General features: G+C 40.8%; 1 protein-coding gene across 3 annotated transcripts; it reads right to left on the bottom strand.

Moving 5' to 3' along the window:
• Positions 1 to 18,366: 18,366 nt before the first annotated feature.
• On the bottom strand, positions 18,367 to 69,118 carry SLC9A6 (solute carrier family 9 member A6). 3 transcript variants are annotated; one of them, XM_040266223.1, is made up of 17 exons: positions 69,092 to 69,118; positions 68,733 to 68,957; positions 60,236 to 60,435; positions 58,570 to 58,647; positions 58,219 to 58,295; positions 57,802 to 57,914; positions 55,448 to 55,553; positions 48,659 to 48,800; positions 46,700 to 46,805; positions 46,314 to 46,402; positions 43,878 to 43,991; positions 41,347 to 41,458; positions 39,983 to 40,136; positions 34,186 to 34,216; positions 31,885 to 31,964; positions 26,249 to 26,354; positions 18,472 to 21,062 (listed from the first exon to the last, which is right to left on the bottom strand). In XM_040266223.1, the coding sequence occupies exons 2-17, from the start codon at positions 68,899 to 68,901 to the stop codon at positions 20,790 to 20,792; spliced, it is 1,950 nt and encodes a 649-aa protein (XP_040122157.1). In that variant the 5' UTR covers positions 68,902 to 68,957; positions 69,092 to 69,118; the 3' UTR covers positions 18,472 to 20,789. The 3 variants fall into 3 exon arrangements, 2 of the variants coding, with proteins under 2 accessions (XP_040122157.1, XP_040122156.1); XR_005725469.1 differs by lacking the exon at positions 69,092 to 69,118 and having other exon boundaries at positions 18,367 to 21,062; positions 32,583 to 34,216; positions 68,733 to 69,062; XM_040266222.1 differs by lacking the exon at positions 69,092 to 69,118 and having other exon boundaries at positions 68,733 to 69,062.
• Positions 69,119 to 72,089: the final 2,971 nt, after the last annotated feature.

The following is a 72,089-nucleotide window of genomic DNA, read 5'->3' as shown; positions in this document are numbered from 1 at the left end:
GCTGTGAGAAATGGAACCGGGCAAAGGACTCCCTGAGCCCTCAGCCTGGGCTGTTTTTAGCCGAATGGGTCCAATCCACCAAACCACAGCAAAATCTACTGCTAGCAGCTGTAAAGAGGTGCGGAAATGTGGGACAGATGGGAAAGGCCTTTGAAGTAGAGAAGCAGTCCCTAAACTGAGGAAAAAGCCGCATGCTGAGTAGTATTTTTTTTTTGAGAAATCAAATGGCCCAAGTGCAGGAAACATGCAGCAAAATCCCCAAAGGTGTTTACAGAATACAACCTTGACTTTCAATTCCTTGGGTGAGGCAAAGTAGCCTGTGAAGAATTCGTTTGTAGAGCACCTTTTAGGAAAACTACCTTCAGACCCTGCAGCCAATTTCTTGGGATAATCTCATCACTAGATGGAATTTTTTCAACAGTTGGTCAAGATCGATGTCCATGAGGCAGATGTTCCAATAAGGCCAGGCTACCGTGGCTCCCCAGAAAGCAGGTGAAGGGGGTTTTCTCAGGTGTCGTGTAACTTGGCTGGGAAGAGCAGCCCTGACTATGTCACGCATGCTGGCAGCAGCACTGGAAGCAGTGTGCAATCTCCCAAGAGAGGACTCCTTGGAAGGGCAACACTCACTTAATGAAGGTAGAATTTCTGAAGTCACTGAAGAAATATGAAAGCTCTGATATGCTTGTTAAAAATCCATCTCTACTTTTTTGTGGTACCAGGTGTTTGGGGAGGAGGGGCAGGGGTGGGGGAGGCCACTAATGTCACATCTTCTTGTCCTGAGGGGGAGGGGATTGCTGAGGGCTTCAGGGCAGGGCTGGGCAGACTTTCTCTGAAAGGGCCAAATAGTGGATATCTTCAGCTTTGTGGGCCCTGTGGGCTCTGTCCCACAGGCTCAATCCCGCCTTTGTGGCTCTAGCAGCCGGAGACAAAATACAAACCAATGAGTGTGGCTAAATGCCAATAAAACTTTATTTGCCAAAGCAGCCTGAGCCTGACTGGCTCTGTGGGCTGGATTTGGCCTGTAGTCCATAGCTGGTGACCCTTGCCCTCCGCAAAGCAAAGGCTCATTTGCAGACTTCTTCTGGTTCAGCATCTCCAAACTTGCTGAAAGGTAAAAGGACAAGCTGAGGTCCCTAGACACCCATAATCACTTCTCTTCAACCGTTCTCAGTTGAATCCCATGATGTCATTCTGAAATGCAGTGGGTCACTGACAGGGTCACATTACTCAGAGAAAAACAGGATGTTCGACACCTAAAATATTCAGAACAGGCCCAGAGCTCATCGCTGCAAAAATGCTCTTATATAATGGGAAGCAAGGGAAGGGAAGGGAGCCACGGGCAGCTGAGCAAGGTCAGTCCCTCACAGAGCAGGGGCCGGCTCCGATGGGGGGCCTGCTGCCTCTCCCTCCCTCCATCACATCTCCCCTTGCAGCTGTCATCCAGTGGCCAGATGACTTCATTTCAGCTACCCACCCCCCAAATAAAGGGGGTAATAATCTCTCACTTGGGAGAAATACCATATGGTAGATGCTTTGAAAAGTTGTACGAAAAGTAGAAATTACTTAGGGGGAGAAAGCTGCTTCCAAAAGCATGAAATTTGTCTAGAAAAGGATCAGGCACTTTCTTTGAAATATCATAGCTTCCTAAAAAGTTGAGTCTAAACCAATGGATTAGGCAACAAGAGGGACATTATCAAGGCAAATAGACAGGGAGATCTGTTTCTTTTGTTTACATACCTTTAGTGCAGTTCAAATCCAGGACACTTATTCACAAAGCCCTCCCATTACCTGCTCCTGCTAGAATCTCCAACTTCAAGGCCACCACTCTCTATCTCATACTCCAGGCTCAAAAATACACGACACAACAACTTCTAATTCCCAAAGGTCCAGGGCTATGTGGTTTCATGCCTCTAGGCCTTTGCTCATGAGGTTCCTTGTTCTAGAAGGCCCATCTTGCCCTTTAAAATTTAGCCTCCTTATATGTATAAGATAAGTTACAAGGATATATTGTACAGCACAGGGAATATAGTCAATGCTTCATAGTAACTTTAAATGGAGTATAATCTATAAAAATATTAAATCACTATGTTATACACCTGAAACTAATATTGTAAATCAACTATACTTCAATGAAAAAAGTCAAAATTCCACCTCTTTTCTCTGTTCCCTGACCCTCCTAAACGTGTTCAGCACCCTCTCTTCTGTGCTACCTATGGCTCTTTTGTACATATTTCTTCTATGGTATTTACCATACTGTTGAGTCATTTGTTTGATTATATGACTGATTTCTTTAAGCAGACCAGGAACTCCTTGCTGTCTGATACATCTTTGGATTTCCAGAGCCTAGACAGTGCTGGGATCATGGGAAGAGCTCCATAAGCACTTGTGGAATTAGGATGTCCAATAGCGGGGGCACCATATTGCCAGGTGTTTTCTTTTGAACCAGAGCTATGTTTTCCAGGGCTTGCCTAAGTTAGGGCTCCATGTTAAGATCTCTAGACCACAACTATCTGTAGCCCTGGGTTCCTCAGCGTGAGGTTCCGGTCAAATGGGTCATTGGCATAATTCTGTCATGAACTTTAGTCCAACTTTTATATACCAAGCCTCCCAGTCCAATTTCTGATAGTCTTCCAGATGGCTCCTTCTTCAGGTCTTTTAAATGTCTTCTCTTCAGAGAGGCTTTCTATGGCACCCCAGTCCTCAGGTAGGTCTTCTCATTACTCTATCTTGGCACACTAATATTTTGCTTTATGTCATTCATCACAGTCTATAATGATCTGTGCTATTTCTTTACTTGTTTATTGGCTGCCTCTCCCACTAGAGGGTTAGCTCCACGAGGGACTAGCTTATTTGCTGTTGTAGCCCTGGCTTAGAACAGGACTTGGCATTTAGTTAGCATTTAATAAATATCTGTTGAATGAATGAACGCCGTGAAGTCTGAGTAACATAATACACGTGGAATGCCTCACACAGTAACCATTGCCTATGGGTGTGCTGTAAACGTTTTTGTATTGATATCTCTTCAAACACACTAATCCCGGGAAGCAGTTAGGATAATGAAGCCACATTTTCCCTGCTCCCACGCTTGCAAAAATGCTTCCTTCCATCTACAGACAAATGAGAAGGGAGATGAAAGCCAAAAAGAAGGCAGTTGTCATCTTTCATGGACAAATAAGATGTATGCAGAAGTTGACAAAATTCATCTTTCCTTCAAGGGAAGCAAAAGTTAAATTCCCCACAGCTTGAGCAACCAGGAAAACCAGAAATGTTCGCACATAACCTTAAAAGTGGATCTGACCATACTGCAGAGGAAGACAAGCCCGGGTTAGGAGATTATGCCCATATAAGGCCCTGCAGGCCGCTCCCAGTGGAGACCGAGATAATTTGGCACCTCTCAGCAAAGACCAGCAGGACTGCACTCAGGGATTTGTTCACCAATAACCCCAGATCTGCTGTCTACATTTTCATCTAAACATTTGAGGAAAACTCTAATACCACCCTAAACATTTCAGGCTTCATAAACCCTTGAAAGAAGTGCAGAAAATAACTCAAAGGTGGCCATCATGGACATGCTTCCTGGAGATCTCCCTGATCTGCTAAGAGGGTGGGATGGGAGGCCAGGGTTCTGGAACAAGGGCTGAGATCTGCTTCTTTTTCTGCCAGTGACCTATAAGGCCAGAAAATTGGAAAACTCTTCTTGTAAAGAGCTAGGTAGCATTTTCAACTTTGTAGGCCGTAAGGCCTCTATCACCACTCCTCAACTGTGCTATTGGAATGGAAAAGCCTTAGCCCACAGGTAAAAGAATTGGCGTGGCTGTGTCTCAATTCAACTTTACAGATGGAAACTGAAATTTGAATCTTATATAATTTTGCGTGTCATGAAGTAGTTTTCTTTTGATTTTTTCCAACCATTTAAAAATGTAAATGCCACTCTTAGTTTTCAGGTAATCTAAAAACAGGCAGGTGGTGGGTCTGAACTGGACTGTGGACTGCAGTGGAACTCCCCCAGCAGCAAGCAGCCACACATAAGGAGTACAGCCTTAGGCGTCGCGTTGCAGCCTGTCTCACTTCCAGACATTTAGTTTTGGCCCAATGCCCTTGTTGAGTCCTCATTGTGAATAAAGAGTTGGGGTGGACTTTGTGTGATGTCATGATGTATCTGTGGTAGCTGATCAATAATCACTTGACAAATGAATCCATGAATGAATGAACAGGGATTGCCTAAAGCAAGCACCATGGTGTTGGAAGTCCAAGAAAAGAGATTCTTTTCTCCCCTCCCCTGACCATCCCTGGGACTCATGATGCTGGGAGGAGTCACGAGAGTGAGAGGGACCCCTCTGAAAGTCTAAGTGAAAGGAGGCAGAAGGTCCTGTTCCCTTCTCTTGCCTCCCTCATTTGGCACCACCCGGGGCTACTGGTCTGTCCACCACCTGCCTCACTAGGAGACGTGGCTCCCACACAAACAAACGGGGGCTTTTTCAAGCCAAATTTCTCCCCACATCCACATCCTCATCCATAGGCCTTTGCTCCAGCTGCTAAGGTAAAAGAGGGGTTAGCCAGTGATTCAGGCCTATGTGCTTCATGGGGGGAAGCCATTTAGTTTTTTATAAACAGCATATGGTGCTCATCTACGCCTCCCAAGGAGGCTGTGGGGATTCCTGGCACGAGGGTGATTTTGTTTCAAAGACTCTCCTGGGTCGGGGGGTGGGGGGGAGCTGCTGAAAAGACAGAAAGGGAAATGATCTTGAGCCATCCGCAGCAGTCCCTAAACCACAGAGCAGCACGGGTGTATCCGAGGCTCCAGCACAGGCCTCCCTGGAGGCAGGAAGGCCCCAGCGAGGCCCAGCCGGGCTGATACCACTCAGGCAGAGAAGCAGCGCGGGCATCAATGAGTGCTCTGTGCTTGGCCTCGGGCGCCACCGAGCAGGGGCCTGTGGGCTACGTGCGCGCTGACAAGACCCTTAAAGGATTCCAGCTTTCCTCCAGAGGAAGGCTTGACTTGGCTCCAGCTACAAATACTGTCAACCACATCATAGCTGTTTCACAAAAGCACTCAGAAAATGGAAAATGTGAAGGGCATTTGTGGGAACCAAGAAGGAGCCAAACACAAGCACAGCATAACTTTTCCCACCACCCAAGGAGCCACCTTCTTGAGTCTTGAGTCTTGAAGAGACAGAAAGGGTAGTAGGGGCGCCCATCCCATTGAGCTGGCCCCTGTGAGCTCAGTGAGGCTCATGGGAATCGGCATCTCAGAGCCTGCTTTGGGTCTTTGAGTCTATGATATCAGTCATCTCTTCTGATTAAGAATAGTGATAACAAGGCCTTTCCTGGTGGTCCAGTGGTTACGAATCCTCCTGCCAATGCAGGGGATGCAGGTTCTATCCCTGGGCAGGGAACTAAGATCCCACATGCCAAAGAGCAACTAAGCCCCCCATGCCACAACTAGAGAAGCTTGTGGTGTCACAACTAAGACCCAGTGCAGCCAAAAATTACTAAACATTTTTTAAAAGACTAGTGATAATATCTGTAACAGCCACAATGGATAGAGTGGTCACTGTCACCAAGGCACTGAAGCTAAACAGCTGTGTGAACTTGGACATTCACTGAACCTCTCTGAGCCTGAATTTCTTGTTTCTCTGTAAAAGAAACACAATAATAGTGCTTACAATAATAGTGCTTTCTTCGGAGGATGCTTGTGATGATTCAACAAAGCAATGAGTGTAAAGGGCTTAACCCTACCTCTGGCCCATTTGAGGTACTCAGTCAGCAGCAACTTATTATTACTATTCCACTGAAAAGTATCAAGAGATTAAGATCAAAAGGGGACACAAGAACAGCCTGAACTCTGCCTTCTGCATCTCCTCACCCTCACTCAGCTCACCTTACCCTGGCTCTTCAATACACACTCATTCAATTTTCTCCCAATTCCCAGAGGGGCAGCCAGGATGAGGGCTGACCTGGCCGTCTAAAAGCATAAGCTAATCCATCAGGGGTCTGTGTGCTCATCAACTGTAACTCTGAGCAGACTGCCTCTTTCTTCCTCCCCACCAGGTCCATTTTCTACAGTTTACATCTCCTTGACGGTGTCGCTTTGGCCTGGCTCCACAGGGCAATGCACGAGGCATGGCCCTAGCCAAGCTGTCCGTTGGCTATCTTGCCAGGTGACCAAACTGTGAGTCAGAAATACTCAGGCATTTGAAAGCAAAAGCACCCTTTCTGTGATGGCCACCAAAAATAATGCCCCCAACGGTATTTTTTCCCTTGTTCTTCTGAGTGTAAATCAGATGAGAAGGAGAGGGTGGGATGAATGAGGAGAGTAGCTTTGACATATATAAACCATGTGTAAAACAGACAGCTAGTGGGAAGCTGTTGTGTACTACAGGGAGTTCAGCTTGGTGCTCTGGGATGACCAGGAGGGATGGGATGGGGGTAAGGGTGGGAGGGAGGTTCGAGAAGGAGGGGATGTATGCATCCCTATAGCTGATTCACTTCAGTGTACAGCAGAAACTAACACAACATTGTAAAGCAATTATACTCCAATTACAAAATAAAAAATAAACAACAACAACAAAAACCCCCAAACAAAACAAAAAAGCAGAAGAGGAAAAAAAAGTGAGTGGCAGCAACCAGTCCTGTGAAGAAAATGTTTCATCTTGGTTTGTGCACTTGTTCATTCATGGCATTTTTAGTAAGTAGCTACTCTTGGCTAGTAATACACCGCAGGCCTGGGGGGAAATGAGTCAGACAAGGGTGCCTGAGCCTGAGGGGCGCACTCTCCACTGGTGGAGATGGGCACAGTAAATAAGCAATTGTGATGTGGTGTGAAAAGTTCTCTGCGGGAGAGGAGCCTGAGGTGCTGCTGGGCCCCAGAGGAACAGGCACCGAACTCATCCTGGGAGTGTGTTTGTGACAACAACAGAAAATGGGCTTTGATGAAAATAAATGGAACTGAGCAGCCCAGGAAACCACATGCAAAGCACACAGGGCCTGCCAAGGCAGCTCTAGATCTTGTTTCTCTGGGTCATGGTGACTCTCCTGCTATTTCTTGTCCGTTCCTGAGCCCGCAGATTGGGCTCTTGCTTCCAACCCTCAAGGAAGAGTTAATCCTTAAGAGAATACTCACAATATATTTTTTAATTCAAGTATAGTTGATTTACAATGTTTCTGGTGTGCAGAAAAGTGATTCAGTTATACATATACATATGTATGTTTTCAGATTATTTTCCATTATAAGATCATAGAGTATTTAATATAGCTCGCTGTGCTATACAGTAGGACCTTGCTGTTTATCTGTTTTATGAATAGTGATGTGTATATGTTAATCCCAAACTCTTAATTTATCCATCCCCATCCCCTTTCCCTTTTGGTAACCATAAGTTTGTTTTCTATGTCCGTGAGCCTCTTTCTGTTTTGTAAACAAAGTTCATTTGTATGAATTTTTTAAGAGTCTACATATAAGTGATAACATATCTTTGTCTTCGTCTGACTTACTTCACTTAGTATGATCATCTCTAAGTCCATCCATATTGCTGTAAGTGGCATTATTTCATCCTTTTATGGCTTAGTAGTATTCCATCGTGTGTGTGTGTGTGTGTGTGTGTGTGTGTACCACATCTCTTTTATTCATTCATCTGTCGATTGACATTTAGGTTGCTTCCATCTCTTAGTTCATAGTGCTGCTATGAACATTGGACTTCATGTATCTTTTAAAACTATATTTAATTGATTATGATTGCTTTATAATATTGGTTTGATTTCTGTCATATATCAACATGAATTAACCACAGGTGTACATGTATGCCCTCCCTCTTGAAACTTCCTCCCACCTCCCACCCTTTCCTACCCCTCTAGTTTGTTACAGAACCCCAGTTTGAGTTCTCTGAGTCATACAGCAAATTTCCATGGGCTATCTATTTTTCATATGGTAGTGTATATGCTTCCATGATACTCTCTCCATTCATCTTATCCTTTCCTTCCTCTCCACCGCCCTTATCCAAAAGTTTGTTCTCTCTGTCTGCATCTCCACTGCTGCCCTGAAAACAGGTTCATCAGTAACATCTTTCTAGATTTCATATATGTGTTAATATACGATATTTGTTTTCTGACTTACTTCACTCTGTATAATAGGCTCTAGGTTCATCAAGCTCATTAGAACTGACTCAAATGTGTTCCTTTTAATGGTTGATTAGTATTCCATTGCATATATGTAACATAGGCTTCCCTTGTGGCTCAGCTGGTAAAGAATCTGCCTGCAATATGGGAGACCTGGGTTTGACCTCTGGGTTGGGAAGATCCCCTGGAGGAGGGCATGGTAACCCACTCCAGTATTCTGGCCTAGGAAATTCCATGGACTGTATAGTCAATGGGGTCACAAAGAGTCGGACACAACTTTCACTTTCACCACAGTTTTATCCATTCATCTGTCAATGGATATGTATGTTGCTTCCATGTCCTAGCTCTAGTAAGCAGTGCTGCAAAGAACACTGGGGTACATGTGTCTTTTTCAGTTTTGGTTTCCTCAGGGCATATGCCTAGAAGTGGCATTGCTGGGTCCTATGGTGGCTTTATTCCTAGTTTTATAAGGAATCTCCATACTGTATTGTAACACAGATTTCCCTGGTGGCTCAGCTGGTAAAGAATCTGCCTGCAATGCGGGAGACCTGGGTTCAATCCCTGGGTTGGGAAGATCCCCGGGAGAAGGGAAAGGCTACCCACTCCAGTATTCTGGCCTGGAGAATTGTCCAGAGTTGGACACCACTGAGCAACTTTCACTTCACTATATTGTGTTCCATAGTGGCTGTATCAATTTACATTCCTACCAGCAGTGCAAGAGGGTTCCCTTTTCTTCACACCCTCTTTAGAACTTGCTGTTCGTGGATTTTTTGATGAGAGCCTTCATTTATCTTTTTGAATTAAGAGTTTTCATCTTTTCTGGGTATGTGCCCAGGAGTGGCACTGCTGAATCAGCTCACAATATTGTTACAAAATCCAACATAAAAATCCCAAATCCTGTATACAGTAGGATTCCAATTTTGTACTTGTCTGTTTCTGTATATGGGAGTTCATAATGCACATGCAGAAAAAAGACTGGAAGGAAACACATCAAAACATTAAAAGTGGCTCTCTTTGGGAAGCATTCTTATATCTTCCTGTTAAATATTTTCATTTTCCCACAATGAACATGTATTCATCTTTATTATCTGAAAAATACTGTTAATTTTAAAAACAAAGAGTCTGCAAAAGGCTGCATTGCTATGTGATTCTGTTTATATGACATTCTGGAAAAGGCAAAACTATAGGGACAGAAAACAGGTCTGTGGTTGCCGGGAGCCTAGGGTGGGGAAGGGACTAACTACAAATGGACACAGGGGTTTTTGGAGTGACGACGATGTTCTGTATCTTGATTGTGGTGATAGTTAACATGATTGTGTGTGGTTTTCAAAACTCACAGAACTGAACACTTAGAACAAATTTTATTGTATAGAAAAATTTCCTCAGTAAATCAGAGATTTCTTTTTGGTTATAGTTTGGATCATTTCTCAGCTTCTATTATTTCTGAAGAATCAAATGGACCTAAGAAGATAATGAAAAATTAGAGGATATGATCTCAAAAAGGAAGATTAAAGAAAGAGATAAAGAAAAGTTTCATATTCCTGTCAGTGTCTTCAAATTCAGCCTTAAGTGACTGGGGTTTGAGTTTGGTGTTCTGTTCTGTGCTCCTTTTTTAAAGTTACTTGAGACCAGGATATATATGAAAGATATAGTTTTTCTTGGTATTTAATGAGGTGACTTGAGTATGAGTTCAAGTATATGATTTACAACTGGAATTATATCTTTATGAAACATTTATACCTGTGAGAATACCTAATAAAACTTTTTTTATTATTCTTAGAAACATTGCTTTTATGGTTAGAACAGACTCAAAATAATGCCCTTGGACCAGACACATACAAACTGATCATTTATCCTATTGCTCTTGTCAGTATCATATCTAAATTCAATCTGATGGAGAATTGAGAAAAGGGCAAGCCAGTGACATCAATTTCTTTAAGAAGATTGGGGTTTTAATTTACTGCACAGGACATGACATAAAGACTATGTTAGAGTAAGGAACTACATGAGCCAGAAGCTGGCAAGAACTCAAGATTATCATTTAAATATTTATCCTTTGTCCTTTATTTAATATCAAATCAGATCATTGTCCATAAATATTGACATTAGATGTTGTTATAATCAAGATAGATTCAAAGCTACTCTTTTGTTGCCTCCTTAGAATAAATGTTATGGAAGACAGGTGGGCAACTGGCTCAATGCAGAGAGAAGAGTTATTCTAGTTACTTTTTATGAACTGTACATTCTGTTTCTTCTTAGAAGTGGCTTCAAATGCGTGGTACAGAAACTGTATGTACAGATGTTCCTGGTTCAAATAAAACCAGTTGAGAAATCACAGAAATATACTGAAAATTAAAAAATATTTAAGTAATGGATCCTGGTTAAGGGCATGATGAAAAAATGGCATGGAGTTCTCTACAGAAAAAAAAAAATGACCTTGTTAGTCCATTTTATTTACAAACTAGGAAATTCAAGCTCTAGACCCATGAAGTCGATGGCCCACGGGATGTGTCCACTTGGATATCACATAGGTGCATCATGCTCAGTATGTCCAAACCTGAACTTTTTCCCTTTCCCTCTCCCAGCATATGCTTTTCTTGGGTTACCCACCAGTCACTCAGTCTAGAGAAACCTGGCAGTCATCCTTAGTACCCTAACCTTCCTCACCTCCAGTATGCATGCATTCAATAGGTTTCCCCCAAATGTGCTTTGCCATTCCCTTAGTGTTACCATTGGTTTCCACATTCCTGGATCCAGTGGATGCTCTTATATCTTTGTATGACTTTGACCTCTTTACTGATTCTGATGTTGCTGGCGGTCCCTTCCTAATGAAAAAGTCTTTTTCTCCTTTGATATCGTCAACATCACTCTTTTCTACTAGCCTCTCTAATCCCTTTAAACATGACTGGTTTTGCTTGTCTGTTTGTTGTTGTTTTGTATTTTTGTCTAGGACTCTTTCTATTATATACTTTCTCTTGGTGAGCTAATCTACTCCCAAAGTCTAAATCTCTCTCTTGTGCTTCAGGCTCATATAATTAACTTATCCTTTAAGACTCAATTCAATGCCACCTTCCTCAGGAATAACAGAACAGTACTTCATCTTATTATAGATCTGCCTTCACTAGACTGTGAGCTCCTTGAAAGCAGGAACTGTGCCCTATTTACTGCTGCATTCCCAGGACCCTGGGTAGGTGCTCAGATAAAGTTTGATGAATGAGTGAATGAATTCTAACAGGATCAACATTACCTTTTTTTTTTTTTTTAATGACAGCTCTTTGTGGATCGTCTTTCTTTCAAGGTAGTTCTGAAGTGACTTTTCCCAATGACTCTGGAGGCAATGAAGACTTCATTTTGGAAACATTGGCTGGGTGAGCTGTGAGTCACACCTCAGATGAATTAATAAAAGTTAAGAAAACAAAAACCAGATGTTTCCTTCATCTTAATATAGGCCTCTGTGCTTTCTTTTGTCAGTTCTACTGTCAATTGCTGATTTCCTTCTCTTGAGGCAAAAATCAATCTTTAAAAAGTCTGAATATCTGCATTTTTTATGAACTCTGTCCCACAGTGGCTGTTTGGCTCAAATGTCCACACAGACTGCAGCCCCGGCACTGACGCTTTCAGCAAGTGAACGACACAAGTGTTTGAGGACAGCATACCAGAGGGCTTTTGGATGCTCCACTGGGTTCACTGGAGAACTCTTGCAACAGCCTTTGGGAGAAGCACAAAGTGAAGCCGTCTCCTTGCTTGCACGTAAACCACCCCAGAACCAGAAAGGGTCCGGCCAACTAGCAGTGGCTTCCTTTCCAGATCCAGGATTCATTTCTTGGCCCTTGACCCTCCCAGAAAATGCTAAGAACTTTAGAGCACCTGCAACATATATTTTCATCTCCTGCCCAGATAAGTGGAGGATACACTGAAATCCAGAGTGACACACTTTTTAAAGTTTCCTAATACCACCCAACACTCCCTGAGAACTTCGGAAGTATCCTGTATTTTGTAAGAAGGGAAAATAATTTATTTTTTCCTCCATCTATTGTACTTTGGTTAAAGCAATTATTTTCCCCAGATGCCACCCCAAGCAGAAAGCTCCAGATGTTCTTAGGTCATAATGGGAGAATAGATTGCAAGTCCTAGTGTTTTCCAAGCTTGTATCCTCTCCTAGCTTTTTCATTTGGGGCCCTGAGTTATTTTCTCTTACTCTGCTTTTCCTGATTGGGTTCTATCTTCTCTTACCTTCCAGAGGCAAAATTGGATTCATATCTTTACCGCCTACATCTCTGAACATCTTTGTCATAAAAGGTATTTGATATAGATGAACTTATTTGCAAAGCAGAAATAGAGACACAGATGTAGAGAATAAACATACAGACGCCAAAGAGAGAAGGCAAGGTCGGATAAATTGGGAGATTGGGATTGACATATACACACTAATGTGTATAAAATAGAAAGCTAATGAGAACCTACTGTCTAGCACAGGGAACTCTACTCAATGTTTTGTGGTGACCTAAATGGGAAGGAAATCCAAAAAAGAGGGGATATAGGTATATGTACAGCTGATTCACTTTGCTGTACAGTAGAAACTGACACAGCAGCATAAAGCAACTGTATTCCAATGAAATTTTAAAAATAAATAAAATTATAGTACTACCATTCCACCGACTCACTTGCCTAACCCAGATCACTGGGAATCATTGTACCACCCCCCACCCTCAGCTCGATCACCACGTTTAGTCTCCAAGTCCTGTTGAGTCTATGGACCACCTGTGCATGTCTCCTGCATTTGTTCCCTCCTCTCCACTCCTTCTGACATTTGTACAGTCCAGGCCACACCCTCTTTCACTAGGCTAAGCCATCATCTCTGTGTCCACTCTTACTCTGTCCAGATAACCCATCATTCCCACTGCAGCCACAATGAGAGCGAGCTTTCTAGAACCCAAATATGGTCATGTCTTCCACACACTGCCACTCCCTGGTCAGCGCGTGGGCATGGTGGCTTGGGAAAATTCCTTACAACAGTGAGTAATGTGGAAGCATTTGTTAAAGATAGGCTAAAGTTACAGAAACAGCAGGGCCTCCTTCCCCAGCCTCCTGACCCCTCTCAGGGCTGGGCATTTATCATCTGGATATTCCTCCATCCCAGTGCCATGTTGTCTGTATACCTGCTAGTCTACCCCACTGGGCTGTGGACTCTAGCTTTTGTGCAGTTCCATACCCATAGCATTGTGCACAATGCCTGACACAGAGCAGGCATTCAAAACTAAATAAAAACGACCCCCTCTCCCTCAGAGGCAATGCGTTAGTTGCCTATTATTGCCATAACAAATTACCACAAACATGAAGTGAAAGTGTTAGTCTCTCTCAGTCGTGTCTGCCTCTTTGCGGTCCTATGGACTATAGCCTGCCAGGTTCCTCTGTCCATGAGATTCTCCAGGCAAGAATACTGGAGTGGGTTGCCACGCCCTCCTCCAGAGGATCTTCCTGAACCAAGGATCAAACCCGTGTCTCTTATGTCTCCTGCATTGGCAGGCGTACCCTTTACTACTGAGGCACCTGGAAAGCCCCACCACAAACAGTGTCTTAAAACAACCTGCACTTGTCACCTGGTTCTGGAGGCCAGAAGTCTGACAGTTTCATGGGGCTAAAATCAAGGTGTCAGCAGGGCTGCCCTCCTTCCAGAAAATCTGGGGGAAACTGTTTCCTTCCCTTTTCCAACTTTTAGAGACTGCTTTCCTCTGTCTTTCAAATCAGCACTGAAGCATCTGTCTACCCCTGCTTCTGGTGTCACATGTGTTTTTCTGAACACAGTCAGGAGTGTTCTCTAATTCTGTGGGCCTATGGGATTTGACTGGACCCAACTGGACAATCCAGGATAACCTCCCCATCTCCAGGTTGGCTGATTAGCAATCTTAATTTCATCTACAACTGTAATTCTCTTTGCCATGTTACTACTCACAGGTTCCAGGGAAGTTCAGTTCATTCAGTTCAGTCGCTCAGTCATGTCCGACTCTTTGCGACCCCATGAATCGCAGCACACCAGGCCTCCCTGTCCATCACCAACTCCTGGAGGGAAGTTAGGAAGTGAAATACTAGTAGGCTCAAATGTTTAAATATCAGCTTCTTGGTTCCCGTTAGAAAATGGAGCTCTGATTGTTGGTCTCAAGAATGTGTTAAAAAACAATTGTGTAGTGCAGACAGGAGGTCTGATCACCATTATCTCACTTTCTCACACCAAACAAGCTCTCAGATGGGAAAAACAGGCAGCTTTCATTGTCTGACAGAAGTCCTCCAGATTTTTCAGATGCAAAAACAGCTCACATGTTTTTTGCCTAGTGCACATGGGAACACAGCTGTATAGGAGATTCAAATGAAGAAAAAAAATCATGTAATAAAGCCTTGTGACTCCCCAAGCAACCAAGAGTTGAATACTTGTCAAGCAATTTTGGTAGGATTAGTATTTAAACACATAGTGAACCACTTCAGTTCCAACAAATCTGGAGAAATTAAACCTTGTTTCCAAGAAGCGCTCACAGAGCTTTCAAAGTGTTTTTCCATCACTACAAAAAGAAAGAACTTGCACTGCTAAGCTGTCTCTTGAGTGGGACTCACACCATCAGACATCAGCAGTGGACACCGGGGGCAGGGCTCCTGGGCTGCAATGGCAGGATGGTGCTGCTCAAGGAGAGGGGCTCTTTCACTCAGTAGACAGAATCGTCCAGAAACTGTCAGGTCTCACGGCAGTCAGGCTCCAGCCATGACAGCCCCAGCTAAGCCAGTTCTCAGAGTTCAGCCTTCACCGTGGCAACCACTTGGGAAACCTCCAACTTGCGGAACTGGAGATTCTGAAGGAAAGTCGCTCACAGTAGAAGCATAGCCTGCAGAGAGTTTTCCCTATTTTATTCATGTAGCACCTCATCACAACACCTGGCGGAATACTCAAGCTCAGTGTCAAGAGCCTTCTGAATCCTGGTCAAAACGTTTCCATGTACATCACTTCATCTGATCCCCCAATCAGATCTGGCAGCTACTTGGGCCTGGAATCATAACTCAGTACCTACCACAGTGTTGGCACATGACAGTAGCTCAATAAATGCTCACTGGATCCATGACTTGCCATATTTTATAAGGGAAGAAACAGGCTCAGAGAGGTTTAAGCAGCTTCCTCAGTGTGCCCAGTGGCAGGCAGGGCTGAAACCTGGCCATTCTGTCCTCCCACTCTACCGTGCTGGCCTCCCAAACCCAACTCAGTAAAGGGTATGAGGGTGTTTTGCTCCTTTTCAGCAAACGTTTGTTGAGCATCTACCCCAAACCAGAACTTCCCATTACTCTTCCCCTGTCCTCTGCCTGGCCAGTTCCTTCAAGCCTTGGTTTTAATATCAGCTCCTGAGCAAGGCCTCCTCAACGAGCCCTCCCACAGCCACCCAGCCCCTGCCTCCTCACCCAGTACCCTCTCACCTGATTCCTGTTTGGTATTTATCCCAACCTCTAATTACTTGATGTGTATATTTGCTTATTTATGGTTGGCCTTCCCCAACTGGAAGTTTCATGAAGGCAGGAAGCCAGCTCAGACTTTCTGGTGACACTTAAGATGAGGGAGACGATGCCACTAAAACAAAAAGCCAACATGGTCTCAGGTGAATCCACAAATATGTCTAGAACAATGGACTCGTAGTGCGAGCATCCAAAATACAGGAAGGCAATGAGATTGTCAGTCTAGGGGCAGAAAGACTCAGGGAAGACACAGCAGTTTTTCTTTTCCAATAACTGAAGACTGTGACCCCGAAGAGGACCATGGACTTGCCTCAAAGGGGTGGTGGGAGATGGCTGAAGGAGAGGAAGTTGCAGGGACAGGTTTGGGTTCAAGGTGCTTCTCATTATGAGTGCTGGGTACTTCCTGTCTTGCACACTCAGGTGAGTATAAGAGGGTAGCCCGCATCTATTTTATTCCTCACTATATGTAGATAGTACAGTACCTGGTATGGTTTCACTCAGTATCTATTTGATTGAATGAATTTGTGTGAAAGTTACAGGTAGAGGCTGTCACTATCCACTTTGCCTGGAATATTTCTCATCCTCACCTTGTCATCTGCTTGACCCTCTGCTTACTCTGTGGTCTAACCTTAAATATCTCATCCTCAGGAAAAGCTTCCCTATCCCCCATGACCAAATGACAGTCCCGCTTAGAGTCTCCTATACTTTTCCATCCTGTGCTGATTGTATTTGGTGTTGTCTGCTATTTGAGGTACATATTCCCCTACCAGAAGGCACTCGGTATTTCTTGCCTGAATGATTCCCAGCAACACCATGAGATGGTCACTGGCATCCCCTGCTGTGAGGGCAGGGACCATTGTTGTTCGCTGCTATAGCCACCATGTGGGGCACAGTAAATACACAAATACTTCTTAAATGAATTAACTTTACAGCTAAGAAACTGCAGAAGCTTGGCAACATGTAAGTGGTCAATGTTACACTATAACCAAGCAGCAGAGTCTGGATTTGAACTCAGGTCTGTGTAACTCCAGAGCCTGGGCCTTTTCTATCAATGTTATACCAAACTCTGTGTGGGTTCATGACCATTGTTTAAGGACCTCATGCTCTGCCATCAAAGGTGGGCTCCTTAGTGAAAATATTGGCAGGCACACTGTAAAGGCATGGTGTTAGCCACATTGCCTTGTCCATGGACTCGGAGACACAAGAGGGCACTTCACTAAGAATTCAAGAAATTTCCCAACCAGGGGAACGTGTGCCTGGCAGCCAACAGTGCATCAAATGGAGGAACAGAGCTGAGACTTCATGCCCTACCCTGGCCTGATGACAAGCAAGTGGTGGGTGGGCAGCAGGACAGACATCTATAATTCCCTTCATCATCCTTCTACTAATACTCAAGATGGAGTAGCCTGTCACCTGGCACTGGAGCTACTGGAGTAGCAGGGAAGAAATCTAGACTTTGGAGTCAAGACTGGATTTGAGTCCTGGCTCTGTCACTTACTAGCAGTGTATCAACTTCCCTCCACCTAAGTTCCCTCATCAGTGAAAAGAGAGTAATGGAATATACCCTCCCGGCATTATGAAAATTAAGTTAAAATGGAAGTGAAAAAATACCTCCCATACACATTGCCTAGACCTGAGGGGGCCCAACGGAGAAGGCAATGGCAGCACCCCATTCCAGTACTCTTCCTGGAAAATCCCATGGATGGAGGAGCCTAGAAGGCTGCAGTCCAAGGGGTTGCTGAGGGTCAGACACGACTGGGCGATTTCACTTTCACTTTTCACTTTCATGCATTGGAGAAGGAAATGGCAACCCACTCCAGTGTTCTTGCCTGGAGAATCCCAGGGACAGGGGAACCTGGTGGGCTGCCGTTTCTGAGGTCACACAGAGTTGGACACGACTGAAGCGACTTAGCAGCAGCAGCAGCAGCAAGGGGGCCCAAAAAACGCAAACTACTTAGTGACTGAATGACTACTTTTACCATTCCCAGTTGATCGCAAGCCTCACGCATCAACACTGCGTCGTCTGTGTGAAGTGCTTCCTACAAGGGCTTTCTGATTAAGTCAAGGCATCTACACTTTCATCTCCAAACACTTGTGCATTGAGTCAGGTAAACAAATATACTTTCTCAAACCTAATGTGAAGGTTTTCTTTGTGAATTAGAAAACATGAGTTGGTTCAAGAAACAAGCCTGTGTTGTGGAGGCCACCACCTGGGCCTCTCAAGGACCATGAGCAAGGAAGCTGGAGTGGGCGGCACCAAAAGACAGTCATGGTGTGGTTGATGCCATTACCAGACTAGGCAAAGCGACTGTCGGCAAACCCCAACCTACAAAACTTCTTACACACAGTAAGAAAGACCTGTCTTTAACTTGGAAAAGGACTATTTGTGCGATTGTACTCTCAACCCAACTTGGAACTACCTTACCTAACTTTTTACAGAATTTACTCTCCCCACATAATGGAAGTTAACATGTTCATGACATTATCCATTACTGAGCTAACAGAGTACAAATCAATATAACAGAATTCAACTGCTTTGAATCATATTTCTTAAATGGTCCAACTGTGCCCATGAGCAAACACATCCAGCCTTATACATAAGCACCAAAAATTTGCCACCCCATAAGTTATGTTCTGTTAGGTTTCTGTTTGCTGCTTTTTTTTAATCAGTCTTCCCCCCTTTCCCAGTAGGTATATAGGTAGAAAAATAAATGAAGTCAGCACTCTTTACCTCTTACTAGAATAAACTGTGACTCAAACACCATGAATGGTTATTTGCAAGGCTATAATTTTTTTAATGACAGATTTTCCTAAAAGAAACCACTATAACGTCTGTCCAAGTCCTCCAAGGGAAAACAAGAAAAAAATACATAAAGATTAAAAGTCTATTACTTTAACAGCACATTGCCAAACACGGACAACTAGGATACAATGCCAAGGAACCTTAAAAAATAACTTGAAAAGACACAACGTTCAAGTCATTCACACGTGTAGGGTCTGCAAAGAACAGGAAAACAAGTCCGAGAACAGTTCTACTTGTGCATGATGAGAATTCTGACTGTACCTCATCCAAGTTCATTCAGATGTCTTAAACTAACAGATGGATGAGCAGAGTTTGTTTTTTTTCTTCTTTGCTTGGAGGTGCACACATAGATTAGAGGAAAGGAAAATCTTCCAGATGCTGATTTAAGCACAGCAGGCTTGGTTCTCCTTTGATAAAGTACGAAGGCAGATTCAGTTGACTCAAGCTTTATCAGTTTCCCTAAGAAAAAGTCTTATGCATGCTGAAACAGACAAGTTACTGAATTTGTCATGCTAAGTATTTACAGTCATTTTCATAAAGTGAGCTCAGTAACTTGACAGGATAAAAAAGGTAGTTGTGAATTTCTTGTATAACCTTTTACAGCGTGAATGACTTTGTGGGTAAATGACGCTGAAGTTCAAAGCCCCTCAAACATGTTAACAAGAAATTATTGACTGCATGAAGAGGCACACATTATAGAAAATGCACACTTCACGGGTTCCTGCATAGCAGGAAAGTTGCTACCACTACATAACAAATGGCTATGCCAACAGTTAGAGCTGCCACTCAAGGGTTCAACAGTAGAATTCCCTTAAAACCTCAAGGAGTGTTTGCATCACAGCAAGAAAACCTTTGGGAAAATAAGTATATTTTGTTTGGAAAGATATTTTGCATTGGACAATTTGAACATCACATAAACAAAACCATTTTCAGATTGGGTAAGATTTAAGGCAATGCTACTCAGACCTGAGGGGGGAAAAAAGCCTACAGAAGTTTCTTTTTCTTCCAAAACTTTGACAGGTCAGAATCAACATTGGAAAGGATCCCCCCTGCTAAGCATTCAATACACTGTTAGGTATTTGCAGCATTACAAAATAAAATCCACTTTCATACTCTGAATATGAAATGGACAATTGTTATACACTCTTCCTTGAAAACTGTAAGAAACAAAACAAACATGGCAGCTTAGGTATTTCATATTAAAAAGTCACATGAACATGAAGACAACTACACCTGGTACACACAAAGGCAGAACCGTCCTCACAACAAGCTTTGGAGCTCTGTATTCTCTCAGTACACCACTGTGTACTGTGGAACGGTCAGGGATTCATAAATTAACATCAACTACAAACTAACGAATGACAAGTAGACACAGTAAATTCAAAAATTTTACATTTCGCTCCTGTTTGGCTGCTAAAGAGCAGCAATTTATATTGATATAAAAACTTCTGACCACAAAGCTTGCTATACAGATAAAGTACATAATCAAAAAGTAAGCAGCAATTGAATTTCTCATTTAAACTTATCTGGTACAGAGTATTTACAGATTTGGGGGGAGAGTTCTCTGAAACCACTACGCTCCTTACTCCTCCTGGCCTCTGCCCACCCCAGCCCCTCCAAATCGAAATCAAGTGTTCTGAACTATATACAACTATACTTTGGCTAAGTGGGCTGGATGGTGCAACTCTTTCCAAGGTCTTGGTCTGGAAAAAAGAAACAAAGTCTTGGAAGTCATGCGCAGCCTTCTTTTCTGAGTAGCAGTGTACTGGAGCCAAAAAATTTATTTTTTCACGGCAAAGGGCAAAAGGGGCCCCAGCACTTCACTCCCCAACCTGAATGGGCAAGATCCGAAACCATTGGCCTCATGCACCATAACAGGCCACCAGACAAAAAGGAAAGAAAAAGGTCACGACAAAGGCAGCAGCAATCAACACAACTTTCCAACAAAGGAACTTATCCTGCCTGGGCTCCCCCAGAAACAGTGCTCCCTCCTTCTTCTCCCTCCCCTCCCACAAGACAAAATTAATTCACATCACAAGAACTTGGTACTCTGGTTAAGTGGCAGGTAAATATAAGAAAGAGTAAATCTGTCACCTTGTATACCTGAACTGAGACATAAAGCTAACAGAACACAAGACATCACTGTGAAATTAACTTTCTAAAACAGATCCAGTCTACATAGTGTGGCCAATAAAAAGTAAAAAGAAGAATTTGTTCACAATCTGCCTTGTACAGGGTATTTATAGTCTTTCAATGCTATATAAATAAATAGCATTTATATAGCCTAAACATTCAGAGACATGCACTGGGACTTTTTAGGTAGTATGAATTTCTTCACAATCACATGTGCAAATTTTACAGATCACTAAGTGAGTAACTAGTAAGCTTAGGCTGGACCGTGTCTTGTATTATCTAACAAATTTAAGGGGGGTTCAGAATCATCCATAGGTAGAACCAGGCGTGTTCCCCGAATGACCAGTTCATGGTCCCCAAAGGCAAGTTCCCGATCAAAGGCATCTTCAGAACTGTTTCCCATAAGTCTCCTAGGGGCACCGGATGATGCTGACTCAGTGTTCACAGTAGAATCGCCATACGTCAAACTAATATCACCATCATTGAGGATGAGATCGGAGTCATCGTCTTTCAACTGTTCCTGGTTCTAAATGCAAATAAAACAAGTTTTGAGAATTATTATGAAAGATTAAAGAAACATTTCCAATAGCTGAATTTTCAAGGATGCTGTATTTTCTCTGACCCTACTCACCCCACTGTGTGCCTGCAAACTAAAGTGCTGGACAGCTGCCAAAATCTCTAGTGCTTTCTCTTACCTCCTGTCTCCTCTCCCCTCCTTCAGGTAATTAACTCCTACTTATCACTGAGGTTTTCACTTAAAAGTCACTTTCTCCCAGAAGTCTTCTTTGATCATCGAAGGCTAGCTTAGGTGCCCTCTTGTGTTCTTCCCTAGCAGCCTGCACTTAGCCCTCTCCCTACAGTGGCACTTACCCCTTTTCATAGCTGCACATGCAGGGGTCTGCATCACATCTCCCCCCACTAGACTCTAAATCCCTTGTATGCTGTAGTTCAATCACCTAACAATTTGGGGCACACAAAAAGTATTCACTAAATGTAAGTGCAATTCATTGCCGAATAGGTTTAAATAAATGAAGTGCTCACTTTCATGTCAACAATGCCTAGAAATATTGAACCCTCATTACCCTCACTACATACTTGTCAAGCAGCTCAAAAAGCTTTTGTTCTAATGGAAATTTGGGGGCCAAAAAGAATATAATTACATAAAGTTCCAGAAGAGGGAAAAGTGTCCAGGATATATAGTGCCATTTTGGTTAATTAAAAAATGTACATGTGCATAGTGAGAAAGGGTCCGGAAGATCCCCCTGGAGAAGGAAATGGCAACCCCCTCCAGTATTCTTTCCTGAAGAATCCCATGGACAGAGGAGCCTGGTGGGCTACAGCCCACAGGGTCACAAAGAGTCAGACACAACTGAGCAACTAAACCACCACCACATATCAGTAAACAATGATGTCACAGTCAGCAAGAAATTGCAGCCCTCCAACGTGAGCTGGTGAGCCCAAGGAAACTCAGGAAGGGAAGAATTCCTGCCATCCAGCAGCCATCAAACTGCAGCCACAGCCCACAGTGAGCCCCAAGAGAGCTCAGGGTGTGAAAACACAGGATATCGGCCCCACACAGTTGAGGTGCATATCAAAGGAATGCTTTCAGTGAGCCCAGACTCTGCCATCTTCCCACCATAGAAAAGCGCTAGATTCCTTCACTTGGGATATCTGGTTTTCTTTACTTTACAAAAACTTTTGACATTCAGACTTCCCACTCTTTGTTGCAAACTTTCTATATAACCTGGTTCCATCCACCCTATGCCTGAGCTCCAATGCACCCCACTCTCCCCACTCTCCCCTCCAGGGAGCAGTTTTCTCAGGGTTACTTGAGATGCTGCCTCCCAGACTTGAAGTCCCCAAAATTCTAACTTTTAGGTTGTGACTATTTTTTCAGTCAACAATAGAAAAGTCTAGAAGGGTATTCAACAAAATGATGATAGCAAGCTCTGCATGATAGGATTGCTAATGGTTTTTATTGTTTTCTTTGTTTCTGTATTATCTGAAATTTTATTATAATGAGTACTTATTACTTTTAAAAATCAGAAAGTCATTTTATTTAAATGTAGAGTAAGAATCATTGTAAATACTCATGTTGATACAGCAAAAAAAGTCTGTGACTAATACTCCTTGAGGGAAGTAAATAGAAACCTATACCCAACTCTCCTATCCTGTGCATTTAAAAATGTTAAGTTTGTCTAAGATAGTCAAATAGACTGAGGACACTATTAGACTAAAATTTCACATTTGCTGTTGCTGGAAATTTTTAAATTCTTTGCTGTTGCTAGAGATTTGCCTCAACACTCAAAGACAAAGACCTGTAAATTAAAAACCAAAGAAACCTGCTCCACCAACCGCCATAATCCCTTCCAAGCCAATCCAGCTGTAAATCTAAGCTATAAGTCTAAGAAGCCTATCACTTAATTCAGCAATGCCCACAACAAAGCTCTGCGGGGCCTTCACACATCAGCAGGGGCTCTTCAGCACCTTCAACTGCCTTTATTAAGTTTGAAGTTTGGGGCAATAGTTACCAAATTTTAAAATGCATATGCCTTTTGACCCAGCGATTTAACCTTTAAAATCTATTCTTTATAACTTTATATTATTGGGTAAACATATATACAAGGATATTCACTGAGATTTACCCTGTGGCTCAGACAGTAAAGGTCTGCCTACAACGCGGGAGACCTGGGTTCGATCCCTGGGTTGGGAAGATCTCCTGGAGAAGGAAATGGCAACCCACTCCAGTATTCTTGCCTGGAAAATCCCATGGACGGAAGAACCTGGTAGGCTACAGTCCATGGGGTCGCAAAGAGTCGGACACGACTGAACGACATTTACTTTACTTTACTATTCACTGTAAACACTGTAATAACAAAAACACAAAAGGAATGAGACTGACTAGATCAACCTTAGTAAAGCTACACTACGCAGCCATCAATAGAGAGAAGGTTCTCGTGGACTCTTACAAAGGTATCCATGCTGTGGATCATTAGGTGAAAAAAAGCAAGTAGCAGGACAATACTATTATGATCCTCTTAGGGGAAGCACACCAATTGAAACTGCCCACCCTGGCCAGGCACCATAGTAACTATTTGCATGAGTTGTTTTATGACAGGAGATCCTGATAAGGAATATGGAACTAATAAGCCACCACCAACAGGAAGAGTTCGGGAAAAGTCAAAAGGAGACACCACGTGTCCCTCCACTTCCCAGAATCTCTCTCGTTAGCATCCATCTTGGCTGAGTGATGCGTGCACCACCAGGAAAGACTCTGGATTAGAATGATTGGCCAAAGACCACCCAGAAACTAATCCCATCACCATAAAACCGGAGACTGCGAGCCACGCGGCAGAGCAGTTCTCCTGGGTTCCTTTACCCTACTGCTCTCCACCCAGGTGACCTTTCCCAATAAAATCTCTTGCTTTGTCAGCACATGTGTCTCCTTGGACAATTCATTTCCGAGTGTTAGACAAGAGCCCAGTTTCGGACCCTGGAAGGGGTCCGCCTTCCTGCAACAATCCCATTGTAAAAAACAATCACAGACGGTTATATACACACATAGAAGTTTGTATAGATAAAATATATCTGGGACTATCCACAATAAACTCTTAAAAAGACTGTCTCTAGGGGATGTGGTGGGAGAAAGAGAGTGACTTTCATTTTTCACTTTGTACATTCTATACTGTTTGAATATCTGGCTGTAAGTATGCTACTTTTGTAATTTAATAAGGAGTGAGCATAACAAAAAATTAAATTAAAAATGAAGTTTTATAGTTGTTCTGGGTTACACTGCATCCCCCTCATCCCCTAGAAATATGAAATCCTAACTCCCAGTATCTGTGAATGTGACCTTATCTGGCAGTACAGACTTTGCAAGGGATCATGTTAAGATGAGGTCTTTAGTGTGGGCCCTGATCAAGTATGGCTGGAGGGTGTCCTTATAAAAAGGGGAAATTTGGAGACACAGACCTGTACACATACACACACACACACGGAAAATGCCAGGTGAAGATGAAGACAGAGACCATGGTGATGCATCTTCAAGCCAAGGAATGCCAAAGATGGCCTGCAAACCACTAGAAGCTAGAGAGAGGTCTGGAATAGACTCTCTCTCAGAGCCCTTAGGACCCAACCCTGCTGGCACCTGGACCTCAGACTTCCAGCCTCCAGACTGTGAGACAGTAAATTTCTGCTGTTAAGTTTGGGGTACTCTGTTATGACAGCCCAAGGAAGCAAATAGAACAATGTTGTATTCAGCTATATTCCACAGAACACACAGGCATTGTGGAACTCTTCTGGCTTTTTATGATGGTGAGTGGGTCTCTGGAATCCAAGAACCAGGCCTCACTGACTTAGCTGACAAAGCTGGCTGACCCCTCAGCAGACAGCCATGTGGGCTAACAGGCTAAAGAGGGAATGGGCACTGTGCTTGCTACGGAACCTGGGTCAAGTGGGAGGGAAGGACAAGACAACATGGGGTGTTCCCCCCACCCCATCAGCAGTCAGTGTATAGATTCAACATAACATAGTGCTACAGGGCACTCCTCCCTGACCCAGGTGCCACCCCAGCTAAGTCTCCCCTTCCCTGTCCATTCTCCATGAGATCTACTCTAAAACACCACAGAGGAGGTCATAAGGAATGTGTATGTGTGTGTGGGTGTGCATGCGACACACATCTACACTGTTTTACCACACCCTTGCCTCTCAAGGTGTTACATCAGAGTAGTCAAAACTGATGGGTTTTGTTAACAAGGGGACTTTATTTGATGTCACAGATTATTTCTGAAGGATTGGGTTAGAAGTAAAGTTTATAACAAAAACTTGAAAAACTAAATGCTCATATTTTAAAATAAAAACTGCTTAGCATTTGTCATTTCTTTCTTTGTTGCTAAATCACCAATCTTATATTGGCAGTTAAGGAAAAAATATGGAATCTAGATTATATCTAGGTATGTTCATGCCTCCCATGAGATATAGAATACAGGTAGATAAACTTGCCCTTATATATGAAATAAAAGACCATTGGTTGCACTTTAGGAGCATCAAAAAAGGTTTTAGTAATCCTCTCAACATGACTGTGATGATCCAAATTTATAGATTAAAATATACAAAGTTAGCATTGAGCTCAGATCACATGCTGCAAATAATTGATTCTCCAGGCAAGAACACTGGAGTGGGTTGCCATTTCCTTCTCCAATGCAGGAAAGTGAAAAGTGAAAGTGAAGTCACTCAGTTGTGTCCGACTCTTAGCGACCCCATGGACTGCAGCCCACCAGGCTCCTCTGCCCATGGGACTTTCCAGGCAAGAGTACTGGAGTGGGTTGCCATTGCCTTCTCTGAAATAACTGAAAACCAGCACAGAAATAGAATCTTTTTTTTTTTACTAAAATTACTGATAGTAAGATGCTATTCCATATCTGTTTTCAAATGATGTTTCAAACACTGTGAATTATAATAAATTTAGAGATAAATTATATCTATTCCATATATAATTTATACATAAATTATTATATATATAATAAATTTAGAGATTTCAGTGTACTTTCTAGCTAAGCAACATATGTTTATATTCCTGCTTGTGGATTTTATATCATAAAAGCAAGCAAAGCAAAACAAAACAAAACAAAAAAAGCAGTCACCCATCCACAGAGCAGATACATTTAAATTTAACTTAATGAAGAACTGAGGTTCTGGATGAAACCAACTTACCTCATAGGCCTGGGGACTGGTCAGGCATCTTGCAATGGGGCCACAGCAGGCAGGCAGGGTGGTGGTAAGAGGAGGCCCGCTGTGCGTCAACAGAGGCTTCAGATAGCTGTGCTGGTTAAGGAAGAGCTGTGTTCCTTTCTTTATCAATTTAAAAAGAACACCCTGCTTGATTACAATCGCTGTCACAGTGTACCTACCACTTCAGATAGCAAATGTCCCACTTCATGACCCTGTTATGTCAGTGAGATAGCAACATTTTAAAATTTTGTAATATTATCTCTGTTTTACAAATATGGAAACTCAGGCTCACAGAAGTCAATGATCTGCCTAAAGTCACACAAAGTAAATGGAGGACCAATATTCAAACCCAGATCAGTCTGATTCCAGATCCTATGACCTTTTGACCATTACATCATATTGCCTTTGTGATTTTACTAAAGCCAAAATCACACCCGATTAAGCACCAAAGGAGATACAGAAGAAAGAATACTAAAGAGCCTGAAAAGCGATTAAACATTTCAGTGGTAGAATATAGTAATAAAAATGGTTTTCATTATTTACTATGGATTCAGCTGGCCTCTTCAACGAGTTGAAACTTCAGTATCAAAGGAAATGCAATTCTAAAAACATTTTTAAAAATTATGCATCACGAGTTCCTCTGTCACAGACTCCCATTTTAGCATTCATCTATTTTCCAAAAATAAAAATAAAAACAGATGCAATAATATATTTGATACTTGAAAGGAAAAAAGAGAGAATCACAAGAAAAAGCAGAGAAAGGGAGAAAGACACATATACATATTCCCTACTTTCTAAAATTACAACCTAAGTTTGTTCTCAATTAAAAATGAAAGAAATTTATATAAATTCCCATAAACTCTAAGATTAAAGTACTTTGTATAAACACACTTATACAGTTCATAAAATATCTTGCCACACAAAAATCACTGAAAATCTGGAATAATGAGTTGTACTAGTGCATCAAGTACAGAAACTACCAGATCTTAGTTCAGTGGTACTTAACAGGGTACTTAGTACTGAGGCTAATAAGTCTTGGTGTTTAACTCTACAAGAACAAATTCCCTAAAAACTAAAACTTATCAAATATTGACCAAAAAATCTGAATGCTCCAGTGTTAAACAAACTAAAACATTGCTCATACAAAAAGCTCCAGGCCCAGAAAGCTTCACTGGTTAAAATCTTCCTGGTACTTAAGAAACAACACCAAGCTTACATAAAGTCCTCCACAAAACAGAAAAAGAGAAAAATTCTTCCCTACTTGTTTTATAAAATTAGCACAGTCTTATTATAGAAACTTGATAAGGATATTACAAGAAAAAAAAACCACAAGCCAATACTTCTCATGAAAATAGACACAAAATATTAGCAACTAAATCCAGTGTCACACAATGAATAACATATCATGATCAAATGGGATTTGTTCTACCAATCTAAGATTGGCTTAACATTCAAACAATGAATGAAAATCAGCAAGATAAAACACTAAAGGAGAAAAAAATAAACAATTGATGCAGGAAAAGGGTCTGATAATATTCAATACCTACTTATGATAAGAACTCTCAGCAAACTAGGAAAAAAGGGAATTTTCTTAAATCGATCAAAGATATCTCAAAAACTTACAGCTAATATCATACTTAATGGTGAAATATTGAAAAATATCCCTTGAGGTCAGGAATAAGACAAGAATGCCCACTATTATCGCTTATACTTACCATTGTATTGGGAAGGTCCAGCCACTATCAGTTCAGTTCACTCGCTCAGTTGGGTCAAACTCTTTGCGACCCCAAGGACTGCAGCATTCCAGGCTTCCTTGTGCATCACCAACTCCCAGAGCTTGCTCAAACTCACGTCCATCGAGTTGGAGATGCCATCCAACCATCTCTTCCCCTGTCACCCCCTTCTTCTGCCTTCAATCTTTCCCAGCATCAGGGTCTATTCCAATGAGTCAGTATTTCGCATCAGGTGGTAAAAGTATTGGAGCTTCAGCTTCAACATCAGTCCTTCCAGTGAATATAAAGGACTAATTCCCTTTACCATTGACTGGTTTGATTTCCTTGCAGTCCAAGGGACTCTCAAGAATCTTCTCCAATACCACAATTCAAAAGCATCAATTCTTCAGCACTCAGCTTTCTTTATGGTCCAACTCTCACATCCATACATGACTACTGGAAAAACCATAGCTTTGACTAGATGGACTTTTGTCGGCAAAGTAATGTCGTTGCTTTTTAATATGCTGTCTAGGTTGGTCATTGCTTTTCTTCCAAGGAGCAAGCGTCTTTTAATTTCATGGCTACAGTTACCATCTGCAGTGATTTTGGAGCTCAAGAAAATAAAGTCTGTCACTGTTTCCCCATCTATTTGCCATGAAGTGATGGGACCAGATGCCATGATCTTTGCTTTCAGAATGTTAGGTTTTAAGCCAGCTTTTTCACCCTCCTCTTTCCTTTCACTTTCATCAAGAGACTCTTTAGTTCTGCCATAAGGGTGGTGTCATCTACGTATATGAAGTTATTGATATTTCTCCTGGCAATCTTGATCCCAGCTTGTACTTCATCAAGTCTGGCATTTTACATGATGTACTCTGCATAGAAGTTAAATAAAACAGCCTTGATGTACTCCTTTCCCAATTTGGAACCAGTCTGTTGTTCCATGTTCAGTTCTAACTGTTGCTTCTTGACCTACAAACAGATTTCTCAGGAGGCAGGTAAGGTAGTCTGGTATTCCCATCTCTTTCAGAATTTTCCACAGTTTATTGTGATCCACACAGTCAAAGGCTTTGGCATAGTCAATAAAGCAGAAATAGATGTTTTTCTGGAACTCTCTTGCCTTTTCCATGATCCAGTGGATGTTGATCTCTGGTTCCTCTGCCTTTTCTAAAACCAGCTTGAACATCTGGAAGTTCACAGTTCACATATTGCTGAAGCCTGGCTTGGAGAATTTTGAGCATTACTTTACTAGCATGTGAGATGAGTGCAATTGTAAGGTAGTTTGAGCATTCTTTGGCATTGCCTTTGGGATTGGAATGAAAACTGACCTTTTCCAGTCCTGTGGCCACTGCTGAGTTTTCCAAATGTGCTGGCATATTGAGTGCAGCACTTTCACAGCATCTTCTTTCAGGATTTGAAAGAGCTCAACTGGAATTCCATCACCTCCACTAGCTTTGTTCATAGTGATGCTTTCTAAGGCCCACTTGACTTCACATTCCAGGATGTCTGGCTCTAGGTGAGTGATCACACCATCAAGATTATCTGGGTCGTGAAGCTCTTTTTTGTACAGTTCTCCTGTGTATTCTTGCCACCTCTTCTTAAATCACTTCTGTTTCTGTTAGGCCCATACCATTTCTGTCCTTTACTGTGTCCATCTTTGCATGAAATGTTCCCTTGGTATCTCTAATTGTCTTGAAGAGATCTCTAGTCTTTCCTATTCTATTATTTGCCTCTATTTCTTTGCATTGATCACTGAGGAAGGCTTTCTTATCTCTCCTTGCTATTCTTTGGAACTCTGCATTCAGATGAGTATATCTTTCCTTTTCTCCTTTGCCTTTAGCTTCTATTCTTTTCTCAGCTATTTGTAAGGCCTCCTCAGACAATCCTTTTGCCTTTTTGCATTTCTTTTTCTTGGGGATGGTCTTGATCACTGCCTCCTGTATAAAGTCATGAACTTCCATCCATAGTTCTTCAGGTACTCTGTCTATCAGATCTAAGCCCTTGAATCTATTTGTCATTTCCACTATATAATCGTAAGAGATTTAAGTCATACCTGAATGGTCTAGTGCTTTTCCTTACTTTCTTCAATTTAAGTGTGAATTTTGCAATAAGGAGTTCATGATCTGAACTCCAGTCCCATCACTTCATGGCAAATAGAGGGGAAAAAGTAGAAGCAGTGACAGATTTTTTTGGAGGATCCAAAACCACTGTGGATGGTGACTGCACCCATTAAATTAAAAGATGCTTGCTCCTTGGAAGGAAATCTATGACAGCATAATAAAAAAGCAAAGATATCACTCTGCTGACAATGGTCCAAATAGTCAAAGCTATTGTTTTTCCAGTAGTCATGTACAGATGTGAGAGTTGGAGCATAAAGAAGGCTGAGCATCAAAGAACTGATGCTTTCAAATTGTGGTGCTGGAGAAGAATCCTGAGAGTCCCTTGGACAGCAAGGAAATCAAACCAGTCAATCCTAAAGGAAATTAGTCCTGAATATTCACTGGAAGGACTGATGCTGAAGCTGAAGCTCCAATACTTTGGCCACCTGATGTGAAGTACTGATTCACTGGAAAAGACCCTGATGCTAGGAAAAGTTGAAGGCAAAAGGAGAAGGGGGCAGCAGTGGATGAGATGGTTAGATAGCAACACCGACTCAATGGACATGAGTTTGAGTAAACTCCAGGAGATAGTGAAGGACAGGGAAGCCTGGTGTTCTGTAGTCCATGGGGTAGCAAAGAGTTGAACACAAGTTAGCAACTGAACAACAATACCATAGATATGCATTCATTCGTATTTCCATATATTAGAGTCTTTCCAGAAAGTGAATGTAAAAATCCAGCAAACAGAATATAGTAAGTAGCAGCTTCTAATGATAAGTGTCAAGTGCATTTTTCTTAAACATAGAAGGTTTTGATCAGAAAGTCAAAAGCAAGGAAAAAGGATTTTACATAGTTGTCCCAAATTCACTTCAACAGAACATAAACTAGGTTTTGATTCACTTAAAGTCTCAGCCAGAAAGAACTCCATAGTCCCTTTATCTAGTTCAATTTTCAAATAAGAAATTAATTTTAATAAACAATGAGTGGTACAATTTTTTAAAAGGCATGATTTAGGGACTTCCCTGGTGGGCCAGTGATTAAGACTTTGCCTTCCAGTGCAGGGGGGTTAGGTTTGCTCTGGTCCAGGAGCTAAGATCCCACATGCCTCTTGGCCAAAAAACCAGAAACAGAAGCAGTACTGCAACAAATTTAATAAAGACTTCAAAAAGAGTTCACATAAAAAGTATCTTTAAAAAAATTTTTTAAAAAGCATGATTTAAACAGGTTATTATATATAACCTGACTTAAAGTATAGCTATGAAGAAGACTGTTACAATAGGACAAGAAAGAAATCTGGTAAATAATGAAGCACTGGCATTCTGAATGGAGAGGAGAATCTTCCAGTCTTTGGAAAGGTCAGAGAAAAGATATCAGTGACTACTGCAGTATCCAGCATCGCTGAGTTTCTCATTCCCATGTTTCTTCCTAAGCCTGCCTTTCCTCTTTTACCCTAGCAAACACACTAACAAACACCAACAAATTCCTCTTGCGGCATTCACTCAATTAGCTAAAAGACAATAAATATTAAAGTTTACTCCATAAATAAACCTATATATCAAAGCAAGTCTATCATAAAGGCTCTTGAGTCCCTGCACACAGCCAGCTTTTGCAATAATCAGTCCCTACTGGCTTCATGGGTTTTCAGAGGAATTCATCCATGTGTGTGGGTAACCTTTTCCACTACACTGAAGGGGAAAAGGAAGACCAAAGGTATGTTTTATATTTCAGTTCAGGAAGAGAGTAGTCAAAACAGTTGTTCCATTATTGTAATCATTCATATCCATACTGTTTTTTTCTCAATTAAGGATACTTGTGATCAAAGTTATACCACATCCGGAAGAGCCACGCGCTCTCTGCTTTGGTAGTTCTTCTTTCACTTTCAGGAATACCCTGTAAACAGACAATAAATAAGTCTATATATACATAAAGACAAAAAACACATTCATTTAAGAGTCATTGCTTTGTAGAATTACAAATATAGCCTAATTTAAGAGCTTGTATATTGCAGCTTAGGAATAAGAAACTGAAGTGTTTTTCTGAACACTTCTATTACTCAGGCTGCTTCTTGATTTATGAGTTGACTGGCATTTAGAAAAATTAATGTGGGATAATCCACCCCCTAAATCTGAAAGTTTTACACCCACAATGTGAACTGCACCTTAAGTGGAAAACATCCCATCAACATTCTGATCTTTGGGAGCTGTCATGGGTCCCAAAACTAACTGGCATTTTCAAAGATGCTACTATGTTGTTAGAACACTAGCAAAATTTAAGTAGGGAAATTCCATGGTAAGCCAGGCTGGGTAGGAGGGAAAACTAACACAGCCAGAAGATCTCTTCAAAAACAGCTCCCCCCAGAACATAAAGTGCATCCTCATGTATAACACGGAACAGTCAGCAGTGGCGCTGTGAGGCCATCTGGTTCATCTCGGCTCTGATGTGAACTAGTTGGGCAAGTCCCTTCCCCTCCCAGCCTGAGTTTTTTCATGAATACAATGTGAACCTTACTCAAAGGCTCTTTCCAGCATGAATGTTCTGTTTCCAAGATTTTCGAAGAGTACAGTTTAGATTCTGGGTTTGGTTCCTGTTTTTCCTGATCCTCAAAATAAGTGAATCTTCCTCTCAGTAGGAATCAAAACACACAATACAAAAAGTCTGAGAACAATACACAGGCTTACAGTGTTTCCTTTCACATCAGGAGGCATTAGTTTGTATAGCTCCACTTTTTGAAGAGCAACAAATCTACAAATCTCATGATCCCCTCACCACATGAACACCTGTAAACCTAACCCCTACATGTTCCATAGTTACTAAAATCTTCCTCTGTGCTTCCCAGTGGACACTTGAAATATTGAGTAAACAATATACTGAGCCAAGGCATCCACAGTTTTGAGGGCAAAGTAAAAATGACATTTTTTTCTGGATGTCACAGTTGGTACTCACCTACCTGGCTCTTTCCCTGTCACTCCATTTCCATTTGTCCTCTGTGGTGACAGAGGGGACATAACAGGTAGAGGCATACACAGATGGTGATCAAGCATTTGTCTGGGGAGCTGTCTGATCACTACTCTTGTTTCAACATGGGGGTGGAGGCACTGAGGAGCTATTACCCTTTGGAAACGACCCCAGGAACTCAGCATCATGGGAACTCACCCAGCCTGGTTTGTACAATTATTTCAAGCCCATGAAATTATACTTTAAGGTTCTGACCACAAAAAAGGCAGGTGCATCCTAGGTCACATACAAACTCATCACTCGATAGCTAGCAAAATTAGCATTCAGGAAATGAATCTGACAAAAAAATTTTTTTAAATTACACTCTGAAGACAAGTAGACCAGGGCCTGTTTCAGACAAGAAAAAGAACTGTTGTTTTAAAAGAGATGCTTTCCATTTTCAAAAACCTCATTTCTGTGATTTCCCATCTCATGTCTAGGACAGAGGCACCTATTCAGCTGTGCTCAGAAAGCATTAAAAGGTGGAAGGAAAATACCAGAAAAAGGTGGTTAGTCTAGAGAAAGCACTGAGTTACAATGCACTAGTCTACGAAGTTCTGGTTCAAGGAAACAATAGAGAAAGTGACACATGAGTGTAAGCAAGGAAACATGGGCAGGGCTGAGGCAGAGGGTAGGAAAGCACATTCTCCTGAACAGAAAGGGAAGCCTGGCTGAAGAGCCTAAGGCTTCCAGGCAGTTCTCAAGGGCAGCTGCTGGTCATCCAATTTGAAAGTTGCACAGGAAAAGCAGCTGGAGTGGGGCTTACATCAGAGACAAGACTTCATGCGCAAACCAAAATGGAAAAAGGCTCCCTGTGCCAGAACAGTCACTTGAAAACCCAGGAGTGCTTAAGGGACTGCTCTTGTCTGTGGCCAAAGCCCAGCCTTGCCCACAGATAGGGGAGCTGTCACCCTTGATAACCACACGCAGCCTAAAATTCAGTTTTGTTACTATCGAGCAGTGAGAAAAGCCAGGAATGATATGATGTCAGTTAAAAGCTGATGCAAATAGGACAGGATCTAAATAACAGTGGCATGAAGTCTACAGTAGATTTGTTTTCTTTCCAGGCAACCACACAATCGACAGAAATGCCAGGACAACACAAATGCATATTTACCAAGTGTTCTTGGTCTGAATCAACACCAACCCTAAAAGAAAAACACAAAAGGCAAATGAGATCTTGAAGCCAAAAAAAAAAAAAGCCTATTCACATATGAGCACTCTTAGGCAACTACTTTTCTCAGGACAGAAGCTATGAAATGACTAATATTTTTGTGCTTCTCAATGGCTGCTGCTGTAGACTTTTGGCTCCTGCTACTTTCCTTAGCAACAGCTTGACTCCTAAGGCAAGCAGGGTCTACTAACCTTCTCTTCCTGCAAGTCAATCCCACTTACCAGTTTCAGAAAAAATAACTTTTTCTTTTGTGACCAAGTCCACAATAAGCAGGAGTCAGGGCAAGCAGTGCTGCCCCAGTGGCTGAATAAGAACTCTAGGGCAGTTCCACAAACAAGGCTGGCCCACTGCAGTTCCGGGAGGAAGCTGCATGTTTTCAGACCTCTCAGCTCTCCTGGCAACATTCTGTTATGATTACTGAAGAGAAGGTCCAATTCCAGGGTGTTTTTCCATAGGCGAATGTATAGCCATTAGCCTTGGTTCTTCATGATTCTTTTCTATCTGCTTTCCATATCTCAGGGGACAGCTTCATTATGAGAAGCTCTCTTTGACTCCTCTATCTCCTCAATCTGAGCATTCACCACCTCTGTTCATTTTCCCTCTAAACTGTCTCTCAGATCCTCTCTCCTTTCCATTTCAACTGCTCAAGCTGGGACCTCATTTGGACTCACAGCATCTGGGGCAACTGGCTGTAAGGGTCCCCCACTGCCAGACTCTCCCTGAGAGTTAGCCATCTCAAGCAGAGAGCTCACTGGCTTACTACCTTTACAAAAGTCTCTGAGAGCGGCTTGTAACTCAGAAGGTCAGGTCTAAAGTCCTTTGCGTGGCATTCAAGACTCTTCAAATTAGCCACCCCCGCCGCTCTGGCCCAGTTTTCCCCTCACCCTCGCCCAAACACCTGCTGGTAGTGAGACCCGACTGCTCCTTGCCCCAGACCCTGTCCTCTCCTGAGCTTCCATGTCTCTGCTTGGGCTGCTCCCTCTATTTGAGCTGTACTGTCCCTTATTTTGTTCTTTTTTGAGTTCCAAAGGAGCCATTCTATGACCCCTTCAGTCAGGATCATTTTTCCTCTGGGCTTTTACAGTACTTTCTAATTCTTTTATTATAATACTTAGTACAGTAGAGTATAGTTATTTACCTGTCAGTCTCCCCAGATAAGACTGCGAGCTCCTTGAGGGTAAAGGTCATGTCCCAATTCATCTCTGTATCCCCAGAGTCTAGCACAGTACCTGACACACAATAGGTGCTCAAATGTTTATCGATTAAGGCCACTACTACAGAACACAGGAAAAATAGCAGTGTGAGAAGCTGCAGCAGGAGCAGCCTAGTAACACCAAAGGGAGGAAAATGATGCACGACCTTATCTGGAAGGCAAGAGAATCAGGGCCAAATACTTGAAAAACAGATGGTCATAATCAGATTCAGAATTCCAAGAAATGCTCATTTCTTCTTTGTTAAGATGGCCAGAAGCTATTTAATACCTCCTTCACCATATTAAACTCTAACCACATTTGTGTATCTCAAGTGACATCTAGTGGTCTTGACAACACAAGTTTAATTCTCAGATGGAAGAGTGTTGGAGGCCAAGTTAACATAATAAACATTTATCAGAGCAGTTACTACCTGCCAGGCACTGTGCTAAGCATAGGGCACAGACATGATTTACACACAGCCCTGCCCTCCAGGAGTTCACAGACTGGTGGGAAAGACAGACATAACTAGAGCGCAATCCCCAAGGGCTCTGCAGTCCAGGAGAGCTGGGTTCCAATCTGACCTCAGCTCCTTTCTAGCTGTTTGAACTTAGTCAAGTCATGCGACCCTATGAACCACAGTTCTATCAACTGACAAATGGGGGTGCTGGCCCCCATGCAGAGTTGCTGCAAGGATTAAACAAGAAAATGTGTCTAAAGATTTTAAAACAGTGATATATCATTGTTGTTGTTCAGTCGCTCAGTTGTGTCCGACTCTTTCTGACCTTGTGGACTGCAGCACGCCAGACTTCCCTGTCCTTCATCATTAACACTTGCTAAATGGTAGCTCTTATAATAACATCATCATTACAAGGCTGACTGAAAACAGTGCTATAACAGAGGTACTCTACAGTAAGCAGACGGAAGAGTGGTTCTGAGAGAAAAGAAGAGGGTGAAAGGAGGCGGTGTTTGAGCTATGTCGTTTCCTGGGAATGGAAGAGCATTCCAGGCAGAGCCAACAGTGTGAGCAAAGGCTCAGAGATGGAGAAGTACAAACTATGTGTGGTACACAACAAGGAGCCAAGACTGTCACAAACTATGCAAAAGGACAGAGGAAGAGCTGGCTGGCTCTCACTCACTGAGGAGCCACTGTCCACACAACAGGACAGATGACAACCTGTTCCTGCTTTGAAATCCTACAAGACCGCCAACTGGATTTTATTTATTTTCAAACAGAAAAGTTTATTTTTAAGATATTCTTATTTTATTTATACTACATTTTCTTTTTAATGGCTACACTGGGTCTTCGTTGCTGCATGAGGGTTTTCTTTAGTTGTGGCGAGTAGGGGCTACTCTCAAGTTGCGGTATATGGGCTCCTCATGCAGTGGTTTTTCTTGTTGCGGAGCACAGGCTCTAGGGCACCCAAGCTCAGTAGTTGTGGTGGACAGGCTTAGCTGCTCCAATGCATGTGGAATCTTGTTGGACCAGGGATCGAACCCCTGTCTCCTGAATTAGCAGGCGGATTCTTTATCACTGGACCACCAGGGAAGTTCCAAGTGGATTTTAAAATCCAGACTCCTTATTGTGTCCTACTAGAACCAATAGCAGGGCTCCACCGACCACGCCAAGTTGGTGCACCTCCTGCTTTTGTGAATAAAATCTTGTGGGAGCATGGCCATGGTGACTGATTCACGTATTGTCTATGGGGCTTTCATGCTGGAGTTGAGTAGTTGAGACAGAGACCATATGGCTTTCAAAGCCTAAAATATTATTCCCTGGCCCCTGACAGGACACATTTGTCAAGCCCTGCCCCTGAAGGATCTTGCCCACCTTGTTTCCTACCTCCTTTTTGGTTACTATATTCCAGCTAGGTGGGCTTTTTTCCTTTTCATTCAACAGGCTGTTTGTTCCTGCCTTAGGACCTTTGTACTTGCTCTCCCCTCTGCCTGGACCACTATTCTTCCTGCTCACTGCTTAACTGGCATTATCCTGTCATTCAGGTATCCTAAGCTCAAATGTAACCTCAGAGACACCTTTCTTGAGCTCCATCTATAAAATACACTCTATGCCCACCTACTATCATAGCACCTTGTTTGCCATTAGAGCATTTAACATCATCTAAAATAGTCATCTTCATTTACTTACTTGCTAGCTTACTATCTGTCTTCTCCCACTACAGTACAGACTTTATGAGACCAAAGACCTTTTCTATCTTGTTACTACCACTGTACCTCTCCAGGTCAGGGTCTCTTAACCTTTGGAGTACCAACATTTTGGCTCAGATTATTCTTTGTTGTGGGGGCTGCTCTGTGTATTTGTGGGATGTTCAGCAGTATCCTTGGATTCTACCAACAAGATGCCAGTAGCAGCCCCCTCTCTTTGATTGTAACAATCAGAAATGTCTCCAGGCATTGCCAAATGCCCCTGTGTGGAATCGCTGCCAGTTGACAGCCACTAAATTTTACCTTAAAACAGCAATGGGAACATGGTTGGTGCTAAATTAGTATACATTGAATAAATGAACAAAAGGCACATTTGAAGTATTGTACTAAGAGCTTTACAGACATGAGCTCAAGAATCCTTACAACAACCCTGGAGGAAAGTACTGTCACACATGTTACCGACGGGAAAGCTGAGGCTTAGAAAGGTTAAATAACTTGCTCAAGATCACAGGATTACTAAACAAAGGGGCAAGAACTCAAAGTCAAGCCTAATCCTGGATATATGTTAAAACTGAAGGACTTTTTAGTATTCTCACAATTATACTCAACAAATTTGGTGGGAGGTAAGAGAAATTTAAATTCCAGTCTCTGCAAAGAGGCCAACCCCCCCCCCAAACAACATTAATAATAGTTAACCTAACACTGTAAGATAATGTATACAACTGAATGCCAAACAGGACAGGCAAGATGGGGCCAAAGAGCTTGCAAAGCTGGTGAGGTGGATTCAGCTTTATGTGAGTAGGTAGGTTTTTGGGGAGTTTTTTCTGGGGGGTGGGGTAAACATGGGTATTTGGTTTAGTACGTGTGAAAGGCAGTTAGGGAAGGGAACTGATTCTACTTAAACAATGAGACTCCACTTAAGAGTGTTATTTTTCCTAAATTATCTTACATTTAGCTTTGGCTTTGTTTTCCTTAGTAGAATAAGGAAGAACCTTCATTTTAAAACTCTTGACGAAAAAAAAGGAGCTTAATCCAAATGGTCCATCTTCATTTCTTGATGCAGAGGTCTAGGACAAATCAAGTGGGACTGGAGGCTGCTCTGTCCACCATTAATGGTATTTATGAGCTTGAACAACTAGAAACTTTTAAAGCCTCTATTTCCCCACTTGTAAAAAGGAGTGATTGTGATTAGATAAATATATAAAATGCACTTAGCACAATGCCCAGCACATAGAAGGTGTTCAACAAATGCCAGGTCCTCCCTAATAATCAGGGTTATTATTTTGATGTATTTTCAATTATCCACAATAACAGCACAGGAATTGTAAAATAAAAGGATTTGAACAGTAAAGAGAAAGAAACACAATCATAACAATATCCAAAGTCTGATTTAGGGCTGGTTGCTATTTAGAGTATTAAAAGAAAGACATAAAATGGAGAATGGACTCTATAAGACGTGAAAGAAATACTGTTTTCTCTAATGAACCTTAAAACATTCTGGAAGCTCAGTAGCTCTCAAGATCTATGAAGTTACAGCAAACACAGAAGTAAAACCTACAATGGCTTTAACTATAGACTGCTGTACCCATGGAAACAAATGCAGAACTCCTGAGATACAAGGGAGCTTTTTCCAATTGAATACAGTAACTAGTGTGCATTCAAGACTAAGATCTTACAACCTTGGCCTTGGACTGTCAGGTCAGAAACAGTGCTGATCATGAAGATAAGAAAGAATGATACTATCTAGTTGTTGATTTGGGCTGGGATAAATCGGACTGTCTCATATGCTGCAGATACAAGAAAATTTTTGATCCAGTTTGGAGATACAAATAATAAGCCTTAAATATATGCATATCCATTGACCAAGCAATTCGACTTCTAGGAATGTATCCTAAGGAAATAGCCAAGTGCACAATGGTATATGCATTTCCAAACATTCACACTGTTAATCATAATAGTACGAGCAAAATTCTCAGTTAGCCATAATAACAAAAACCTAAAAACAACACAAAAGTCCAATGGTAGAGATTTGGTTAATAAATTACAATATAAGCAGCCATTAAAATAATGATATTTACTAACATAAATATCTATGCTATATTTAAAAATCAGTTTATAAGAGTACCTATAGTGTTGCCTCTTTTTGTTAAAAAAATACATAGAGTAGAGTAAGAGGTCTGGAAAGACATCCCTCCAAGTGTTAACAATAGTTTTTATCCTTCCTTTGCATATTTTCCATTTTTTCTGTGCTACATGTTATATACTTATTATAATGAAGAAATGAAATATTAGGGACTTATCTAAGCTTAAAATTCTCTCATGGTTAAAAGAAAAATAACCCAAATTACATTTTAATACTAAAATGAGGTCCCCAATCAAATACATACCTTATATGCAAACATGACAGCATGGCAGTGGTGCCACCACCAAACACCCACACAGTAAAAAACACAATCAGAAGTGTGGTGCTGAACATCATCTGCCGGGCATAAGTGGCCGTATCTCGAATGGCCAAGGCAAACGCCATCGCACCACGAAGGCCTGCAAGGGAATAGGAGGAGGACAACATGAACTTCATAAATTCAAAGACATAAGGTACATTCTGAGACCTTAGAATAGCATGAACAAATACATATTTCAACATACGTAGGTATATACAAATACAAAAAGAATGAGTAGATGATACTCACAAGCATTGGTCATTTAATAATTTTTTAAACTCTATTTTAAAATGTACTTACACTAAAGTTCACTCTTTCAGGTGTACAGTTCCATAAGTTTTGACAAATGTATAGAGGTGTGTGACCACTACCACAAACGAGACACAGTGGTTTCATCACCCCTCTCCCAAATTCCTTTGTGCTACCTTCTTTTTGGTCTAACCTCTCATAATCCTACCAAACTTGGTAACTACTGATTTTCTCTGCATTGCTGGGTTTTTGTCTTTTTGAGGATGTCGTGTAAATGGAACATACAGAATGAAACCATTTGAGCCTGGCTTCTTTCACTCAGCACAATGCCTCTGAGGTCCATATATGTTCTATGTATCACTGGTTTGTTCTTTTTTAGCACTGAGGAATATTCCATGGCATGGAGGTGCAATTATTTTGCATACTCCCTCACTTATTGGAAGACAGACAATTGGGCTGTTTCCAGGTTTTGGCAATTATGAAGAGAACTGCCATAAACATGCACATACAGATTTTTGTGTGAAAATGTGTTCATCTTTACCTTCTCTACTATGCTTAACATAGTTCTGAACTGGGAATTTGGAACCAGAACATGAGAAAACTCCCATAGAAAGGAATGGGACACTTTTAAAAAGGATTTTTTTTTGGAGGCTGTGATTTCAATGTTTAAGGGAGTCTAATATATTATCTTTGGAAGGGCTGATGCTAAAGCTGAAACTCCAATATTTTGACCACCTCATGCGAAGAGCTGACTCACTGGAAAAGACTCTGATGCTGGGAGGGATTGGGGGCAGGAAGAGAAGGGGACGACAGAGGATGAGATGGCTGGATGGCATCACCAACTCGATGGACATGAGTTTGGGTGAACTCCGGGAGTTAGTGATTGTCAGGGAGGCCTGGTGCTGCAATTCACGAGGTCGCAAAGAGTCGGACATGACTGAGTGACTGAACTGAACTGAACTGAATATATTACCGCATATTATTTCCATCTAAAATCAGACTGGTATATGCACTGTAAGTTGTTTCCTAGAGGAGGCAAGAAATAGAGAATTAAAACTTACCAGCAAACATCATCATGTGTTGAAAATTTGATCCAATCTTACTTCTTCTACCCAAATTAAGTAAGAGGGACAAGGGGTAAATATTGGCAGCTCTTCCCAAGAAAATAGCAATCTAAAATTATTAATAGGTTAAGGATAATTATTTTTATTGTTAACATTATTTAGACCATGCATTCCTATCACTGGAGTTTTGTACTGTTTCTAGGATTTTGCTGTTATGGCTAACGATTGAGGGGGGAGCCACCTGGGTCCCTAAGAACAAGGACAACTCCCTAAGGATGGTTACAAGGCTGTGCAGGTCCCTGGTAACTTTGTGGAGCAGAGCCTGCTATACCAGTCCAGACTTTTACATGAGAGAGAAATACATTTCTATCTTTTTTAAACCTCAGTTAATTTGGTAATTGCCACATGAAACCAAACCTATATCCTAACAAATACAGCCAGAAAGAGAACAAGTATCTCCTGGTAAGAGTCAGTTTCCATGGTAGGATTCTGTTTTGAGGAATTTCAACTCCTAACAGACTCGAAAACCTACAGAAAATATTTAGCCTTGGTTCTGGGTAAGTACTGTGGATTCAAGCCACTTGACTGCTTAAAAATTTCTCAAAGACTAGCAGGATATGAAGTTACTGAACTCATGGGAGTCTTCCAGTTAAGGTTCTTCTCTTATGAATAAGGCTTTCTCTTTTTCTACCTGAAGTTCATTCTCAGAAGACTAAGACTTGGTAGAATGGTATTTCAGTAATACTCCAGTTTCTAACACAGATCCTACTTAGAGTTTTAACTAAGAAAATATTTCTGACAATCTCTTTTGATAGAATCTTCATTCTGAGGTGGTTTCTTAAAATACTACTACTTTTGAAAATCACTAATTCAAACATCCCACTCTCTGACCACAATTTCTCTTTCCATGTTTTACATCCATCTATTGCAGATAATTCTTCCATCTCACTGGGACCTCCAGTCCAAAGACCCCTCTGCTTTTCCATCAGTCAGTCCTCTCCCCTTTTCATTTCCTTTTCTAGCCACATCTTAATAAAACTCTTTCCAGTACTCAGCAATCCCTTTCCCCTCTGTTTTCACTGCACCAACTTGACAAAACTCCAAACTCAGATGGACTCAGCTATCTGTTTTCTCTATGCTTATAGCTAAATAGTCCTGGATAAAGTCATACAACAGGGCAGACTGACTCTACTGTTAAGATTTATTCCTCAAACTCAAATGGGTCCCTAACACCGCTCAGTGATTCTACTGTATTTCTTTGCTAAATGCACTTTTCCACTCTCTGCAACAACTATTTCAGCAAAACTCCTATCATCGATGGGAGCCAGCCTCCTAGAGGGTTCCCTAGTATTCATACCCTTGTGTAGTCTCAGCTCACACTTTACCAGGGTTTATGTGTGATCAATAGAAAACAGCAGAAGGGAGATGGTACACTGTCTCCAAGATTAGGTCATAAAAGGCCCTTTGCACTCCATCTTGGTGCTCTCTCATCTCACTCTGTCCCCCTGGGGAAACTATGTTGTAAGTTGCCCCATGGAGAGGTCCAAGTGGAGAAGAACTGAAGCCTCCAACTAATAGCCATGTCAGTGAGCCAGTCAAGTCTTGAGAGAGTACAGTCCCAGCCCAGAGCATGATTATAACCTCATGAGGGATACTGGAGCCTGCCAACTTAACCTACCAGTTAAGTTGCTTCTGGATTCCAGACTCTCAGAAACTGTGCAAAAGAACAGGTTTGTTGTTTTAAGTTGCTAAATTTTAGGGTAATTTGTTACATAATAGATAACTGATAGGCCACCTGCTCCTATCTCACTTTTAGCAGATGATCTCACCTCCTACTTTACAGATAAAAATAGAAGTAATCAGAGAAATGCCACCTTGCAAATGTACATACTTTCATCTCTGCATACTCTACCCTCTCCTGGAACAATGGCGGAACTGTGTTTCCTCCCTCTGGAGGCCCATCCCCCCATGTGCTTTGGATTCCATCTCTTCCTGCCTTCTTGTGAAGTTGGCACTATTGCTTGCTCTTTTTCATGTAATCAGCGTCTCCTTTTCACCTAGGTTTTAAAAACTCAATGAGAGAGAGAAAGAAAAGGGTGGCAGAGAGGGAAAGAGTGGGCAAGCCTCCTTCCATCTTTCATCATCTTTCAACTACTGCCCTGTGGCACAGACTGCAAACTGCTCTCCATCATCCAATCTCTCTTTCTTCCCTTCAGTAACAGAGGACAAACAGTTTTATCTTTTGGAGTTGGCAGAACGGTAGACTTTTTCTTGTCATTTCAATCTGTCAGTATTATTTGTGCAATAAACAAAAACATAAATAGAATAGACTAGATAAAAGAGTTGAAATTCTTATTTACTTTACTCAGAGGAAAATATTATATATATTATACATATTATTTACATTTAAAATATATGTATCCTTATCAATTCTTATCAATCTTATCAATCATCCCACCCCTAAGAAAACACGTGCAAATCTCAATTTAAAAAGAAGTTTCCAAAACAGAATACATAATAAAGGATACAAATGCTCCTACTACAAATGTTGGGTTAAAGACATGGTTCTGGAAGGTGAACAGTGTCAGTCCCATGTAGGAGAAGATGAAATTCTCTGCCAAGAAATTGAGAAGCTCAAACAACTGAAACGAAATTTCAAAAGGTTAGTCCAGTAAAAATCTACATAATTTGAAAACATGAGTATTACTAAGATACTGAAACAGATACTTCAAATATGTAATGTTCATGTATATCCTCCAAAACATGTGATTCAGAGGGAAGCAAATGTAGAGATGACATTTCTGGTCCCACAGAAAAAGCCATAAATGTTTCCCCTTCACTTGCCCAATCAACTTCCCTTCTTCAATTCCCATATTCAGTCATTCTTACCCTCATCCTCCAAACCCTGCCAATTTTTCTTTTGGAATGTTCTTGGCTGTCTCGGCCACTGCATTAGTCTAACTTTCATCAATTCCCATCCATAATGCTGGGGGAGGACCCTAAGTGGTATCCCTGCCACCCTCATCTTCTACACCCCCACTCAATTAATCCCTAAATACGGCAGGTCCCAGACACTTCCCTTTTTACAGACTGTAAGAGCCAGGTCAAATCATTTTATCCTGGCACAGAGTGCTTCATGACAACTCTCACACCAGCTTGCCATGTGATTTCCCTTTTTACATGGGTCTCAGCCCTCACGAAGAGAGTGAGGGCTTACACGTTATAGTCCTGTGCTCTGTTCCCTGCCCTGCTACCTGCCCACCTCCACCTGTTTACATCACTGTGATGAAAAGGCCACAACTAGAAGCATGAAAATTATAAAAGGAAAAATCTCATTTGTAAAGGCAAAGAGTAAAGGTAATAAATCAACCATATATAAAGCTAGTGGGAAGGTTAAAAGACAAAGGTAGTAAAATAATCTATATCTGCAATAAGAGATAAACAAAACAAAATGATGTAAAATATGATGTCAAAAACAGTAAACATGGCAAGGGGGAGAAATGCATATGAACTTAAGCGATCAGCAAATATATGCACCCCAATGTTCACAGCAGCATTATTAACAATAGTCAAGATATAGAAGCAACCTGACTGCCTATTAATAAATGAATGGATAAGATGTGGTGTACACACACACACACACACACACACACACACACACACTGAAATATTACTCAACCATGAAAAGGAATTAAAATTTACCATTTGCAGCAATATGGATGGACGTAGTGGGTACTATGCTAAGTGAATAAATCAGAGAAAGACAAATACTATGTGACCTCACTTATATGTGAATTCTAAAAACAAAGAAAAAAAAACAGAAACAGAGTTATAGATACAGAGAACAAACAGATGGTGGCCAGAGGGGATAGAGTTGGGGGAAGGAAAGAAATGGGTGATGGAGATTAAGAGGTACAAATTTTAAGTTGCCAAATAAATGAGTCATGGGATGAAAGGGGAATATAGTCCACAGTTTGGGGAATATAGTCAATAGTAAGGTATTATCTTTTATCATGGTGATTATTTTGAAAGGTATATAAAAACCAAATTACTATGCTGTATAACAGGAACTAACATAGTGTTATAGGCCTCCCCAGTGGCTCAGCAGTAAAGAATCACAGCAATGCAGGAGCCACAGGAGAAGTGGGTTCAATCTGTGGGTCAAGAAGATCCCCTAGAGGAGGGCATGGCAATACACTCCAGTATTCTTGCCTAGAGAATCCCATGGACAAAGGAGCCTGATGGGTTACACTCTACAGGGTCACAAAGAGTCAGACATGATTGAAGTGACACAGACACATACAACACAGTGTCATAGGTCAATTATACTTCAAAAATAGACTAACTCATAGAAAAAAGACATCAGATGTGTGGTTACCAAACACAAGTTGTAGGGAGAGGGGAATTGGATAGAGGAAGTAAAAAGGTACAAACTTTCAGTTATGAGATAAACAAGTACTAGGGATGTAATGCATAATACGATAAATATAATTAACACTGTGATATGTTATATATGAAAGTTGTTAAGAGTAAATCCTAACAGTTCTCATCACAAGAAAAAATTTTTCCTATTTCTTTAAATTTGTATCTATACAACATGATGTGGTCACTATTTCATGAGGTATATAGATCAAACCATTACTCTGTACACTTTAAACTTAAGACAGTGCTGTATGCCAATCATAGCTCAACAAAACTAGAAGAAAAAAAAGCTATTAGAGGAAAACAAGCTAACCGACCACTGGAATCACAATAGTAACAGCCCCTGGCTACTCTGCTGATCTATCTCTACTCTAAAAGCTGTCACCCTTCAATCTGCCAGTCTCATCTATTTCTGGAGCCAACAGAAGAGGAACTGAAATGAGCAGACATCACTTTGAACAGAACAAAGATTATCTTTCAGTAAAAAAAAATTGTTTTGCTGCAAAAAAAAGTTTATTGACAAACTATAAAGTTTCTCTTACCTGTTTAGTTCTATGCTGAGACTCTGTGGACAAGTTATTATACGTATAATGGGCCTGTGTGATGCCACAAAACAACACTGCAACCACACCTATAAAGACAATGAGTTCCAAGTTCACATCAAAGGCATGTTCCCAACTTTTATACTAAGGATCTTATTCATAGAAGTAAATTAGATGTTTAGTGTTAAAACTTTTCAGTTGTGACTTGCTTTGTTGAGAGGAACCACTTCCACTGAAAATCTTTTACATTCTAAAATGATAGCATAAATGCCAACCCTAACAAGAGTGCTCAAACACTAGAGGAGTCGGTCCACACATAGAGAAAAAAATCACTGGCTAAGTCACTCCCTATAAGGGTTTTCAATTAAAAGGAGAAAGTAACCTACCTGTGAAACCCCATGCTTCAGCTAAGAGGAAGGTACTCCAGGACATCAAGAAGAACAGGCCTGTCTCCAACAGCTGGAACTCTCGTAATTTGGTGAACTTAGTCACGTAAGACTGTCAAGGTTGATAACAAGATCTCATAATACAGAAGTGTTACTAGAAAAAATAATAGTTGAAGCAAGGCAAGCCTGAAAGCAGAAGGATTCTCCAGTCTCTAACACAAAAGTCACAGAATGAGGAGGCACCAAAGTGAAGAAACTGTGAACGCAAGCATTGTACTAAGGGGTGAGCGGTCCTCCCTTCCACGAGGGAGCTCACAGCTTGGTCCACCCAGCTGTTTTATGGGTATCACATGCTTTGTTAGAAACCATGCAGTAAGGAACGGTGTGTGTGCGTGCTCAGTAACTCAGTCGTTCTGACTCTTCTGAGACCTATGGACTATAGCCCACCAGGCTCTTCTGTCAATGGAATTTTCCAGGCAAGAATACTGGAGTGGGTTGCCTTCCTAATCCAGGAACAGACATGACAGTAAAGGACAGGAGTGACAGATCAGATACACAACATGCCAACTCTATTCATTTGAGACCCAAAGCAAGACAGCTTCCATAATAATAGCAATTTATACCTAGTAAAAATATCATTTTCATGAGATTTGATGTTTAATCCTCTCTGTGATGTACAGTATCCCATGAGGAAACTGAGGCATGTCACTCACTCATACTAGTCTAACGAGTATTTGATAGTTGCCAGTGGAAGGGCCTGTATCAAGCTGTGGCAAATCTCAGCCTGGAGTCTACATTCCCTTCAACAAACGTGTACTACAACACAATGATAAAGTTCTTCAAGGAACTTAGGCTAGGAAAGAGATACTAGCTGGCCTGGTCCTTCTTCAGAATTGTTTTCACTGTCCCTGTAGGGCTCAGTATGCCTGGGAAAAAGCCCTAAGACAAGCTTCTTCCAGAACAAAACTGAAGTACAGAAAATGAATATATTCTTGGAAAAGTATTTGTTTTCTATGAAAGTACCTTGAAAGTTCTGGAGCTGGAAGCTCTTTAGAGATCAAATCCTACTCATCTTTCCCGCTCTCCTCACCCTCCACCTTCCTACACTGAGGTCCCATGAAGTGCAGTACCAGCAATTCTTCTATATTAGGAGTTCCAAAAGGCAGAGGCCACAAGAGGTCTTGTTTATCTGTGATACACAGGGCATAGCATGTGGTATATAGCAAGTAATCAAGAAATTTTTTTGAAGAATGAAAAGCTTGATATAAAACAGAAAATTGAAGTTCCAGAAGTTTAGGTATACTTGCACTTAAAGAATCCAATAACAGAAAATTTAGATTCATTTATTAAACTGTCATTTTCTATTATATTTTAACTTATGGACATGAAACTGCAACGACTAAGAAAAAAAGAAAATTTTTTGAATGAATACAAGAATGACTGGCTCAATGTTTCTAAAAGCAAACTAGTGGTAATGTGTAGGATTTGAGAGTATAAGGTTAAAATCAGTGAGAGCTAAGATGAACTCCCATCTATCCTAACCCGGGAACTTTATTTTATTCAATTGGTATCAAGATCATACATTCCTACTCGTCCTATTAAATGAAGAGCAAAAGGATGCCAGGCTGAACAGCCACATAGAACACCCAAGAGGCTCTTTGGAAAATATCTACCTTTATATCAATTCAGTCTACAACCTTAAAATTCACCCCCAAAGGGTCACTATGCCTGAATAGAATTCCATAGTGAGTGTTTAAGGGCATGAAGCCCTACACAAAGCAATGAAATTCTTTTATTTATTTACTGGTAAAGATGATTGCCTAATTCAAACCAAGAACTTGGTTATAAGGTTAACAATTATAACATGATGTCAATTGCAGAAGTAGGGGAGACCATGGAACACATTATTACATTACTCTGTAAAGTTAACAAGAAAAGATAAATATAATAAAAGGATATTAAAGCTGTCACCACTCCAGTAGCAGCACCCATTGCAAAAGAGCCACTGAAGATTCCAAGGAAAATCCCAATAGACTTGAACATGGCTGTGACATCAAAGGTGTGGCTGTTGTCTCCAGCTGGCTGGTATGCTACAATTGATCTATAAAAGAGAAAGAAATGGCTCTTTCTTTGAGAAGCAACTTTTACTTTTAAAACATTATCTAAAAATTTTAAAAATTACCTAGTGTCAAGGTTGATGATAAAATAAGAGGGGGTAAAAACCCAAAACTTTGGATTTGAATTGCCAAAATAAGGACCAAAGGTTACCAAAACATGCTGAAGTGGATCAGCTAACAAGAAAACTCAGCTTTTGTTAAGTGACAATTTCAGAAGGTAGAGCATTTTATTCAGTAAGATCCTCTTTATGAAGGTTGAAATAAGCCTTTTCCTCCAGTTTCAAGATACCAGGCAGCACTATTCTTTTGTGACTGTTTACCTACTGGTACTGAGTGCCTGAAAGCCCTAATGTACTAATAATGTGAACAAACTAATGAAAAATTCCCCACATTTCCAACAGAGTATGCACAAAAATATAAAGAACACAGTTCAATACTCAATCCAGTCACATTTTGTTTTTCCTATGGGAAAAATAAAAAGGATGACTAAAGAACCCTTTCAACTTTTAGAATACCAGATGGCCCAGAACCTCCTATCTATTCACTCACTGAAATGGACTTTTATAGATAGAAGGGCTTGAAAGGCCTTCCAAGGAGTTAAGAGTCCACTCAACAGCACTTTTAGCATACCCAGCTGAATCCTTCACCTAAACTTCTGAAAGAAAGTCACTCTGTAAGAGACCAAGACAGGTAATTAGAAGGGACACTCTCCATCTTGAACTCACAGTCCAAACCTGGTCTAGAAATACTTCTTTTGAAACAGTCACCCCAGAAACTAAACACAGCTGAGAAAATCACTCTTGCTAGTGGGTCTCTGGCAAAAGCACCTACCATTACTAAGTCAGTTTTCACCACAGTTAATTGAGTACCAGTGTTTGTATAATAAATCCAGACTCAAAGACATCACACAAGTCATGTCAAAGAAAAGCAGAAAAAACACATTCCTAAGAATATAATGAATTCTCCCTGTGGTTATTGCAATGCTTTTTCTGATTCAAGGCTAAAAAATGACATTGCTATACATGTACACTAAGTTCTCTTCACACCTCCTTAGTTGAGTTAAAAAAAAAAAAAAAAACAAAATGTAAGACCAGGCTAACATTTCCTAATTTTACCTATCTTATTGAAGTATAACTCCAATATGAATTTCTGGTAATGGCATATAGAAATTTCTGAGACTCAATCTGAATTGAAAACTTTAAAATCTGCATTTAAATCTTCAAAGTGACCAGATCATTTTGTGAATGGTAGATCTGCTACTGTTTTAGTGAATATGAAATGGCTTTTCATGTCATACTATCTTATCTACACATAAAGGACCCTACCACTGTAAATGAGAGTTGACTATATTATAGCATGAAAATATAGCAGCTGGCTGGAGAAAGGAAATACTGCTACAACAATGTTCTTTCTCTCTGGCCATAGTTTTCAAAATGCTGACAGGAACAAAGTATCAATGCAACGCCTTCTGAGATTGCTTTCCCTAGAGTAGTTCATGGAAATTCAAGATTCACATTAATCATTATTTTATTCTTTAATCACTAAAATGTACAGGAAAAGCATAGTGGGCTGAGAACAGATGAGAGGTTTGTCTTCTTCCTTTTCAAATGCTGGCCTCTGGAGTGAAATCTTAACTCATCTTTTCTACATCAGTCAACATTTTAACTTGAGGCAGCAGCATTTTTATGAACACTTAAAAAAAAATCTTGAGTAATACAATGTACAACTTAGGGGGGAAAATCACCCTGCCATTCCACTACCCTGACAGATCTATCTCTTATTTCCCTTCTGTATTTCTTCCCCCTCTTTTTGTTTTTGTTCAGTCATTCAGTTGTGTCGAACTCTTTGCAACCCCATGGACTGTAGCACACCAGGCTTCCCTGTCCTTCACTATCTCCCAGAGTTTGCTCAAACTCATGTCCATTGAGTCAATGATGCCATCCAACCATCTAATCCTCTGTCACCCCCTTCTCCTTATGTCCTCAATCTTTTTGTTACATGCATGCTAGTTCATGTTTAGTTGTAATCATAATGAACATACAGTTCTGAATTCTGCTTCTTCAACTGACAATGACATACGAATGACTACAGTCTCTCTAGTCGTGGTTTTTTAAGACATCAAAATGGTCCAAACGGATATAACATAATTTATTTAACCATTTCCTCACTATTGGACATTTTAAAGTTGCTTCTAATATTTTTGCTACTATAAATAACAGTGTGAAAGAACATATTTGTGCTTTTTACAAATTTTGGACTGTTTTCCCATTCTACATTCTTAGAAACAAGGTATTAACTAAACTTACAGCTGCTTTTACATGTTGAGCAATAGCTTTCAACTAAATCTGTATTATATTTTAAGAGGGAAATATGACTATATCTCTCAATTTTTTAGTAATGATATCCAATGGCCTAGAAATTCTACTTTCAAAAAATATCCTACAGAAATACTCTCAAGGATTCACAAAGATTTATATATATAAATATATTCACTGCAGTGTTATTCACAATAATACAATATTAGAAAACACTAAATATTAATCAACAGGGGAACTGCAGAGGTACATTGGTAGTGTATCCATACAATGGGATAAAGGAGGTATTAATGTAGTACAATGTCCAAGTGAAAGAAGGAAGTTACAGAAAAGTATGTATAGTGCTATGCCTTTTTGTTTAAAAATTAATATTATTTATACATATGCTAATATCCTAATGGAAAAAATCTGGATGAAAACATTAATAAGTGGTTATTTCTGAGAATTGAAATTTCAGGAATTTTCTACTAAGTCAAATACTTTAAATTTTTGTTAAAAACATATATTAATTTATTATCATAAATGACAAAAGATAAAATACAAAAGAGCAAGTAATACCAATTTCAACGTCAACAACAATGTACAAGTGATATAGTTTTAAAACGACATCAGTGAATGAATAAGAAAGCTGTGGTACATATACACATGGAGTATTACTCAGCCATTAAAAAGAATACATTTGAATCAGTTCTGATGAGATGGATGAAACTGGAGCCAATTATACAGAGTGAAGTAAGCCAGAAAGTAAAACACCAATACAGTATACTAACACATATATATGGAATTTAGAAAGATGGCAATGATGACCCTGTATGCAGGACAGCAAAAAAGACACAGATGTGTATAGCGGACTTTTGGACTCAGAGGGAGAGGGAGAAGGTGAGATGATTTGGGAGAATGGCATTGAAACATGTATAATATCATGTAAGAATCGAATTGCCAGTCTATATCCGATGCAGGATACGGCACACTTGGGGTTGGTACATGGGGATGACCCAGAGAGATGTTGTGGGGAGGGGGGTGGGAGGGGGGTTCATGTTTGGGAACGCATGTCCACCCGTGGTGGATTCATGTCAATGTATGGCAAAACCAATACAGAATTGTAAAGTAAAAGAAAAAAGAAAAAAAAAAATAAAACGACATCAGGGTTTCTCAATCCTGGCATTACTGACATTCAGGGCCAGGTAATTATTTGTTGGGTAGTGGGTGCTGTCCTGTGTATTGAAGGATTTTTTAACAGTACTCTTGGCTTCTACTCACTAGATGCCAACAGCAACGTCCTCCTGTTCTTGATAATCAAAATGTCCCTAGACGTTGCCAAATATCCCCTGGTTGGGGGGTGGTAATGGTGCAAAACTGTCCCCAGTTAAGAATGACTATAGTAGACCATTACCAGCAGTAACTATTTTTCATTAACAATTTTGTTCTTGGTAACTGAATAAGTAAAAATGGCCACTAATTTAACATGCATATCTCTGGTAACTAGTAAAGCTAAACAGTTTGTCTGATGTTTGTTTACTCATACTTAGCTTTTATAAAATGTAAATGACCCCAAAACATATTTTAAATTAGTCTCTAGGGTAATCATGGTATACCCATTCAGAGGAATACTATTCAAAGTAGACTATCTCTAGGTATACGTAACACTATATCAGTACATACAGCTCTACCTCATACAGCAATGAGGGAATCAGTTTCACTCCACCCTCACCAGATTAAAGTATTGACATTAACAACAAAAAAAAGTTACTGTCAATCTAACAGGTCAAAAAACAAATAAAAACAACTTCCAACATAAATTTCAAGAATGGATATCTTAACCTGCTAACTGCCAAAGAGAAGTCCTTCAGGAAGGGGTCCCCCTCTTTCCACAAGGCTGTTTCTACAGAATATACACATTAGAAAATCACCAAACAGAAGTCAACACAAAGTAGACTATTTACATCTAGTGAAAGTCACTCAGTCATGTCCGACTCTTTGAGACCCCATGGACTATACAATCCATGAAATTCTCCAGGCCAGAATACTCGAGTGGGTAGCCGTTCCCTTCTCCAGGGGATCTTCCCGACCCAGGAATCGAACCAGGGTCTCCTGCATTGCAGGCGGATTCTTTACCAGCTGAGCTATCTAACCTACTTTTAAAGACAAACGAAAGATGATGAAAAACGTAATGCCAAGCACTTCAGTTAGTAACCTCCTATGAAAGTGAAAGTGTTAGTCACTCACTTATGCTCAACTCTTTGAGACCCCATGGACTGCAGCCCACCAGGCTCCTCTGTCCATGGGATTTTCCAGGCAAGGATACTAGAGTGGTTTGCCATTTCCTTCTCTAGGGGATCTTCCCTACCCAAGGATCAAACCTAGGTCTCCTGCACTGCAGGCAGATGCTTTACCATCTGAGCCACCACAGTCACAAAAAATTCTGGCAATAAATATGGTAGATGGGATAGAATTTATATGCACTACATTCACAAAAGAAGATCTGATCTTTTGCATATCTTCATGCACAACATTTAAGGAATTAGTGTTACATCTCAGAAAGGATAATTTTCCACTTTGCAGTTAGACAATGGGGTAAATCAAATTGTGTAAACCAGAGTCAGTGACTGACTGCTCTTTTATGGTTAATGAAGTGGAAATTGAGGAGAGAAATAAAAGTAAGGAGGAAAGGTGAGGGATTTTACTTCTCTCTTGTAGAAAGTTCTGGTGTAGAGTAAAGGCAGTTGTCTATAGGGTTAGATATTTGCTTAGTAGGAGTGAGTTGGCAGGCCACAGCTCCTCAGAGGTTCACATCCACTCTTTCACCTGCAAATATCTTCTAGCAGCATATATCGTGATTTCTACACTTAGATTAAAATATTGCTCATTTTCATTGTTTTCAAAGCGTCTGACTCTTTGTGACCCCATGGAGTCCATGGGGATTCTCCAGGCCAAAATACTGGAGTGGGTAGCCATTCCCTTCTCCAGGGAATCTTCCCAACCCATGGATCGAACCCAGCTCTCCCACATTGCAGGCAGATTCTTTACCAAAATTCTGTAAAACAATTATCCTTCAACTAAAAAATAAATTTAAAAAGTATACTACTTAGCACTTCTAAAAATTAAGTTTCTGAAATGATTATGTTAAATAAGAGAAATATGAATTAAAGTATGAAGTATTTCTTAATCATCAAATTGGCAAAAATAGCAAAGTCTGCCAAATACTCTATTGGTGAAGTTATGAGGAAACAGGCACTCTCATAATTTGGTGGCTAAAATGCAAAACAACTAATTGACAGGCAATTTAGCAATTTAACAAAATTACAAATGTATTTACCCTTTAACCCACTAATCTCACTTCTGAGAATTTACCCTACCAATAACCAACATACTAATGTACATATAAAACAGGCAAGTTCAAAGTTAATCACAGCAACATTATTTGAGATAGCAAACAATTGTAAACCCTTTATGTTTCCAGCAATAGAAGACTGATTAAGTAAACTATAGTACAGTTCATAATATTGTACACAGAATACTATGTGCCTGTAAATGAAGAATGAGAAACTCCTTGCTTTGATACAGAAAGATGTCCAGAATGTAGTTATGTGAGAGGAAGTCAGGTATAGAACATATACAGCATGCTACTTTTAAAATATGAAATGAGGCAAATTAAGAATATTGATTCATATACATGCTTGCATTTGAAGAAACACTAGGATACACAAGAAACTAATAAAAATGGTTACCTATAAGGGACTGAGGGGATAGGTGGATGAGGACAGGAGTGAGAATGTGACTTTTCAATGTATACCTTTCTATATAGTTTTGATTTTTGAACCATGTGACTATATAGCTATGCCAAAAAATTCAATTTGAAGAAAAAATGTCCATGTTAAAACAGAATGCAAAATTATACATACACTACAATCACAACTATGTAAAAATATTACACATAGAAGAAAAGACATTTTTAAAATGTCCTAGAATGCTTACAGTAATTGTCTTTTGGTGTCAGGGATACATGTCACTTTTCCTTCCTTTTCTTCTGTGCATTTTTTTAAAAAAAATTATTGGAGTATAGCTGCTTCACAATGTTGTCTTATTTTCTGCTGTACAGCAAACTGAATCAACCATGCATATACATATATTCCCCTTTTTTTGGTTTCTATGAATTTTCCATGTTATCTATAAGTACATATTTATTCACGGGGGAAAAATGCTTCAGTTTTTCAAATGTTTCTATTCATAATGTACTCTACTCAATAAGTGACTTCTGGTTCTTAGAATCCTTATGTTCAACATACAGAATAAAATAAGAAGAAAAAAACACTTACGAAGATAGCACTATGGCAACAGCATCATTGAGGACACTTTCACCAAAAAGAAGTGCATAGAGTTCAACATCAACTTGAAGCTCATGGAATATGGCAAGAACAGTCACTAGCAAGTAGAAAGAGTCACAGGAATATTAAGACATTACAAATATAACATATTTCCCTCCATAGATGATCATACTAGTTACTTGGAAATTCCTTTCTTCATCTCAGAATTCAATCCTAACAAACATTCATACTATATTAAAGATTCAGTAATTTTATGTCAATATTTTTCTTTTCCCTAACTGTGTACCTGTAATATCTCCTTCCTTTCTCTAACAGTCAAAAACAACCTTGGAGGACTGAGTTGGCCTACATTCTTTATGCAAATGCTAATAATCTTGCCTTGTACATTTCTTTCCCATAAAAAATATATTCAGAATTTCTTACAGACCAGGTGATCATTAATCTTTGATAATGAAGACTATTACAAAAAGCATTCCTGCTGCAAACTTCATTTTTTCCTTGGAGCCTTATAACTCACTTCTATTTGACTTGCAAATTTCAAGCATACCAGCTTAGCAGAGACAGTGGGAAATGAAAACATGAGTTTGGTTTCCGGTTGGCATAAAATTTATGACCAGAATTACAGCTGCTATATTTAACTTAATAAGAAGACAACTATCAGGCTATTTAAGCTAGAGAGGAAAAAAAAAACTCTTCTCTTAGAAAACCATTACATGAGAATTCTTAGAAAATCAGAGGAGACTGAAGTTGCATTGTAACTTTAATTGCTGAGTCACGTACAGCTCACTTGCTAAATAAACTCAAGCAGACATGAAAGATTATTACAACCAGAGTTGGGAGAACCTCTTCAAATGCCAACCAAAAAACAGGAAGCTTGTACTTTAAAAGATAAAGTGTCCACTGCAAAGCATTTCATCCGGAATATCCTGATATCAAAGCTAACCAAGAGAAGGCAAAAAGGAGGGCTGGAACAATGCTGTAAAATTTTAAAAAGAACCTATGGCTCCCCCTTCTATTAAGTGAACAACTGCAAAATAATAGAATTATTATAGAGGTAAATACCTACATAACTCAGAAGAAATATAACCATTCAGCTTTATATAAGCAAAACAGTTCTGCTTGAGCCATCCAGGCAATACTCCCACTAAAATAAAACCAGCAGTTTTAAGTAATGTAGCCAGTCCAACTGACTGAGATATCTCCTAGACTTTGAAAAGTTGAGGACTTTGCTTCCAGTAAGAGAATATGGAGAACAGAGACCACTAGCTTCCTGCAAAAACCATCCCGTCTTCATACTGATAATGGGAATAGCTACAAACAATAAGGGGGCAGTCTTGACTGTCTTTAAGGAGGTGATTTGCTTCTCAGTTTTAAAAATGCCAGACTATAAAAATGCCTCTCTAAAATGTCCTGAGCTTTTAAAATCATTTCTTACAGAGTATAGAGCATATTTTCCTACTTTCTATAATGCCCTGTGTTATCAGAGTTAACACATGAATTCAGAGATAAACTTTGATTATGCTGGATAATTATTAAAGAAGATTATTAACTTATAAGGTCAAAGGGCAAAACAAAACAAACCTCTACCAAGAAAACAAATCTAGTAAAAGAAAACTTGCATCCTTAGTTCAAAATATGCAGTCTCTACTCTTATCCCTACATCTTCAGCCTAAACATGCTCTAAATTCCTAATTTGAATGTAGCTGTGAAGATCACCAATATTATATCAGGAAAACTACAGTCTAACTCATCTAACTCAATACAACAAAATTCACTGTCAAGTCATGATAATATCAAAACCATAATCAGAAAGCCAATTTTATAAAAATAATTCTTTAATATATATTACAACTCACCAATGGCCCCAAATCACATTTGTTCTAGTATAATGGCCTTCTAACAGTCATTTTAGAACAATTTTTCTTACTCTTAAATGCAGATTAGCTAAATGTCAACAGATTTTTAGGGATCTGTTTTCTAGAAGCTTGAAAGGAAATGTATCATCATTGCCCATTCTTAACTAATACAGTTTGTCTTCTATACCCTGTCACCTGGGATAGAGACCAACCTAAAATTCTTGAAGGAAATGTTTTATGGTCCTTGTCTAAAAAACATCAAATTGTGGACCAGTATTAGGACATATAATAAAGAGGAAAAAAAATGTGTGCTTAAGCCAAAAGGATCCATGAATTTTGTTTTTCCCTTCCACAATTGGAAAGTATAGCAAGATGGGGAATACCTAATCCTGAATTCTACACCTCAAAGCAAGAAATACATGCATGTGTGTTGTTGGAAAAACACTGTACACCTTAAGTACTCAAGCTCCACATTCATGTAAAACATACCTGGATCAGTTGCCGATACGATGGCACCAAACAGCAGGCAATCTGTAAAGTAGAAATCTCCAGCAAGTTGTCCAGTTACTTTCATCAGTGTAACACAGCCATACATTATTGATCTGTTCAATAAACATATGTCTACTTTAGAAAAAACATCAACTGCGAAAGAAGTTAGAATACAATAAGAATAAGACAGGTCTACTATTAGTACTTTGTGACTAATCCCAAATTTACTGCATGTCATTTAAATATCATAATACCTTAGCCTTAAGGAAAATTCAAAGAACTTATTACCTATATGAATACATTTTACTGCAAAAGTCCTTAGACACATTCAAGAATACAATACTGCAGAAGTCAAATATGCATTATTTTAAAATTATAATTTGAAGGCTAAAAGTGTTTTAAGCTTCAAGTACTCACCCAATTACAAAACAAGAAATTGCAGTTCCAAGAAAAGCGTATGCTAGGATTGACCCAAGGTTTCGAAAGAAATGTCTCTGATAGGAAAAAAGTTTTACTGTGTTAGAATATTCACCAATTATTTTTAAAAGAAAAGGTTTTCTAATCTAGTGTACTATGCTAATATTAAATGCATTATCCATTAAAAGAAATAACTAAGAGAGACTTTTTGTACAGGCATTAAACTCAGCATCTCAAAAGGATCAGGAGAGGGAGAAGTGAGGGGTGAGCTGCCTATTTCTGAGCGGCAGCGATGGTAAAGCCCATGGAGTGTAAGGATGTTCAAAGCATATGAAATACAAAAGCACTTACTCTTTTCAGGCTATATCCCGCATAAAATATGATAGGAGGAAGTAATATGTTGAAAAATACTTCTGGATCAAAAGTAACCTGTTAAAATAAAGAGCTCGTTTAGATGAATTCCCTCAGAAGATTTCTTATTACATTATGAAATGAGCAAAAAGAAAAAAAGATTAAATGTTAAACTGGTGAAAGGCAAGAACAGTACCACTGTGGTAACTGAAAAATATTTCATACAGGATAGCTGGTGTTCCACTTCTCAACCAAATGACAAGGAGATAGCATTGGAACAATCAGTTACATCCTATCTATGCAAAGTAGGTTAAAATGATAGTAAAAATCTTCAAAATAAGAGAAAGTATGAACATGTCTTTGCTTTAAATAAAAGAGGCCCCAAACTGGTAACATAAAATTTGGGAGTACAGAATTATTGTTGGCAAGAGGAAACAGACTTCTTGCATAGGTAACATCTCTAAAGGTATATAACATAATATAAAAAGTTTCTGTACAAATCAGATTTCAAGTCCTGACAGCCCATTCCTTTTAATATCTATTCCCTATAATAATACAGATGTCCCCTTATGTTCATAAGGCTGCAGTAGGATTTGACATGAACAGAGAGCAGCTACACACATAGCCATGCTAAAAGTTCATTTCCTAGAGCTTTTAAGGAACTAGAATTTTCCACAGGTGGGAAAAAACTCTAGCTGCAAAGTAAAATTTAAGTTTGTGTGAAATTTTGATAAGCATTAAAGATGGTCAAAACACAACCAAGTAGCTGTAAAAGCCAAGTCCTGCCAACGTAGAAAGCAGACATGGAGGCAAATGGTCAAGGATGGATGAAAACAGAGACATGAGGCCCTGAGACACGTCAGGATGGTAACTATGAATGGGTCAGGAGAAACCAGCTCCAGGAATGTCTGGGAGCCAGTAAGACTGAAACCCAACCTACATCAAGTTTCATGCACACCATGGTATAGTATCTGATACTCAGGTTGAGGCCCTTATGAATGAAAGAAAGATTAAATTGTGTTCAGTATACAACACAAGGGCATCCCTCATGGCTCAGTGGGTAAAGAATCCGCCTGCAACGCAGGAGACACAACAGATGCAGGTTCAATCCCTAAGTCGGAAAGATCCCTGGAGCAGGAAATGGCAACCCACTCCAGTATTCTTGCCTGAAAAATCCCATGGACAGAGGAGCCTGGCAGGTTACAGTCCTACTGGTTGCCAAGAGTCAGATGGGACTGAGTGACTAAGCACTCTACAACACAATCAAGGCAAGAAAGAATTCAAAAACATATTCATGGAATATTTTAGGTATTATCATATAAATGCTATGTGATTAAGTACTATAAAACTCCAAGGGCCATAGCAAATTGAAAGAAACATTTATAAATTCTGCTTAACTCAATACCGATTACTACTTATTACAACTGTAAACATTACAGAGTGAAACAAAAACAGTTACAGTACTTCGTTTCAATCAGAAAGTCAAACTGTAGACATGACAATTTCCTTGGCACTGCATTACATTCATTAATTGAGGTTTTACTGCATTTGAAAATACCGATTATTCTAAATATCATTAAAAATTCATTATTTTTCTCCTGAATCACTTTGCTGCTATTATATACTTTTTAAAAAATCCAAAGGCTCTCTTTAATGAAGAACTTACCTTTCTAAGCATTTCATTATCTTGAACGTTATTGAGTTCATGTGAACTAATCTCTCCTTTCAGCGTATACTCATAAAATTTTCCACTAACATTTACCAATAATGTAGTTGGGCTTGACTGTACTTCACAGCTCAGGGTCACATTATTCACATCGCTTGGAACATGAATGCCATATCGAAGCACAAGGCCCACCAAAAGACCTGGAAGTAATAAAAGAATAATATAAGCTCTTCTTTCATACAGAAACTACTTCTTGTGTACCCCACACATACCTCTGGATTAATAACAGAAAATCTCTTATGATAGTTTCCTGTAGTTCAAAATTCATTCTTAGACCAAATGCAGTTACATTTTAAAGTGCTACTAAATTCACAAATCTAAGTGCCCAATATAACTCCAGTGACAGGAGGGGGAAATAACCCCAGGGGTAACAATGCATATTGCATTCCTAGATCAAGATATAAATAAGTGATTAGGAAAGTAACAAAATGAGGAAATACCCTTCAGATCATCTGTACACAGTACATGCTCCAAGGCGTCCCAACCTGACAGTATAATCATGTTAGAAATGTGTTTACCACCTCCATCTATTAATACCAATTCACAAGTCCTAACTTCTTGCTATTTTCTTAAGTTATTCCTAAAGCACATGGCTGGCCAAACACAATTTTTACAAACTGGAAAGTTAATGTTTGTAGATTGAGTTCTTCTAATACTAAAGGTTCAGATTTTAATTTTAAAATATGTTTCAAAATGGAAACATGGACAGAAGAACTGACTTTGACACTATGATATCAATGTATTATTAGAATTTTACCTGGATCATCATATTGATATTCAGTTATGCACAATGTTCTAGGTACTATAAACCTAGATTGATGAAAAATGTTTAAAAATGACTTTATTGTGATATAACTCAAGTACCACAAAGTTTATCCTTTTAAACTGTACAATTCAGTGGCTTCTAGTATATTCACAAAGTTGTATACTGATCACTACTTTCCAATTCCAAAACATTTTCATTGCTCCAAAAAGAAACCCTAGACCTATTAGCAGTCACTCCCCATTTCCCCCACCCCAACTGCCACCCCCTGACAGCCACTAATCTACTTTTTCTCTAGATAAATCTGCCTATTCTGGATATTTCATATAAATGGAATCCTACAATATGTGACCTTTTATGTCTGGCTTCTTTTCCTTAGCATAATGTTTTCAGGGTTTATCCATGTTGTAGCATGTATCAGTGCTTCATTTCTTTTTATGGTCAAATAATGCTTCAGTGTATAGATATACCTCAACTGCAAATTGAACTCAAACATCTGGAACTTTCCTTAACTCTGCTTTAATGGCATTTTACCTTCCTGTCTCCTTCCACTCTAACTGGTCAGTCTTTCTTTTAATATATGTGAATGGACTATTATGCTAAGTAGGCCCACAGGGTTCACAAATGAAAACAAGGACCCTCCTTCAAGTAGCTCTCAGTCCACTTGGCAAAGGGAGTGGGACATTAGGAAAGTCTTTCCAGAGGTGTCATCTAAGCAAGTAACAAAGTATGAGAAAATGGTTTCCCAAGTATGAGGACTAGCAGTACATATCCAGTCAAGGAAGAGTGAGAAAACATAGCCCATTCAGGGATTCATAAATAGTTCAGGATGGCTGGGATATCAAGTGTCAAGAGTTGAGGTGTGAAAGACTGGCAGGAGCTGAATCACGAAAGACCTTGCATGTTGGGGAAGGGAGTTTAGACTTTTTCCTGAAAGCAAATGAAGCCATAGAAAGCCTATAAGCAGGGGCTTGACATCAGATTTCTATTTTAGCATGACTGGTCTAGACTACAGAGGTCCGGGAAGGTCAGATAAGAAGGCCACTGAGGTTATTCAGGCACTAAGAATGCAGGGCCTAATCTAAGACAGCAAAGATAGGGAGAGAGGGAGATTTTTTAGAAAGTATTATCTTGTAAAAGAATTTGGTGACTGAGAAGACTGGGAGCAAGGGAGATGAAAAACTAAGAAAAACCTAACGTGACTTGGCAACTACGTGGATAAGCTGGGCCAGTGAGTGAGGCAGGGGACAGATTTCTAGGGGAAATGCGCAGCTTCATTTTGGACATGTTGAGTTTGATGTACCTGTGATACATGCACAGTTGAGTATGTGGGATCTGGACCTCAAGGAAGGGGGAGGGTCTGGACTGGCGATATACATTTGGCAGTCATAAGATGGTTGAAGTCAAGTGCAGAAGGGATTACCTAGGGAGCAAACAAAGTGAGAAGAGGACTATGGATATATGCCCAGAGTTTTATGCCAAAATTAAGGGGCTGGTAGAGGAGGAGGAGGAGAGGAGAAGGCGATGGCACCCCACTCCAGTACTCTTGCCTGGAAAATCCCATGGACGGAGGAGCCTGGTCGGCTGCAGTCCATGGGGTCGCGAAGAGTCGGACACAACTGAGCGACTTCACTTTCACTTTTCACTTTCCTGAATTGGAGAAGGAAATGGCAACCCACTCCAGTGTTCTTGCCTGGAGAATCCCAGGGATGGGGGAGCCTGTTGGGCTGCCATCTATGGGGTCGCACAGAGTCGGACATGACTGAAGCAACTTAGCAGCAGCAGCAGCAGAGGAAAAGAAGATGATGAAGGAGTCTAAGAAAGAAAAGCCACAGGCATAGAAAGGACAGAGGAGGAAGTGATGAAAACTAGTAAATGCTGCAGCAAAGTCAAGGAAGACAAGCATTAAGAAGTGTCGATTGGGTTTGGCAACAAGGAGGTCACAGGTGACCTTGGTAAGAGTAATTTAAGTGTAGTGGAGGCAGAAGCTAGGCCAGAGTGGGAAGTGATAAAGCAGAAATGGGGAGTGCCGGAGCAGTCGTTGGCTGGGAATGGAGGAGGAAGCAGCAGAGATGAAGGATCCTTCTCGTCAACTTATAGTCACATGTAATTTTCTTTTAAACGAGTAGCAATGAGTAACTGGTAACCAGTATAATGACATCAACTCTAAAAAACATTTTAACAAAGATTCAGATATTTGAAACAACATGATGGACATTGAGGGCATTATACTAGGTGAAATAAGTTGGACAGAGAAAGACAAATACTGTATTCTCTTTTATGTGGAATCTTAAAAAGAATAAAACAACAAAAAAAAAGCTCAATAGATACAAGCTCTGGTGGTTGCCAGAGGCAGGTGGAAAGGGATGGGAGAAATGGGTAAAAGGGCATAAATTTATTTAAAATTTAATAAATAATAAATGAAAGATTTGACCTTGCTGTTTAATCATTAAGTCATGTCCAGCTGATCCCATAGACTGTAGCCCACCAGCCTCCTCTGTCCATGGGATTTCCCAGGCAAGAATACTGGAGTGGGTTGCCATTTCCTTCTCCAGGGGATCTTCCAACCCAGAGATCAAACCCATGTCTCCTGCACTGGAAGGCAGATTTTTTTTTACCACTAAGCTACCAGGAAAAGATACACTTTGAAAATATCTCACCTCCAAAAAACAACATTAAAAAGTGATGGCTGGATATCAACTGGATATCAACATAACCTGGGAGAGAAAAGGTTATCACTCCACAGTCATCCTGTCTATATGATATAGAAATAGCTCTTTTTTCTACTATCTCACAAGACCTCCTAATTAAGAGGCTCAGTAGTACTAAGTTGTCCCCTTACACTGATGCATAAAAATCACAGTTAAGCTATTACAAGCAGCAATAATATCAGCATAAATTCTTTCCTTATCCCCAAGCCTAACTGTGTAAGGAAGAGTACCCACAGGTTCTACTGCACCCCAACCCAATGCTGAAATGTCACTGTGTGTCTTGAGGAGGGCTCAGCACTCGGACAAATCTTATACCCTGGCAGTTAAAAACCAGCAAGGAGAATAATTACTTAGGTTGCAAAAAAATCAGATCTTCTTATTACAGCATCAGACAGCTGAAAAAATTAGAATTTCTTTGAATAAAGTTGACAGATCAAGTTAACTTGGGCTCTGTGAAAGGTCAAATCCTAATCATGGAGTTAAGGCAATTCTCAGTAAAGAGGAAGTACACAAAAGGAGTGCTTTGTTAAGGGGATAAGGCAGAAAATTCTCGCTTCCTACACAGAGGCACAAAAAATATTGATATCATGACATTTAAAATTACCACTGTCAGGCAACAAAGTGTACAACCACAAAGAGATATCTTTCACAAGAGACAAGCCCCTCCCCTCCTACACATTTCTGACCCTCTCGTGCTGGAGACCCTCCCAAGGACTGAGGACTCAGGCCCTCTGGACCCAAGGCCCAACCACTGTATGAGTCCCATAGTGGAAACTGGTTTTTTAATGGATTTCAGCACATCCTTCCAGCTTATCATACTAGAAGCCTCTGATAGTCAAAAATATGGAAGAAACACCACTGGGGTATTAAGTATGGCCAAAATTGATAAAGATTTCTACAGATTAAAAATATATGCATATTTGTATATGTGTGTGTATACGTATATAACATTTATCTGCTTCTTGAAGAATGCTGTCAGCTTCTGTCTTAAAAGCTAAGCCAACTATTATGAATCTCAGTCATTATTTTCTCATCCATAATGGGGATAAATGACTTTCCCAACATTATTTGGCATTGACCAAACCAGAATTAAAAATGTGCGTTTTCTATTTCCAAAGTCTCTATAATTTTCTTATCACCTCCTGGCTCTCATGTCACTAACTTGTTCTCTGGTGGTTATGTCTCCATTCTCTCACGGTTTCCCTCACAACTCACTTTAAAACCCCTGTAACTTTAAGTATTAACTCCCTTCATATCTGATCTTATGAAATTTAATTTAATATAGTGAAGGAGAAAAAGCACAAGTTTGGAGGGCAGACAGAAGTATCAGTTCTGGCTCCATCAAGTTCTAGTCTGTGATTCTAGCGTAGGTAATCTCTCATTGAACCTCAGTTTCCTCATACGTAGTGATGATAATACTAACATAGTTCATTTTCATAAATAAGCTTTATCTCTTTGACATGAGGTAATATGGTTTAAGGGGCAAGAGAATGGGACGCTGAGGCTGACTGACTGAACTTAATACTTACAAATTATGTGACTTCAGGCAGGTCACTGAACCTCCCTGTGCCCCAATTTCCTCATCTGTAAAATGGGAAAGATAATAGTACCCATCTTACAGGGTCATTATGATGGCATTATGACCATCTAGCAGTGTCTAACATTATAATGCTCAGTAAACACTTCCTATTCAGTCACTAGATTGTAAGTGCTTTGTGGGCAGGGATGATGACTCATCTGTATTTCCCATCATGTCTCATACATCAAAGACAATAAATATTTATTGATGAATCACATTAGTTAAACTTGGGACTCTGGATGCTGTAGTTTCAGGCATAATAAGTACTGCTTCCTTGCTTTTTGCTTTTTATACCATCTAAAAGCACACTGCAGTTTTCAGACTTACTAACGGTGACTCACTTTGAAGCTTCTTAAGCAAACTAGCCCAATGAACAGAACACTTGGGTGCTTCAACACTGTGTTTGTAACTAGGCTCTATTACAATCTAGAAAGTGACCATGTTGGCAATTTAATCTTGCTTTCTTTTTTACCCTTGCTTCTCAAAAAGGTAAAGGAGAGGCTTATTTTAAGTAGCATTTTTCCAGGATTTAGGTAGCTAAATCATCAGTGGACTGAATCTTGGCGATCTGGACATTCCCAGAGTAAGAAGTCTTTTCATCTGGAAGTAAAGCTAAAAAATAAAAGTCTTAAAGTACTATATTAACATAATAGCTATACTGGTACAAGTTTTAAGAAAAGGCAGATGGTAATTATGACTAGAAAATGTCCTAATTTTCATGGCACTGGAAGTACTTTGAGCCTCACCTATTCTCAAACTGGATTTGGGAGTTGGTTAGGAGGCTGTTCATCCACAGCCCCCGATCACCTATATTGAGAAATTGGGACAGGCTAAAGAATGCCAAGTCATGGCAAATCAACCCGATTTGACACCCAGGTAAATCTCTTTTGCTTTATATTCCACAGGAGACACCCTTGTTTCTTCTTCACAAAACACCAACACTAAGGTACTCCATCACTTTTTATTAACTTAGAAACATCAGGGAAGGAAATCAGTAATCCCACTTTTCTCCTTTAGCCCAAGAATTAGAGGAGGTTAATGATATCAACTACCAAATAACAAATATTGTCAGGGCAATTCTAAGTCCCTATTTGACTTTTGTAAAAAATACTATGTCTGCCTCTTAACTTACAAGACTGAGTCAATTAAAAGAATCATTCTGAGCTTAACCTGAGAAAATGCAGTTATAACAGCAATAATAATGCAATTGAAACTCTCATTTAATGAGCATTTACTTAGGGGTCAGATACTGAGCTAAAAACATTTCTTCCTCACAATAATGCTACTATCATTGTTCCTAATTTATAGATGACAGTGTAAGAAGGTGAACTTGCCCAAGATCACAGAGCTATTGGCACAATGAGATAGGAACCCAGGTCTGACTCTAAGGCATGGGCTGGTAATTACGGTGATGGTCTGTTTTGTATGGTACAAGAGCTAAGAATGGCTTTTAAATTTTTAAAGGTTTACAAAAAGAAAAGAAAACAAAACAAACATTTTCACAACACAGAAATTGATGTGATCCACAAAGCTGACAATATTTACTCTGTGGCCCCTTACAGAAACAATTTGCAGACCTGTGATCTAACCATCTTGAACCACTTTATCATACTCTCTCTATATAGGAAAGAGGTTACAGTGATCAGTTCCTTATTTTAACACCATAATACTCTTTGGCATTTAATGGAATTTAAGATCCTTTATTTTCTTTATATGACTTGTCTACCCAAGAAGGGTAAGTTCTTTTAAGGTAGGGATCATATATTTCTTTGTATTTTCTGTGCATAACGTAGTAAGCTGAGTAGCAAATGATTGTTGAGGATAGTAAATAAATCACACACTGTTATACAGAGAAATTAAACAGATATACAGTTTATCTGACTAACTCAGCTTAAGGAGTGCTGCAAATAGAATACAAAAACATGAAATATGAAAACCACCATCCAATATGTCTAAAATCTAAGAATCTTAGGAAGCAGAGATATTTTGCACACAGGCTTAGAATTTTATTACCTTACAAATGAAAAATAAGTCTGAGTTCCTGCATTTTCCTGATACACACAAGCCACCTTTCCTTGCTATGCTACCCTTGAGCTGCACATTCCAGAAGTCTGTATTTACTGGAAAGGGATGGGGGTGGGGGGGTGCGTGGAGAAATGTCTTTTTATGCCAAGGCTTCTCCCACCCATCTGCAAGTCTGAGACACAAAGCTCAACAAGCTCATCGGTTTAAGCCTGTTTCAAATGAAGATAATCTTCACTCATGAACTGCACAGAAAGGACTGTTTATCTGCCCTCATCTCTCCAGCCATATATGCCCTCCTGGTCATCCTAGATTAAGACAGCAATATGCATCTTTTCCTCTCATGAGTCCCCAGCAGAGGCCAAAATGCCTCTGAGTCTGTGGTTTGATTTGCCCTTCTCCCCTTATGATCAAAAAATAAAGATAAATAAGAAATCTCAAAAAGAAAGCACACTAAGACATAAGAACTGAAGCCATTTACTCAACAATCTGTCAATAACCTTATGCCATCAGCAAGTCACCCATCGCACTGCATATGCGTGGTGCTCCTAATTACTGTTTGGCGGAACTGTTCTGACCATCCTACAGTACAACACACTGCTGGAAGATCTTTATCTCTTGTCCTTACCTCGGCACGGCCTGAATTAGAAGGGTCAACCATATGTATTCATATCAGATATCACAAGCCTAGTACAATACATCAAGATGTCATCAAAATTGCCCTAAGCCACCTTTGGCTTCTTTCTTGTTCAGGTTTTTACTTGGGCTACACAGGAGTCAGCTTTTCATTCTCAACCTCCAAAAGACAGGGCATAGCAAGAGCTGGGTGATGGGGAAAGATGGACTCTGGCTCCAAGGGAACGCCAGATGCTGAGCAGCAGAGATACTGCTGCAGCTTCAATGGACCTTAAACGAACTGACATCCCAGAGAAATGGATAGCTGGGCTGGCTTCCCCTCCCCCAGTCCTCAATCCAATCCGAGACACCGCACCCACTCTCTTTCCATCCTCAGTCCTGGGTCCTGAGCTCGGTAGGCAGAGGCGGAGATGAGGGGTGCGGAAGAAAAAGGAGGTGGGGTCGGAGGGAAAATGTGTGGACTGGCAGAGGAAAGGGGGGCGCGAGGCGGAGAAAACGGGGGACGAGGCTTAGGAGAAAATGAGGTGAGGCAGAGAAACGAGGAGTGAAGCAAGAAAAAAAGGGGGCGACGGAGAGAAACGGAGATCCGGGAGAAAGGCGAGGCAGAAAATGGAAGCAATGGGAAGGGGAGCCATACGTAGGCCGAGCAGAGCCAGGAGAGGTGAGGCAGCCGGCGGTCAGAGAAAGGGGGAGCGCCCGGGGCAGACACGGGGTTGAGACACTTGCCATAAATCATAGCCAGGCCGGTTTCGTGCAGGAAGCGGGCCCGGCGGTGCTTGAAGAGCCAGATCGTGAGAATGGTAAGCGTGAGCAGCAGGATGAAGATGAGCAGGTTGGCGCTGTCCTGCCGGTGGCTCTCCTCAGCTTGCTTCTCTGACACGATTTCCTCGTCCATCGCTCTCGCTTCTCCGCTAGCGCCGTCCGAAGCCCCGGCCCAGCCAAAGACTCCCACTGCGAGAAGTAACCAGAGCGGCCGCGTGAGCCGGCGGGCCCGGGGGCCGCCGCCGTCGACGCCGCGGCGGAGGGGCGCCCGCAGCCAGCCGCGTCGAGCCATGACTCCCCCCACCACCCGCCCCGCTCCTCACCCGCAGCCGCCCGCGGTCCGACCACTCCCCGAGGGCTCACGGGAAAGGGGCGGGGCCCCAGGGAAGCCGTCGGAGCGCGCGCCGCCGCCGCCGCTCTTAAAGCAGACGCGCCACTCCCAGCTCGCTGGGCCCTATGACTTTGGCCTTCTGTCCCCCGCCACATCAGCTTACCCCCAGGCTCCGCTGCCAGGGAATGAAAGGCCGTCGAATCTAGTCCACCGCCTTCTGGAAAAGAAACCTGGGTTCAGCGTAATCAAAGCAGTGGCAGATTGCGCTCAGTCTAGTTTGATCCTATTCTTAAAGGTCTCAGAGGAATGGATCTTTCATAACCCATCTCAACATTGTCGCCCAGTGTCTCTTAACAGGATAAGAATTGTCCTCTTGGGAAGGTCCTAAACCTCCATCTTTAATTTAAATTGGATTCTCCTTGTTGTGTCCTCAAAGGGGGGGGGGGGAATAGCACTGTAATAGTTCATAAATAATTGACTCAAAGGCAAGGATTCTGCGTGTGTCTTTATGCTCGGTTTTCTTTACACGTAAACACCCGATCTAAGTCATCTCTTAAAGATAAACTCCTCAATCTCGCAAAGATTCAGTCGGTTTGTGCTCACATTTCCCTGTGCTCTAGTCTCCTCCCTCCCCAGGAAGAAATCTTTTGTGATGTGATGTGTTGCTCCTTTTCCTCTTGCTCCTTTCCTCTGCCATCTTAAAGATTTCCCCAGCTCAGAAGCCACCTTTAACACCGTATCTCATCTCTCTTCTTCAAAGAGTATTTTCCCTGTTCTCAGCCTCTCAACCTTGCACCCAGAATTTTCACAGTTCTCACCACTCTGAGAACAGTGGATTTCTATTTTCTCCCTTCCTCTCAGATCACTCATTAGTCTTTGTGGGCTTTTTGTTCTCTCTAGACTTTCTCTAGATGTTTCATTTCTACTTCTGCAGGAATGAACTCCAGTTCCAAGACCTGACCTGCTACTCTCCCTCAGGCCTCTACCTGTTGGATCGTGAACATATGCTGGTGAGACTCCTGCCAATTGCCAAAATTAAGAATCTTTTAAAAAATTATTTATTTATTTAGCTGTGCTGGGTCTTAGTTGTGGTATGTGGGATCTAGTTCCCTGACCAGGGATTGAACCCAGGCCGCCTGCATTGGGAGTGTGGAGTCTTAGCCACTGGATCACCAGGGAAATCCCCTAGAAATGTTTTTGAATGAGCTCATTTCACCCCTACCAACACATGTTCTTTCTCATTTTTTTCATACTGTTGATGATACTAGCTATCCATCCAATTCCTATCATACTGCCTAGAAGTCATGACTCTCAAACGTTTTCATCCCATGGCCATATAACCTCTTTGCTAACACAAACAACATCCAGGCAACTCCCAGCTGTCCCGATGTGGATTCACTCCCATTAACCAGTTAAGATGGTAAGCTTAAAAATAAGAAAGTTCTGGAATGGTGCTTATCTTGGAGTTCTGGCCCCGTTGGGTCAGAATCTGTGCCAGTGACTGTGAACCCATTTTCTCCTCTTAGTACCTGGGTCTGCCCCTGTCTTCCCAATTTCATGGCTGCCTGTCCCTATACCCTGCCTCCAGCCTAACCACACTGCCCTGTACACACAAGGCTGTGCTGTGTAGAGACAAAAAACCCAAGTGAGAATCATTCCCAGTGTCTTCACTGCCTCCCTCCCCAGACGTATCTCTGTCACCCCAGGAGACCTAGCAAATGAGCAGCCCAACTTCTTCAGGCCTAACCACCCAATCCAAGGCTCTTTTTGCCCCAGCACAAAACCATTTTTTATTTTCCTAGTGTTTGGAACTTAAGGGAGAAAAAAAGTCACAGACTGCTCGCTTGACTACAGTCAGCAGAATTCTCCAAGCTCCAGACTCTACCTCTGATTACATGGCCCCAGCAACTTAGTGTCTTCCCCTACCCCCTCCCTAGCAACGTCTTTATGGCAGGGTTCCAGAAGGAGTGTTGAGAGGGCAATAACTCTGTCAGGCAGGCCACCTCCTAGCAGGGGAGCCCTTGGCTCCCCACAGAGTATACTTCTCTTTCAACTCAACACTGCCTGGTGTGACTCTCGCCCTCCATTTTTCCTCTCACTGCTGCTCCCCCTGCCAGTCCTTGTCATGTGCCTTCTGGAGTGCCCTCCATTAGGAACAAAGTACCCAATGCTCTCAGTTGCTGCATGATGCCCGCTACATCTCCCCCTTTCCCCAGTCCCTGAATCTTGCCCAGCACATCACATGCTCTGCAGCTGTTTCAAGTGGAGGCTGCTTATTTCCTCACCACTCCACAGTCCTACACACACACACACACACACATACACACACACACACACCCCTCACCACTCCACAGTCCTACACATACACACACCTCACGCCCTGTATCAGGTTGCCTGAAGGAGGAACTGGCACTCCACTGCTACCCAATGATTGCATTCCAAGCTCCTAACTGCCCCATCCTGCCCTGAACGCTAACACCCTCTCCTTCTCTAGTGCTCGAAAGATTTCCTGATCACTCTCACACATTCAGCAAGGACTTGGGTATCTGGTTCACAACTTCCTCCCCCCTCCCTCCCCTCACCACCTCCAAACCTACGCTCCCTTAGCCCCGCCTTCGAAGCTCGAACAGGTAAGTCACCTGGAATTTGAGCCCTGCCTCCATTTTTACTAGGAGAATCAAGATCCTCAAAAATACAGTCTTCACTGTGCTCACCCTGCAGTTAGTCTCTTTCAGTATGCCATCAGTGCCCATGCCTTCCTCCTCCTCTCCAGCCCCAGTGCAAGTGGTGTTCCCTGCTCCCTTCTGAAGCACGCCTCAGTCTACACCCAGCATTCCACCACGCGCTTCCTGCTTCTTTCAGGGTCTACTACTCCAAGAATCATCTTCCTCCACCATCTTCAGCGGCTCCTTCTTCACCACCCTTTCTGTTCTCCAAAACCACTTTCAGGGACTTTCCCAGCAGTCCAGTGCTTAAGACTCTGCCTTCCA

Source organism: Oryx dammah, unplaced genomic scaffold (genome assembly GCF_014754425.2).
Source record: "Oryx dammah isolate SB20612 unplaced genomic scaffold, SCBI_Odam_1.1 HiC_scaffold_23, whole genome shotgun sequence".
In the NCBI taxonomy this organism is placed as follows: domain Eukaryota; kingdom Metazoa; phylum Chordata; class Mammalia; order Artiodactyla; family Bovidae; genus Oryx; species Oryx dammah.
The sequence above is the reverse complement of the archived record's forward strand: the minus strand, read 5'-3'. Positions and strand labels throughout refer to the sequence as shown.

Bases quoted from the DNA above. Each gene is read 5' to 3' on its own strand.
- SLC9A6 (XM_040266222.1), bottom strand. From the start codon at position 69,060: ATGGCTCGACGCGGCTGGCTGCGGGCGCCCCTCCGCCGCGGCGTCGAC. The intron at 43,992-46,313 runs GTAAGAGAAACT...ATTTCGTTTCAG, and splicing joins CTCAGCATAGAACTAAACAG to TTGTTTGAGCTTCTCAATTT. The intron at 34,217-39,982 runs GTATGTATTTGA...TTTTTCTTTTAG, and splicing joins CTGTCATGTTTGCATATAAG to GGTTGGTGTTGATTCAGACC.